The sequence below is a fragment of the Xenopus tropicalis genome, chromosome 2 (genome assembly GCF_000004195.4).
Source record: "Xenopus tropicalis strain Nigerian chromosome 2, UCB_Xtro_10.0, whole genome shotgun sequence".
In the NCBI taxonomy this organism is placed as follows: Eukaryota; Metazoa; Chordata; class Amphibia; order Anura; family Pipidae; genus Xenopus; species Xenopus tropicalis.
In genome coordinates this window covers 47061194-47133282 of record NC_030678.2, presented here as the reverse complement: position 1 = coordinate 47133282, position 72089 = coordinate 47061194, and the positions used below count along the sequence as shown (strand labels likewise).

General features: G+C 38.4%; 1 protein-coding gene and 1 long non-coding RNA gene across 2 annotated transcripts; one reads left to right on the top strand and one right to left on the bottom strand.

Moving 5' to 3' along the window:
- The first annotated feature begins 30242 nt into the window (after nt 1-30242).
- On the top strand, nt 30243-55843 carry nos2 (nitric oxide synthase 2). The gene is made up of 26 exons (XM_002935296.5): nt 30243-30629; nt 32584-32656; nt 33854-33976; nt 34324-34472; nt 35139-35301; nt 35439-35530; nt 36326-36467; nt 36748-36887; nt 37006-37180; nt 37391-37492; nt 38545-38739; nt 38833-38915; nt 39639-39783; nt 40213-40317; nt 40840-40889; nt 42137-42311; nt 42855-42987; nt 44351-44429; nt 45328-45509; nt 46418-46581; nt 48029-48239; nt 50447-50534; nt 51234-51355; nt 52304-52452; nt 53302-53496; nt 54026-55843. The coding sequence occupies exons 1-26, from the start codon at nt 30517-30519 to the stop codon at nt 54158-54160; spliced, it is 3483 nt and encodes a 1160-aa protein (XP_002935342.2). The 5' UTR covers nt 30243-30516; the 3' UTR covers nt 54161-55843.
- A 7900-nt stretch (nt 55844-63743) lies between these two features.
- LOC116408677 lies at nt 63744-64484 on the bottom strand. Its single transcript, XR_004221144.1, has 2 exons — nt 64390-64484; nt 63744-63862 (listed from the first exon to the last, which is right to left on the bottom strand). It is a non-coding gene; the product is annotated as an uncharacterized LOC116408677 (long non-coding RNA).
- Nucleotides 64485-72089: the final 7605 nt, after the last annotated feature.

Sequence of the window (72089 nt, the reverse complement as noted above, 5' to 3'; positions counted from 1 at the left end):
AAGTATCCTTACTTAGTTGTTGTACAGCTTTGTCACTGGGGTAATTAGGTGTTATTTAAAGTTCCATTTTATAAAACACATTGTAAAACTGAATAAGACTTTAGTTTATGTATAGGAATTGATAGCAAGCCTGGCATTTACAACAGGGGCCGAGGCCACCTAAGGGATCAGCCCCAGTGCTGCCCCTCTGCTCGTAATCTGCACTTCCGCACGTTAAAAACGTTTTTCTGCACGCTGTGCGCACAGTTCTCTTTGACTCTTCCTTACCCTAATTTGCATATGCACGAAAATAATGGATTGGTAGCATCCCTAATAATTTGTTTAGACTTAGCAGTATTGAGACAACTTTATTATTGTTATTATATTGAAAAGTTGCTTGTAACCAAATCCTTTTCACTATGCTACAACTGTTCTTCATAATGAAAAAAAAAGCTGAGGGCTCTGATCCCATTGGTTGATATGGAAGGAAAGGGGTGGATAATAATGATATCAGCATTTTTATCTCCAGTGCAACTGACCTTTTTCTGTACATTGGCCACCTTTATTCTATCTATACAGTATATTGTGAGTCGGTCCCTAAGCTCAAGCAACTGAGAGCAACACAGAGCATGTGCAGGGAATCAGCAGAAAAGAAGATGGGGGGCTACTGGGGCATCTTTGGGGGCACAGATCTTCCCTTCTAAAGGGCTGTGGTTGCCTAGGGCTGGTACAGAAGCCCAAAGTATAATTTATAAATTTCTACCCTACTTCTTTAGTTAAGCTTGAATTCTCCTTTGTGTAAAGAGAGCCAATGGTTAAATTACATATTCATCATAACTCTTAATAAGGTTAAAAATTCACTTTATGTAGTTTGTAATCAGTGTCTGACTTGGGTACCTGGGTCCTACTTGGTACACGAGTCTAGAGCCCACCCCCCTGCCACCACCGCCTTGCACACCTCTGCCTGCCCCTTTCACCCCCCTTTTGTCCCACTGTTCTGCGCTACTTGTACTCGTGGCATTAATTAGGCAACACTCCAAGGGAAAAGTTAATGGCTGTGTGTTTCAAAGTGGAACGCTTGCCCATCTAAAGTACATTTTTAACCATAATCTGTGCAAGAATTATGATAAATATATGAAAGAAGGGGCTACGTTTCTGCCTGTGTTCCCCTGCGGTGGAATTAATGAAAGCCCCACCACAGGGGAATGTGGGTAGAAATGCTTTTGTGTAAGAGCCCTTAGCGAGAAGACCTTTCTGTGAACCTATTAGGGCATGTCAGGCAACATATGCGGCCCATTAAACACTGTATTTATAAGTATGTATGTGGATTTATTCAGCTTTTTTGGTCTGTTTAATATTTTATGTCTCTATTGCCTGTAACCTATACAATAAAATATTAGCTTGCATGGATCTAAAATTAAATTTATGTTGTTTATAAACAATACAACCTATCAGAGAATATCAAAGTCTACTAATTCACTTGAATCACTGCAGAATACACAGAGACAACCTGAAAATAGAAATAATGTCATACAAATGTATTGTGTATTCTGCAGTGATTCCAGTGAATTAGTATAAAAATAGGGTAAAACATATAGAAATAAAGTCAAGGTTGCAGAGTTCATTTCCATCGACGTGAATTGCTTGTTGTTGTTATAAGGAGGCAAGTAGGTGCAAATAGCTTTGTTTTTTTTAAAAAAATTTGTATTACATTAAATACAATGACAAGCAAAGATAGGACAAAATCATATTAAAATAACATGAACATATAATATGCAAAAATAAATTATAATACAGGTATGGGATCCATTATCCGGAAACCTGTTATAAAGAAAGCTCCGAATTACGGAAAGCATGTCTCCCATAGACTCCATTTTAATCAAATAATTCAGATTTTTAAAATTGATTTTCTTTTTCTCTGTAAAAATAAAACAGTACCTGGTACTTGATCCCAACTAAGATATACTTAATCCTTATTGGATGCAAACAATCATACTGGGTTTAGTTACTGTTTTATTGTTTTTTTAGTAGACTTAAGGTATAGAGATCCAAATTATGGAAAGACCCCTTATCCAGAATACCCTTGGTCCCGAGCATTCTGGATAATGGGTCCTATACCTGTGCTGAGGTATCTATCATTACCAGCATACATAGATCTAAAACTATATCTAGAATCTAAAGTTATGCTGGATCATTTGTATCCTTTGTCCTTTATGAAGTATTGTGGTTATAGAGTATAAATAGAGCATAAATTCTCTTACTATGGCGTAAGTTCTCTATAGTTTTATCTGATTTGCAAATGCTTTAGTGCCTGCACTAAACAACGTATCTTTATAATCTGTGCAATTAGGTTTGCACTAAACATTGACATTGTAAACTGCATTATTGACAAGAACTGTTATCAGTAACGGAGCACACCAGGCTATACACTCATTCTTAGTAGGAAATACATTTGTACAATAATGTGAAAAGTTCAACAAGGACATAATCCTGTAAAAGTCTTAACAACCATTACTATGCGTTTTTTTATCATATTTTCTATTCGGACCATTGTTGTTTAAACACTCACTGTTTTAGATTGTTGTTTAAACACCCACTGTCTTAAGGTCCCCATACACTGGCAGATCCACTCGCTTGGTGATGTTGCCAAGCGAGTGGATCTTCTCCCGATATCCTCACCAACGGGTGGGTGATATCGGGAGAATCCAGGGTAATGACGGGCATAGGTAAAGTCGGTCCGGTGACCGCATCAACGATCTGATGCGGTCCCCAATACAACTAAATTTTCTTACCTGCCCGATCGAGATCTGCCAGATACCAGCCGGGCAGGGCCGTCGGAAGTGCCCATACACGGTCCGATTAGCTGCCAAATCGGTCCAAGGGACCGATATCGGCAGCTACTATTGGCCCGTGTATGGGGACCTTTAGACTGGGTCATAAAGAAGACTGTCAGTTAGGACCAGCTTGGATTTAAGCCAGAAACATTCAAGTTCTTGGCTACTCTTCTTAACCATTAGGCCAGGAGAGCAGCTGGTAAGTTCTCTCTTCTCTGATTTACTCTCATGCTCATTTATTCCCATATTTTCATTTTGCCCTCCTATCACAAATCAGTAGCATTATTGGTCAGCCAATATTTAAACCCTTCCTTGACCTCGCTTCCTTGCCTGAGCATTGGCCTCTGATAGCTTGAACACTGTGCCTTGTCCCTAGTTCTTGCTCCCCTTGCTCTCACTCCTGTTCCTGCATCTATGCCACCTAATATTGTCCTTTAGCCTGCTCCATCCCACACTTGCCTGTTCCTGTCTCTTCTCCAGCGTCATCCTGCTTCTACCTGTCATGTTACTGCGTGTTCACTATACATAGTCCTTGCCTTAAGGTCTCACCACCCATCTAATCCTTTGTCACTCTGTTAAAACTGCTTAAACACTTTTCTATAAGTGACTCATACAGAGAGATTATGACTAATGCAGTAAAACTGTATCTGAAGAATCGCCATAACTTCCTCCTTCTCTCTTTATCTAGGTACCAAGCTGCGCTATGCCAGTATTAATCAATATGTCCTTATCAACAAATGTATGTGATTCTGAAGGCAACGATAGGATCAGAACATTCAGAAGTCACAGAATTATTACTATTATCTATATGATTCAAGATATTCCACAACACTTTACAGAGATTAGTTTTATAATCCATTCAGTACTATTCTGGCCAGAAGATTTGAGAAGAGTAAAACTGATAAATGTGATGTAGAAGATGAATGTTTTTCTGTTCAGATTAGTAATGTGCAAGTCCAAATTTCTTTGACCTGTTCATCACTAACCTGCCTTAATCCAACCTTAGCCTGATCCAACGCAATGTGGATTTGTGGAAGGTCTTTTCCCACAGTTAAGCTGGACCCCCACTTTTCTGCATTTAAAGGTATTTTTGGATGATTTGTCATCTGCAGAAGATGCCATCTCTCATGGGCTACAAAGCGCTTTGTGTGCTATTGCCCTTATGTTCATTTCCTAGGTATCTCCTTTGAAGCTTAGGGCCACCAACACTTTTGTGCTCTGCTTCTCAGGAGGTAAATAAATATCCTTCATGTCTGTTCATGTATCTGATATTGTGCAGTGCCTGCATTGCCTTAAATGTTGGCAAAACCTGAATTGTCCTGTGTTGTTATTGTTTTACTGCCAGAGCAAGAGAGGAAAGGAGTGCCGGTGGCTCAGAAATTCACATGACCATCACAGCTTAAAGTTTCAGCTATCATTGGTGTGTAGAATTCCCCCCTCTTTGCACTTTCTTCAAGGTATGACTAAGCATCTCTAAGAAAGCACCCCCACCATGACCACAATTTTAAATGCTCACAGGTATGAAGCCCCCTACCCAAAGGAACCCATAAGAGCCCAGGCAGCCAAACACAGGTTATAATGTAACCAATCTAGCAGACTTGTCAAATATTTTATCATATGCTGCGCTATGTAGGCAGTCTGGGGCATGAGAACATGGTTAAAGGAACAGTAACACCAAAAAATGAAAGAGCTTTAAAGTAATAAAAATATAATGCACTGTTGCCCTGCACTGGTAAAACTGGTGTGTTTGCTACAGTAACACTACTATAATTTATATAATAAGCTGCTGTGTAGCCACGGGGGCAGCCATTCAAGCTGGAAAAAAGGAGAAAAGGCACAGGTTACATAGCAGATAACAGATAAGCTCTGTAGAATACAATAGTGTTTTATCTGTTATCTGCTAAGTGCCTGTGCCTTTTCTCCTTTGAATGGCTGCCTCCATGGCTACATAGCAGCTTATTTATATAAATTATAGTAGACTTTCTGAAGTAAACACACAGTGCAGGGCAGCAGCACATTATATTTTAGTTGGTTTTATACACTTTCATTTTTTGGTGTTACTGTTCCTTTAAGGGCGAGTACTGAGGCCTCAACTTCCTGAGATAAAATAAGCAATGTATGATAATTGTAACAAAGTAAAACAAATATCTGTGGGACATGACACAAAACAACCCAAACCAATAAGCTGATTCATTTCTTTGTCATATCGTGTGAGTACCAGAACATCTCTAGTGAATGTGGGTTGCTGTGATTCATGTTACAATAATAATAATGGCAATAATTGAGATTCTAATTTCAGGAACATGGGTGACATGCTTCCTTTAGAAATCAATTTCACAATCTCTAAAATTATCAGAAATATAAAATATATATGGATTTATATGAAACTTTGGGGAAGATTTATCAAAATGTGAAAAATTTGCAAATCATTCCAAAGATTGGTGAAATGGTGAAAAATTCACAGAATGGGGAAAATGTTGCATGTCAAAAAATGTCTTCGTTTGACGCGCGGCAATTCTTTTGATGAGATACAATTCTTTTTGACGCTAGAGACAATTCTTTTGATGAGATACAATTCTTTTTGACGCGAGAGACAATTCTTTTGATGAAAGAGACAAATCTTTTTGGTGCAAGACAATTCTTTTTGACGCATTTTGCAAAAAAAACACCAATAGCGAAATCTGGAAATTCACTATGAATCCATGCCTGGCAATTTTTTTCGCCCATCCCTAATCGTCAACCTTACACTTCAATGCCAGACACTGAGACATATGCACAGTATAATATCCCCAGGGCTGCCCCCTGCTTTGTTTGTTGGCTGCATTATTGGTACACGGAAGAAACCACTGTGACCTAAAATGACATATCCCAGAAACACTATACACTCTGCTGCAAATTCTTTTGAAGTGGCAGAGATTTCTCTGTTATATCCCTCTGTTTATGACTCATGGACAGGCAGTTACAGAGATGTACAGAGGCTGTGCATCTTTGTTATGGTGGGAATTATTGTACAATTCAAACGCCCTCACTCCTTTGTAAGCATTATTAACTCAATAAAATAAGGCTGTACATTCAACACTGGGGTGTCACACTGAATGTGGGACTACAAGACAACAAAAGAAGAAGAGACTCATTTCCCTAATAAAATTACAGCCTTATGATACATATAATTAAAAAAGTAAAATAGTGATATGTGGCATCACCATAAAATCCATAAATAGTTACAAATTCAATAGATTGAATACAAACACAGACTTATCAAGATACTTGTTTAATGGTCCTGGAGTTTTAGAGGTGAGGCCATGCAGCTTTGATAAAGCCTATGATTAAGTGCTGGGTAAGCATGAAACATGTTAGGCTTGAGTTATGGGGTGGAAAATATATATTTTGTTGATGTAGCATTTGATGTGTTCCACATTATAAAACTGTACTGAATTATAATGAGTGCAGAATAACCTTTATATGATTGCGAGCCACAATATGAGAAATGGCATAGAGCTGCAGTCGGGACTAATTACTCTGCATCCAATCAGATGTCCTTAGTTCACCTAGCTCTCAAAAAAAGTGAGTACATAAACATCTGATCTGTGGTAATAAAATATACAAGTATGTACATGTGAACCATTTCTCTTGAAATATATTACAATAGAATTTCCATAATCAAAGTTAATTAGCTGAATTTGTACATTCTCCATTTGCCTTCCATCAAAGCCACTGCCTGTCTCAGGTTAATCAGCCATTTCACCATGCCTTGTGGCTGTAATGGTGGGGTCCCTGGCACATGCATTGGCATTTCTAACTCAGCACATTACACAAATATAACATGTCACAATTTGATACCTTTTATGTTTCACTTGTCTAATTAATTTGAACTAATGTGTGTCCTACACTGTAGGATTCAATGGGACACATTTACTACCCTGAACAAATTTACTTCAGCGCAATAACTAATAGCAAACAATATTAGCATTTATTATTTTGATGACCAATGGAAATTGCTGATTGGTTGCTAAGGGATACTGCACTAGGGCAAACTTTTGTAGGGTCATTAAACAAGCCCCAATGTGTAACATTCTGTAACATAATATGTAAATCATTTATGAAGGGTGGGGTTAAAATAGGGTTGCGTCCTTTGCCGGTGGCTAAACCCGGGCAAAGGGGGTGGGGCAGATTGCATGGGGGGTGGGCACAATTATGCTCGATGGGGTTATGACATTGGTGGCAGGGTTAATGCAATTGACTGGATTTCTGTCCAGTTTTTTCAATGTGTTAAACTGGACAGAAAGTTTTTAACTGGGTGTCCTGTTAAAAACCATAAGGGTAACAAGGGTAACCCTATCTCTATCTTTATTCTGCCTGAGGAGTAGGTCCAACCTTTTAATTAAAGGTATGTGATCTATCATACAGAAATCAGTTATTTAGAAAGCTCTGAAATATGGCTATACTAATTTAGAAAAGCAGTTCCCTCTTTTAGACTGATTATAATAATGTACTTACTCTATGTACTATAATCTGTTATAATAATGTACTTACTCTATGTACTATAATCTGTTATAATAATGTACTTACTCTATGTACTATACTCTATTATAATAATTCTCAGCTCTGCACGCTGATAGAAAATATCATGCAGAGTATCTTAACACTTGTATGTTTTTCATTTTTTGGCCAGATTATTGTTTGGGTTTCACAAGGCTAAAAAACCGAACAGACGATTGAGATCAAAACAGGCCTTGGAGAACCAAACTGTTCTGGTCAAAACCAAACAGGTGGCACCCCTAGGTTAAAAGGGGTTGTAAGGAGGTGAACTGCCTTTTGTTTTAAGTTCGTTCAGGTTGATAAAGAAGCCTTTTCGTTAGGGAGACATAGGCCTTATAAGAATAAGGATGAAAACACTTCTGACTGGGGAACCAGAAACCTTGTTGTATATAAAATAAAAAGGCAATTCTGGTTCAAGAATTCAACTTAACAGCGTTGTCCCTGTTTTAAATGCAAAGTGCTAGAGTTCTGTTGTATCATTGCACTGAAGTAAGGCAGGTGGCACCCAGCCAATCCACTTTCTATAAATGTAATTATTTTTATTAAAAAAGAAGGGGAATTCCCTGAATGGGGATTGGAGTGTTTGCTTTGTTTGTTGTGTGTCATTTTCAGACGTTCACAGCAAGGTGCAATTATATTCTGAAGATTTTCACATTTAGATTGACTTTAAATATGGTGTAGGCAGAAAAAATGTGAACAGTTTTGCAGTTAGTCATACATTTTTTATTTTGTGTTTTTTTTAATTGCTTCTTTTTCTGTTCAGTCTTATTCCAAATCAATGCATAAAATGCTATGTAGCTGATAGGGAGGGTAATCAGAAAGCATATTTTTTCCAAGACTAGATTTTTATTGCTAGCATTATTCTTATTTCTGCTGCACCAGTATGAGTAGTTCTAAAAGGTGAATGAGGAAATATCTGAACAAACCAAACAGGGGACAACATGAAGCAACCTATCATGGTTATTAAAATGTAATTATCATGTAATGGCTGTGAAATGCTAAATTGCAAACATTATTACTCTGGTGCACTTGCTAAGTGGAGATGCCCAAATTCCAAATCCTCGAGTCACCTTCTTCTCCTGAACCTACTGCTTCTTGCTTCACCTCTCTGAGGAATGTCAGTACTGCATAGAGTCAACCCTGTGATAGACCCAGGGAAAATAGCAGGGCTGTGGAGTCAGTAGATAAATCCTCCGACTCCTCAGTTTCTGATACTTCCAACTCTGACTCCATGACTCCGACTCCTCTGTTTTTAATATACTAATGTATTTTATACATTCATACAGTCAATGAAAAGCATGCTTCATGGTCACTCAATGTGTTCGTTTATGCACTGCGTGCATTGGGCTTTATTCTTATAGCAGAGAAGTAATTGATTATGACTGTTTGTGAATTGGGACATTTAAACTTGCTTTATTTTTTTTTTTATTCCCATTTAAATTAAGTAGGAGTCGGAGTCGGTTCATTTTTTGCCGACTCCGACTCCAGGTACCCAAAATTGCCTCCGACTCCGACTCCTCCTAGCAGTAACTGGTACCAAGTTTAGTCCAGGTTGATCGCTTGGAAATAGGCAGGCCCTCAATGAGCAATCCTTCAGGAAGCAAAAAACAGAAGTTTATTGGTACCATTAGCAAAGACAGCTTTATGAGTTTTGTGTTCCTATGAACAAATAAATAAGGTTGAGGAGACTGCCTCATACAGACAAAAGCAAACAAAAGGAATTCTTTGCTAATGGTACCAAGTTCAACCTTTCCAAGTGAACTCAGCACACATATAGAACCATACCGACTTATCCACACACTCACATATGTAAACTATATTTACCAACATCAATATAAATTGTAGATTTTAGTATTACAATAGCCTTGGATATTATGCTAATATAAGGTATAAACAGGGGGCCTCTGGTGCGATGATCGTTATAAAAAAAAAATAAAAAAAATATCTCCCACTATCTGTCTATAATCCTTTCTAATGTTCTTGTACAGAGTAATCATGTTTTCCAGAGAAAACAACCCCAACCGTGACAGTCTAACCTCATAGCTTAAATCTTCCATCCCCTTTACCAGTTCAATTGCAGTCTCTGCACTCTCTCCAGCTCATTAATATCCTTCTTAAAGGAGAAGGAAATTTACAATCACTGTTAGGCACCCCCCCCCCAGTTATTGTAATCACTTATGTGAACCCCCGGGCAGTGCTCCTGTTAGGAGAAAACTGCACCGACTGGGGTGTACATGAGTGAGCGTTCCTCTTCCTCCTTCGGTCTTCTTGCACGTACAGTAGAGTGAAAAGCCGAACTTAAATAAAAGAAGCCGGCTTAACTGCACATCCACGGGCCCTGGGATTGCTGCAAAAGGAGTTGGAAGGAAGAAGATTGCTTGCCTGCTGCTAAGCCTATCAGCACTCTGCATAGGTTTCTTAAACCCTGACTTGGGCTAATTGCCAGCTCAATTTGGTTTGGCCTTTCCTTCTTCTTTATGTACAGATTTAGTTCCTGCTAGTGTTTGCCCTAAGCTTGTTATTAGACAATTCCTGATTGTGTTTTCCCTGGTACCGTGTTGTGTGACGGCTTACTTGGTTTAGACCCAGCTGTTGACAATCCAATTTCCTTTTTTGTTTTTCGACTGTAAGGTCTAAGGGACAAAATATTTTTTACTGGTTGTTTCAGTCTTTATTTACAAAACACAAGTTTTTGCTGTGTAAGCCCAACTGAGATTGTACAGTTCCATAAATACATGGGCTATCAGCAAATTCCGCAATTGTTTGTTTTTCCCATTTCTGTTTGTTTTACCATAAATGGTTGTGCAATGTACACAAATAATAATAAAAAAAACAAAACACAAATACAAGAGTATTGTAGAAATGATACCTATATTGGCTAACAATAAAAATACATTGCAAGCTTTCAGAGCTCTAAGGCCCCTTCAATGTACACACGATGTTATATCTCACTATGTGCAGTTATTGTATTTGCTTTGTGTTTAAAAGGTCAGTAAATTCTACTGGCAAGTAACTTTCTTCTATACACAGCTTATCTCTAAAATTCTGTTACACCATTTTGAATCTTTGGAAAATATTGTGATTGGTATGACGCCACAGTACATGACTGCATGACTGCTTATGTCTGACAATGCCAGACTATTATATTTAAATATATTATTAAATATGTACCATAGGGTTGATGTATTTAGGGTTCAAACTGACCTTTTTGAGCTCCACTGAAGGTGCAGAGTTGCAATGGTGTTTTGTGATAGGTTGGTCTATCTTGAATTTAACTTTTATGGGTTGATTCACTAAAGTGCGTTAAAACGAGCACTATTTATAGCATGCGTTAAAAATTTTATTGCTTCTTATTTTTTGTGACTTAACGCTCGATTCACTAAAAGGACAGGCGGCAAAATTTAGACGTGATGTTCTTTGCGTTATTTAAGTCGCGATGAGCATTTTCTTGCATTATTTTGCACGCGTGTGTTAATTCCCGCTGTGTGCAATATATTTCGCTGCTTGCTATATTAGCGCACGATTTAACGCACGTAACCATTACGTTCGTAAAACTACTTTTCTGAAAATGACAATTTCCCTGCAAACTGGAGGCTGCATCACTCTAGGGCCAACATATACTTGAAAAAATCCCACTGCAAAGTCCATATTGTGTTGCCAAAAGCTCACGAACCACAATTTTCTTTAAATACCGCCTGCCCCAAGTAGGTGTTAATCTTCGCACAGACTAATGCGATATTTAGCGCGTTTAACGCTTTATATGTGTTTGTGAATCATGCGTTAGTATTATTTCATTTCGCGAATTAACGCATGCGTTAAAATTAGCGCATTGCAGTAGTGCGCGATTTAACGCATGTAGAATTACTTTGACGAATCGGTCGTTATTTATCGAGTCAATTTTAACGCAAAAGAAACGTGCGATAACGCTTATCGACCTTTAGTGAATCAGCCCCCCAGTATGTTATGTAATGGCCAATTCTATGAAACATTTCAATTGGTCTTCATAATTTATTTGTTATAGTTTTTTTAATTCTTTGCCTTCTTCTTCCAACTCTTTGCAGTTTTTAAATGGGAGTTACTAACCCCAGCAGTGGCAAAACTGTTGATCTGTGAGGCTCCAATTTTATTGTTATTGTTACTTTTTGTAACTTTCTTTTCTATTCAGGCCCCCACCTATTCATATACCAGTCTCTCATCCAAACCACTCCCTGATTGCTAAGGTAACTTGGACCCTATAGCTGCTGAAACTCTAAACTGAAGAGCTCCTGAACTGAAAATGAAATAACTAAAAAACTGCAAATAAAAACAAATGAAGACCAATCATTGATTGTGGGTCCTTTAGCATATGTGGCAGTACCTGGGCATATATATCCCAAAATGTTAATTGTGATTTCTTCCAAGCTCTGTGGAATGCTTATCTGAGTTCTAAACAGTTTGGTAGAGATTGGTATTACCCTGGTGGCAGTCAGGTATAGTCCCCACAAGGATGCTGGCAACATGGATGATCCAAAATAAATATATATATATATGTGTTTTGAAGCTAAAACTTCAAATAATAACACTGAATTTCTATTTTTTGGTTTACTTTGGGTGGGGTTCATTGCTTAGGTAGATTGCTTCAACTGATGTTTTTTGTCATGCAAAATGGAGTGAAGTCAATAGGTGTTTTTTTATTCTTGTTGCATTTTTCTTGCATTCTTTTTCCAAAGAAAACTTTTTGTACAAAAAATTTGCCTATGGCAAATTATCCAATTTTGCCACAAATCCATGCCTGCTGAACAATTTTGCTTATTACTAACCCCAAAATCATTATCTTAATTACTGAATGCATGCTTAAATAGGGACATTATACCCTATATATAAATAAATTGGGCAAACAGATAAACCCTGCATAATGAACTTGTGCTTTTCTGTATGACACAGAGAGGGGTTTGTTTATACAGAGCCTTTTATATATTTTTAAACCAACTGAGCAATGTGAAAGCAAAACAATTCCTCATTACTGCTTTATAATAAATCTGCTTTAGAATATAATCTTAAAGACATTTTTCATATTGAAGCACAAGACCGAAGGCTGAGCATTTTTACAAAGGTTATGGAACTCCTAATGAGGACTTTTAATATCCTCATATTTTACAACAGGGGGTACTTTATTTATAATACACAAGTATCAAAGAGTCAAAACCAGACACTCTTGGTAGTAAGTCCATAGTGGGCTGCAACCCTACATTTAGCTTACATAAGTTACACATAAAAGCTTTCTAGGGAACACCAACATTTCCTTTTTTTTATGCACAGCTGAGATTGTACAGTACTATAAACACACGGACTGTCTGCTAATTCCACAGTTATGCGCTTTTCCTGTTTTATGTTTCTTTTACCTTGTGGAAAATGGTTGTGCGTTTTACGCACCGTGTTATATTTCACTATGTGCAGTTATTGTGTTTGCTTTGTGTTGGGTGTTTTTTTAGTCATGTATATCCTTATCCTTAAAAAAACAATGTTTTGAAATCTGTTTTGTATTTTATTTTGTGTATCTATACACAGCTTATCTCTTAAATGCTGTTATGCCATTTTGAATCTTTGGAAAATGTCGTGATTGCTATGACGCCACACTGCATGACTGCTTGGGGCACATTTACTAACCCACGAACGGGCTGAATGCGTCCGATTGCGTTTTTTTCGTAATGATCGGTATTTTGCGATTTTTTCGGGAAAATGTCGCGACTTTTTCGTTACTAATACGGTTTGTGCGAAAAAACGCAAGTTTTTCGTAGCCATTCCGAATGTTGCGCAAACTCTGGCGATTTTTCTTAGCGTTAAAACTTGCGCAAAAAGTTGCGCTTTTTTCGGTAGCGTTAAAACTTGAGCGAAACGTCGCACCTTTTAAGTTTTAACGCTACGAAAAAGGCGAAACTTTTCGCGCAAGTTTTAACGCTACGAAAAAATCGGCAGATTTTGCGCAACTTTCGGAATGGCTACGAAAAACTCGCGTTTTTTCGCGCAAATCGTATTGGTAACGAAAAAGTCGTAAAGACGCCGAAAAAAATCGCAAAAAATACGAAAAAGTCGCAAAATGTTCGTTTTCAAATCGGAATTTTTCCAATTCGGTTCAGATTCGTGTCTTAGTAAATGTGCCCCCTTGTGTCTGACAATGCCAGACTATTATATTTAAATATATTATGAAATATGTACCAGAGGGTTAATGTACTCTAGCTTTCAAACTGACCTTTTTTCACCTCCATTGATGGTGCAAAGATGCAATGGCACTTTGTGAGGGTAATAATGATATATTACTGAAACTCCAAAAAGCACTATATCTAAACACATTTAAATTAATATGGATTGTTGTTGTGTTAGGTAGCATCAAGTAGAAGGCATGAGGGGTCATTTACAACAAAGAAGTGAGCAAAGCAAAAAACAGCCCCAATCAGCCATATTTTTTGCATATAAAGAAGACTAATGGATATTAGTAGGACTTATTCATGATATGAGAACAATGGCAAGCAAAGTATTTTCGAAGTCATTGATAGGGCATCATAGTCGAAATTAGTGAATTTTCGTAGGATTTCAAAGATTTTAAAATTAGATGTAAATTTAGTTGCTATTAAAAGCAGCATTTGTTAACTTGATTAAATTCTCCCACCAGCTCTTTTAATTAGCTGCTTCTGCCATATTGTTTCAGGAGTTAGAACCAAAAGTGACAAGAATATAATCAGTCAGTCAGATATGGCTTTCAATAGCAATTATATTTACCAAGAACTTTAGGCTCATTTTTAAACGTGTATATAATTAATATCAATTATTTTGGAATTAGAATAATATTTTCATTTATGTCAAAAACAGGGCAGGAATCTTGTGTATTATATAGTGAACAATATATCCCCTATTATAAAACATAATGATATGACAGGTCACTGAGGAGTTCCATGACCATATAAAGGTACAAGGCCGAATGCTGAGTCCTATAGATCGTGGAACTCCAGGGTGACTTCTAATATCCTCATATTTTACAACAGGGTGAACATTATTTATTATAATAAATAAGTCATGTGAAAAACTGCATCATTGAGCACAGATGATAACTGATGACATCACTAAGCACTGTTTATAAGGATATCATTTACAGGATATCCATGTGAATTATATTTATATTATCAAATACCTATAACTATGTTCTACTAATATCAATTTTTATCATATAAAGGCAGGTTTGTTTAAGAGATAAATAGAAGCATATCAATAATCAAACTGTATTTATAGAATGTAATGTAAAACAATTAGCTGTGCTTTTATATTTGGTCAGTTTTTTTTTTTGAGTTCAGTAGTACCTGTATTTTGTAAAACTTTTCAGATAAGTGCAGATTGGGCCTTATGTTGCTATACCTTCTGCAGGGGATAGACATTAATGGAGAACATACTGTAGGTTTATTTTATCTTGGTTATGGGTAGTAGAAAGACTAAAATGCCTGTGACAAAGAGCAAGGTACATCTGGAATGTAGACGACTATATGGACTGTATAATTCCAGAACTTTCTTTTAATATTATATATATATATATATATATACAGTATATATATATATATATGCCACACTACCTGTCCTGCATAAATCCAAAATTCCAAAATATAAAGATACAGTGCCATCACTTACAGCTGCATTAAATGTACAGTATAATAGCAGTTCTACAGTTCCAAGATTTTGCATGGCTTTACTGAGGAGAACAAGGGTAGTCAATTGTCTCCCCAACACAAATGTGAAGATAATTAAAGCTCCCTGGGCTGAATAACTTTTGCCATACAAATACAATACTGAATACTAAAATGTAAGCAGTGCAGAATTAATAAGATGTAGCAACATTTGCAAGATCACTGGGAAATCACATGCCCATCCATAGGAGGTGTCGACTTCACAGAAAACCCAGGGCAAGATATGCATCTAGATAGTATCTTAGTTAACAGCTTAATGTTATTGAAAATAACAGTCACAGGAGACAAAGAGTCTTTAGAAAACCCAGCATAAAATCCTGGGGTAAAATGTAGGAAAATAAAGTGTTAAATTTTAAAAATCACTTAAATGCAGTTGACTGGCAGGAATGCAAAAAACTGTCTAAAAGGATGGGACGTGAAATCAGGTTCAACTGTAAAAATATGTTTTGTTATGTTCCTGTTTTTTTCTTCACTGTAAGAGCATTAACTTCAGACCCCATCCTTGAATTTCTTGTATTTACAGGTAACCAATCAATTCCTTTTATACCACATATTTTTTCTGTCCAACATAGCATGACATAATACTCTAGAACAGGGGAGGCCAAAACGTCGATTATGGTCCACCAGTCGATCCCTGTGGACTTCTGGTGGACCGCATCGAAGCCAGGAAATGTGGAAGTGCTGCACTTTTATTGGGTATGCGTACGTATGCTGCGGCGCGTATGTACTTGGGGAGGAGTCAAAGTCAATCACCGTGTGAAAAAGTCTGGGCACCCCTGCTCTAGAATATGAAAGCTTAAAATAGCACCCTGTCAAGGAAACTGGCTTTGCATTATAAAGGGGTGTTTATTCTATGTTCTCCTGCTGCAGGTGCTTTATTAATCACAGTCAACATAGCTTTGTTGTAATCAGCTATATAAAAAGAACTGAATTGTTCAGTTTGCCTTTACACCACTTTTGCTATGCTTCATTTCAAACGGTTAAACCTTTGACTTTTGCAGGTGCCTTAACAATTGTCCTTGTACTGATATTTTGTTTAATCAGTTAATTGTTACAGTACAGATATTTCATTGCAGAAGTCTCCCTTTCTCACAAGGGCACTGGAAGAAAACAGCATCCTCTGTTCCGGGCCAGTCCGACCCTGCGATAATCAACCCGTATGGAATCAGCTTAAGGGAGATGGCACACGAGGAGATTTGTCTCCAGAAAAAGACGTTCCATAGGAAATGATCGCCTTTCATATTTTCCAATAGTTAGGCCAGTCCATCTGTTAGTGTGTGTTTCCTGAACCGCGCCGGCATGGGTGCAGACACACAAAGGGGATTTCAACAAAGAACAAGGTGCTATAACCATGTGGTCTGTGCTCCAGCAAAATTCTGCATTGAAATCCATTTTTCAAAAGCACAAACAGATTTTTTTTATATTTAATTTTGAAATTTCACATTGGGCTAGCCATGATCTTCATTTCCCAGGGTGCCACAACCATGTGACCTGTGCTCTGGTAAACTTCAGTCACACTTTGCTGCTGCGCTGCAAGCTGGTTTAATATTACCCACCCTCCTTCCCCCAGCATCCAATCAGTAGAACAATGGGAAGGGAGCAATATAGCAGCTCCCAGTAGATATCAGAATAGCACTCAGTAGTAAGAGATCCAAGTCCGGCTTGGGACTCCTCCTGTTACATAGAAGTAGGAGAAATTTTTATAATTGTTCAACAAACCTTCTTCACAATAGTCCTCTCTGGTTTCCTTCCCTATGCCTTGATTTGCATATTTCTTTGAAGATATCACAATGAGACAAATTGCTAGTATAGTGCAGAAACCTGTTCTACCACAGAAACAAGTGATATGCCGTAATTATAGTATATGATCCGCAGGACATTTCTATTATTACTTTCCACATTACACTTGGTATTTCGCTGAAACCAGTTCTCTCACTTTTTATAGCACTGGACAAAAGAGAAATCTCTTCCTTTTGCTTAATTTGCTGACAGTGGTCACATGGAGGGGTAATTAGGTAACTATTCATTGGTAAAGAGCGTAAAGGGCATCTGTAACCATAACACGGTTATTTATTTCCTTGGTTAATTATAGTTCTTCATTATGTACATGCAATGTCGTGCAATGTATTGGGCTTTCTAGCCCTGGTGCTTTCATTACTAATACACACGGGGCTTATTTACTAATAAGCATATTTGCAGAGATTTAACTCATGGCAACCAATCAAAGTTTTACTTTTATTATTATTTCCTGCAGCTGGCTGAACAAAGCCAATCCTTGTCTGGTTGCTCGGGTCCAAATTTGACCAGCGTTAGTAAATGAGCACAACAATCACAAGTGACCTTTGCCTTGTGGATGGGCAATAATCATTCTACTTAAAGGGATGCTGTCATGATTTTTATTGTGTACTTTTTATTTCTAAATTACACTGTTTACAAAGCAAATAATTCACTCCTACATTTAACATTTTATTCGTGAACCAACAAATGTATTTTTTAAGTTGTAATATTGGTGTGTAGGCGCCATCTCAGTGCATTGTGCCTGAGTCTGAGCTTTCAGAAGGAGCCAGCGCTACACACTAGAACTGCTTTCAGGTAACCTATTGTTTCTTCTACTCCCATGTAACTGGAGGAGTCCCAAGCTGGACTTGGATTTCTTACTATTGAGTGCTATTCTGATACCTACTGGGAGCTGCTATCTTGCTCCCTTCCCATTGTTCTGCTGATCGGCTGCTGGGAGGGGGGTGATATCACTCCAACTTACAGCTCACAGAGCAGGCACGCTTTTTGCTTTTCGAAAGTTTTCTGCTGCCCTAGGTCCACATACTCACATGGGGCCACCTCCCTTTTCCTGTGGGGTGACCTAGTAGGCTGGTCAACAAACACATGATACAGGAAAAACATTTTGCATAGTGCTAGTAATATCCAGACAGTCCCAGAAGGATAGCAGTTGCCCTGCATTGCTTTGGGTGGCTCACTGCTGTACAGCCTGCACCTTGGTAGGGTTAGGGGCAACCCCCTTCATACTAATTACATGCCCCAAGCATGCCAGCTGCTTTTGTGCCAAGCTACACTCGGCTTTAGCTTTAGTCCAAAAAGTCTGTAGCCGACTCAAAACGGCATCAAGATGCAACAAATATTCTTAAAAGGTGTGGAAAAAATTACATTTTCCAGATATTACATTATATTACATTAACATTTATTTATAAAGCGCCAACATATTCCGCAGCGCTGTACAATAAGTGGGTTACATACATTGGACATACAGAGTAACATATAAAGCAATCAGTAACTGATACAAGAGGTGAAGAGGGCCCTGCCCAAAAGAGCTTACAATCTACAATATATATCATATTCATGTTATTGTACATATCTCCTAGACAGCGCTCCATGAGCCTCTGAAATGTACTGGTGGAATTGGGTAGCCCAATTAATCTCAAAGAGATCTGGGGCTAATGAACACAGTCTTGGGCCGTTCCTCTGGCCACATAGTAGCATGCTGAGTGTAAGCTGTAAGACATCAGTAGTCCACACAAGATCCATCTTTCTTCCAGATGAGGCCAATGGGAGTGGCCCATCGGGGTTTGGCTTTCCTTGATGACACCCCTCTCCAGCATCTTGCAGAGTAAACCCTTCACCTCTTGATACAGGTACAGGTTCCACTCCCTAATCAGGGGCGCAGTCCCTGTTTCAACCAGGTTTTCAGTAGCATGTGTGACCCAGTAATCTTTGTCATCTTGGGCATAAACTTTTCAGTGTCTAAGCAGCACTAACTGTAGGGCCTGGCAATGGACCTTGGTCAAGTCAGTATGGTGCAACCCCAGTTGTTGACTGACTGCCTGTTGTGCCTGCTGGTCCTGGTGGCTCCTGAGCACCGTGGGCCTGCTAAGTCAGTAGCCCTGTTCAACTGGGTTCACTACAGCACATAATCTGCAGTAATGACATATACTTCATCCACAATAATATTAGTGGGTATGATCATGATGGCTAATGATTCCCACAATGCTTTCACCATTCCTTGTAGGCCTCGGACAGCTCCCCCTTATAGCTTTACTCACTTGGCTTAGCTGCCACAGCCAGGCCTGAATAAGTAAAGGAAGATAAGAGCAATATGAGTGTATTGCGCATAGCTAAACTGTAGGAGGATTTATATATTTCTCAAGGAGAAATATGAACACCGTGGGACATAAAACTGGACACATAAACCAAAGCCCTTAGGTTTTGTTCCCCCACTTTAAAATCAAATAAGTTAACGGTGCTATATATGCTAAGGGCTGATTCAGAAATATAACCAGAGCTCTCCCCAAGGCACAGCCAAATGGAGGGATGAAAATTACTGAGATCCCAATATCATTATCAGCTATAGCTGAGATATAATTATTGCTGAAGGTGTAATACCTATTCAGATTTCAGCATTATATTTCAAAACAGCTTCTGACTGTAATTAAATTACACTGAAATACAAGAAAAGCATGCTTTGTAAGATATTATTACAAGCATAGTGAGTTTGTTAACTGTCCCAAACCATGAGCTTCATAAGAGTAAAAGGAAACAGTGATTATAGTAAAAGCAGGATATAGTTGGCTTTGCTTGTTTGGTGAATGTTTGCTAGTTGGGGCTTTGCATATCTGGAAATGTTCATGTTGGTTTGTGATGGGCAAGTCTATAAAGGTTAGAAATATTAAAAACCCTGGGCATTTTAAAGTCCATATTTCCATTCTCTGTTTTTAAAAATATCTGGTTGTCAAAGTGCAATAACAGATGAACAGAAAAATTAAAAAAAAAGAAAAAATTTAGCGTCATTGGGGTATCAGAACAGAAGTGTTTATAGGCAGTAGGAACCAACTAAGGACATACTGTTAGCCACCATTCTGCTTCTCAGAAGTCAGTGATTATTACTCAGCTTTCTGGGAAATACTTAGTAGGTGCCAGACATTAGCCTCTCACGATAGAAAGTGAAACATGAAACGACATCTATCTTCTGTCCCCTCCTGGCAGTCCTGGCGGCTGTGCTAAGCGGCATCTCAGTGCCAAGCACTCTCAGGTTCCGAGCATTGTGCAAATGAGTCCAACATGACAATGAGCAGAAGACCATGGTTTTTATTTATCTCTGAATTACCAATTGGCTTTAATTTGCAAACTACATGTGGAACAAGGAAAAACAAGCTATAATCACTGACCAGTATATTTTACCTTTTGTTTTATACATTTAGAGCTAAAGTACACAGGAGATTTTGTAGGATGGTGTCAGACCAACAGAATGCATCCTACAAGTTGGATGTAGTTGCATGGGTTATAAAATAATGGGAGTATAATAACATGCTAATATGTTGATTAGTGATTAGAGAATTAATAAATAATCTGATGGTGTCTGAAATACTTTTTTCTCTCAGTGAAATACATTGGCTGTTGGATGTAGATACAGGAAAAAAACGCCATCCCATTTAATCTGATCTGCCTTTACATTACAGCTGTGGGAATCAGATTTTGTAGGATCCTACATTAAAAGGTAAAATGTGACTCACAAAATCTAATCAAAATCACCTGAGAAGTTTAACCCTTATGTTCTGTGTGTCTTCTCTCCTTAATGGATAGTAAGTTCTTTGAAACACCCACATCCCTCCAGCTGTTCCATGAATCCGCAGTATATATCTGTGTAGGCGCATTTGTTGAAAACCTTCATATAAATGATGCTGCTGGGCTCTTTGTTAAGTGCTTTTGCCCTCTAAAGGCCAACATTGGCATTGCATAAGTATGCTACTTAAACACTTGGTTTGGTTTTTACATTCAAGAATATTTTGAAGATATGGATATGACATTATATGTAAACTTCGTTCTTTTGAAATTATATTTCTTTAAATGATATTTATAAAACATTACATTACTTTTGCTTGATGATTACTTCTGTGTAAAGCAACAGAAAACGTAGAACAACAATGTGGATAAAGTGATCCTTCACAGCATCCATCCAAGCGCTACTGATACAATTACTCGCATGCCCCGCTGTACTTGCACCTTGTGCCAAAACCATGGTTGATTGGTTCCACTTTGCTGAAGGCCTGGTAGTAACAACTGCCTTGAGGGGATTACTTTTGGGGGTCCCCTGGCATGCTGCACCTACAGACTCACAACTGACTTGCACCTAATGAATTGCATTGTATTTCTGCTTCTGGCACAGTGAGCATCACCACACGACATGACTCCACTGGCACCTAGGGTAGCCACCTTTGCCCAGTGCCAGGCCAAGCCAGCCAGGGGCCCTAGGCAACCTGGTCAGCTTGGCCCGCCCACCGCTTTCACACTTGTCTTGTCTCCCAGTGATGCTATACACATGCCCATATCTGAACTTGCACATCAGCATGGTGTACTACTAGGTGTTACACTGTAGAGATGCTTCATCAATGGAACTGGTAGGATGTGGTCCAAATGAACCAAATGAATGAAAATGGAAAATAGAAAACGGATTCCACCATTCCAGAGACTAATTTTTTAGGCAGCAGTGTAACATTTTTTTCCCAACTGATGACAGTATCCCTTTAAATTGTAATTGTATGTAAGATACAGTACATCAGCCCTATGCATTCATACCCATTAGTAATTTTTGGGTCTCTGTTGCCCTTGGCCAAAAAACAAAATGAGCAATTTTGAGGCAAATCTTATTAAAAAACACAGAGAAATCAATGGAAAATGTACTTTTCTTTGGACTGTAGGGCTCATATTCTGAAAAATCCTCGACACTTTGCCCCCTTTGATCCTTTTGGTGCTGCGATGGATACGTATGCATGTAAAATATTAGCACACATCTGGACAAATTGCACGGACCCAGTTGTTCCCACTGTGGTAGTGCATCTTATTTGATGCTACATGGTCCACAGTGCTGGGCCTAAAAGTTGAGGGCACCCAAGGCAAGTCCCTGCCCTGATTGGTCCAACCTAATCCAACTAATTTGTTTTTGGCCACCTGCACAGAAATAAGCTTTTTATAAACTGTGCATTCCCCAAGGTGGGTGGGTATTAAATTAAGGGTTTTCTCACAAAATATGCCGATGCATCACAATTTGTTGCATGAGTTGGCATCAGAGTTTGTCTAGGCATATGAACCCAAAGTGTAGAGGTATCTTTGGTTTCCAGGTTATTTGGGTTGAAGAAACAGAGAGTTAGGCTAATGCCACAAGGGACTGATTCTTGGCCTGCACAATAAAGAGCCCGTACACTTGTGCATTAACCTTTCCCTGTGCCTGCACCCAGGGCCATTGCATCAGCCCAAATGCAGGCACAAGGGACAACTTTCTTTGCAAAAACACATAAGTATCCATTTCATGCCAAAATCTGCTCCATGTGCCTGCACCCAGGCTGACACAGTGGATCCTGAATCCAGGAAAAAGGCTAATCCCAACGTAGTGGCTGAATCTTGGGCTGCATTTATTTGCAGGCCAAGAATTAGCTCCGTGTGGCAATTAGCCTTATTGCTCATGTTTAGCCCATCAAAGAACCAGATGATTAAAAAAGGTTAAAAAAAGGCCCCTAACCTAAGATCCGAGTCATTAAAGTATTAAAGGTAACCCACAGCTTACATTTACGGCTTAAAAAGGAGAAAAATGAGCACAATGACATCAAAAGATGCATTTGTAAATGCGTTCAAAAATGTATATCTGTGTAAAACAGGATAAACAGTAGAGACAGAGGTAGTAATTACAGAGTATGACAGTGGTGAACTATTTAATTGACAGAAAGTAAAAATAGTAATGTTTCATAACCCTAAATCATAAAATAACACAATTGCACTGTCATTCCGAATTCCTAAAACATTAGAAAATGAGCCGATGCTACAGATATTGTTAATCCTGGTGCAGAATGTACTGATTTCTATATTGCTAAGCAATAACTAAAGTAAAGTAAATAAATTACTTATTAAATTACATCATGAATTATATATTAAATGTATACTGTATACTGAGTCATTGGAACTTTATTCATTTCCAAATCTGCCTTATGCATACAAAGTCATTGAACCCCTTCCTCACTTTGTTCCCTTGTGAAGTTATGGATTCTGGGTCTAGAAGAGAGAATCCGTGCACCCCCCACTATGGAAAGCAGAGGGACTCTGTCTCTGTAAGCTTTATAGGGGTGGGGAAAAGGATCTACAAGTTAGCGGCAGACTATCATGGGTTCCATTTTATCTGTGGAATCAGGTATGTCTGTGAAAAAAAAAAATATTTTACGTAGCAATTTCGTGCAACCATTGGTCGTTCCCACCCTCCCCTGACGTTCAGGGCCGAATCGTCAGATATGGAGGTAGAAACAATATAAATTCTACTTCTTTCTGCCGATTCAGCCCTCAATGGCGCCCGATCAAAATCTTTTAACCTGGCGATCGACAAGTCGACCGATATCCACAGCCTTTTGAGATATTGGTCGCCTCGTCGAGGTTTTGTACAATATTATCGGTGCGTGTATGGCCAGCTTTAATCTGCTTAGAACAGAACTTTGAATACAGCACTCCTTTATCACCATAGTTATTCTGCATTGCCCAATCCAATAAAAAAATACAAATTGCTGCTGAGTGATAACATTACAATAATTATAATAACAATAGATAACCTTAACAGTAAGGATAAGAATTACAATAATAATAAGGTTGTGACGCTGTATTCAAAACCAGCCAGCATGTTATATTGTGTAACCAGGCTGAGGTCACTGAAAACTGAAAATAGACTAAAAATAAGATGAATCAAGTTATTCAACTTACATCAAAATATGCAAATGCCTGTATAGGCACACCTCCAGCATCTTAGCCTGAAACGCCCAATCCCAGCAGCCTGTATCACTGAAGGAAGAAAGTCCAGTACCGACAGGGGAATTCCTAAGATATTTCCAAGTTCTGTTCTGTTTTGCATAGGGGACTGGGCAAATGGATATATAAAGGCAGAGAGCTGTGGTTCATTCAACTGCAACTAAAAAGTCTGAAAGGTGAGCAGCAGGTAAGGCAAGCAGGAAACTAAATAAAGTGTAATTCCTAATTATCTGTGCTTAAGCTGATTTGGTTCATATTTGGTTTACTATGCAAGAAATGTAGGAAAAATTATTGAAATATTTTTTTATCTTAATATTAATAATATCTTAATATTAATAATATACCATATAACATAATAACCATATAATATTAATTGATACAATAACTGTACATATGTCAGTTTGTCTCCTCTTGGAAAGGCTGAGCCTCCCTAACCCTGTGTTATTCCTTGTCTGTGCCCAAGTCTCACAGCAATTCTTTTTAACATTTTTAAGGGAAAAAGTGAGTTCCATTCTGAATAACAGAGTTTTTGTAGTTTGAGCCCATCACTTCTTGTGGTTAATAATAACATCCAAGAGCAATTATCTGACATGGTGTGTTCCTCCCTTTCTGAATTGTTTCCTGTTGTATATGCACTCCTGATAATGAACTTCGAGGTATCTACATCTATCTGAATATGTATGTGTATATTTGGCTTGATGTTTCACTAACTTAGATAAAAGGTAAATTAGATTTAAAAAAAAATAAATTGTTCCTTTGTTTCTTCATCATTTTTCTATTGTACATGCACCCCCAATACCAAACTTTGAGGTACGTACAATCCATCTAAATATTATATATATGTATATTTAGCTTCAAAAGGCTCACTTAAATAATTTATATATTAATATAACCCCAACTGCATTGTTTTGTATGATCTCTGTCTCTTTCTTCCTATCTATCTCTCTACATATATCCTTGAATATGCTGTTTGTTTGGTATAACGCTGCGTAAGGCACTGTGCATATAAAAAGATCCACACAATGAGGAAGATGCTGCAGCAGGCACAAGGACTGAATTAGTGATCATTTCTTTGATAGGAGGGGGTGTACAGGAAATTCACAAATACTGTAAAATAGAAACTGTGAGAGTATCCCAACGCTAATTCCGATCAAAGATCTTAAAGAACTCTTATAAAGATCCAGCTAGCAGGTACTCAACCTAAATTGCCTTAAAAGACAATTATGGGATCTATTATCTGGAAACCCACTATCCATAAAGCTCCAACTAATAGAAAGGCCATCTTCCATACACTCCATTATAAGCAAATAATCACATTTTTAAAAATTATTTCCTTTTAATCTATAATAATAAAACAGTTCTTTCCCAACTAAATATATAATTAAGTATGGTCCCAACTAAGATATAATTATCTTATTGGAGGCAAAACAAACATATTGGGTTTATTTAATGTTTAAATGATTTTTTAGTAGACTTAGGGGCACATTTACTAACCCACGAACAGGTCGAATGCGTCCGATTGCGTTTTTTTCGTAATGATCGGTATTTTGCGATTTTTTCGGAAAATTGTTGCGACTTTTTCGTTACTAATACGATTTGTGCGAAAAAACGCGAGTTTTTCGTAGCCATTCCGAAAGTTGCGCAAAATCTGGCGATTTTTCGTAGCGTTAAAACTTGTGTGAAACGTCGCACCTTTTAAGTTTCACCGCTACGAAAAAGGCGCAACTTTTCGCGCTACGAAAAAATCGCCAGATTTTGCGCAACTTTCGGAATGAGCGCGAAAAACTCACGTTTTTTCGCGCAAATCGTATTAGTAACGAAAAAGTCGCGACAATTTCCGAAAAGTCGTAAAGACGCCGAAAAAAATCGCAAAAAAAACGAAAAAGTCGCAAAATGTTCGTTTTCCAATCGGAATTTTTCCAATTCGGTTCAGATTCGTGTCTTAGTAAATGTGCCCCTTAAGGTATGGAGATCCAAATTACAGAAAGACCCCTTATCCAGAAAACCCCAGGTCCCAAGCATTCTGGATAATAGGTCCAATATCTGTACTAAATAAATCAATAAGTAATGCGAAAGCAAAACTTCTACCTGATATTTCCCCCTGCACTACACTTATCACTGATTCAATCCTACATTTGGTTTTCACTGTGAATACAAGTAGCTGTTATGTGCATATCTGGTTTTTGTTTTTGGCATTTCATGTCTACTTTTTGTAGCATCTTATAGACCAACTGGTAGTAACAATTCTCTAAAATCTGTTAATTAGCTGGCTTCCGTGACATTTTTTTCAAAAGTCAAAACCAGTGATGCAGAGACATTCCTTGTGCAGATGCATTTACAAATAACTTTAAACCACTGACAATTTGTAATGAATGCATATTGCAAAGGTGCTTAGAACTGCATTTTCATTCATTAGGCAGCGGGTTTTTTTGGGGGGGTTGACATTCTTTTTAAAAACCAGTAGGTGGCGATATTCTTTTCATTCAACGTTCCTTTTATTTCATTATTTTTTTACCAATAAAGTGCAGCAGTATCTTTATAACTCAGGGCTTGTACTGATGAGCGTTTTTTTCCTGTGCTCCCCTGCAGTGATGAATCCTATTCTTCCATATAGGGCTGTACTAACACAGGCGCATGTTGGTTTCCTCTTGCGTTTGGAGCTTACATGCGCCTGTGTTAGTACAGCCCCATACGGATAGAATGGGCTTTGTTTCTTCCTGGGTTTCCCTGTAGTGGAACACAGGAGAATGGCACTACTGGGGAGTGCAGGAAATAATGCTCATAAATATGAGCCCTAAAGCCTTATAACCCTTTGCCACAGAGGGTGCAAGGACTGTAGGAGGGTCAGGTATTTTCTCATTGGTACAGCACTGGACTTGTTATACAAGAATAAGGCACATATGGTTCCAGCCCTGTCAGAATTTTCTACAAAAAGTGTTAATTTATTACACTGAATTATTGTAAATTATATATGATTTATAAATAGACAACAAGAGACTCTCTGCACTCACCCATTATCAATATATATAGGACATTAAGACATTCTGTGCATTATGCTACAAAGATTGCAATATACATCAAGCTGGCCAACTACATCAAAGTCATCCCCTCTGGCTAGTCCTACACTTACTTCTCTGACTCTACTGCTTCAATATACATTTAACAAAGGAACTGAGTTTATATGTATGAAGTAGTATTAGTAATAATGTATTTTACTTATTTGCAATTGGTCTTCATTTTATTTTATTTGTGGTTTTAAAATTATTTAGCTTTTTGTTAAGCAGCTCTCCAGTTTGGTATTTCAGCTACTATCTGGTTGCTAGGGTCCAATTTAACCTAGAAACCAGACAGTAGTTTAAAACAGAGACTGCAATATGAATAAAGAAGGACGTCAATAGAAAGATAAGTAATAAAAAATAACAATAACAATAAAATTGTAGCTTCACAGAGCAACAGTTTTTTGGCCACTGGGTCCAGTGACCTCCCCACTTGAAAGCTGGAAAAGCCATTCTTTAAAAAACTAAAAGAAAACCCCTTTAAGGGTATCTGCAGATTGATCATCCCAAAAAGCTCTAACAGCATAAGTATTAATTTCTGCTTCCTAGACAAATTAATTTATTTAAAGGTTCCATTAAAGCAAAAACAAATAAGCGAATAAATGTTCAAGTGGTATAAAATGGTTCTATTTTCCTAGCATCAAGCCTTGATACCAATGCTCATGAAGTATATAGTGAAAGTTGTAATGTTGCTGCAGGCTAGTGCTAAGTGCCACATTAGTGTCTTTTAGTTAATATGCCCAGTGTTTCCCTAGAACCCAATCCCCCAGGCATTAAGGTGTGTGCATATCAAATTTGTACTAAATACAGTGCAGTTCCTTCTAGAGTAAGAGGTACTAAAGAAACAATAGAATAACTATAGTCTGGTCACACTAACATCTCTACATTTTCTGCACACCTTCCCTGAAGGCTATACTGGGTTAGTATATTGCTACTATAGTGTCTTATGGAGGTTCAGCTATAAATGCAGCCTGAAGTGCCAGCAGTTCAATAACAAATTAAAGAGGTTGTTCACCTTTTAATTAACTTTTAGTATGATGTAAAGATATTCTGCAACCATTTGCAATCTAATGTTTTTTTAATTATCTATCTTTTCATGTAGCAGCTCTCCAATTTGGAATTTCAGAAGTTATCTGGTTGCTAGGGTTCAAATTAGCCTAGCAACCAGTCATTTATTTGAATGAGTGCCTGAAATACAATTGAATAGCAGAGGGCCTGATTAGAAAGATAAGTAATAAAAAGTAACGATAACAGAATTGTAGTCTCACAGAGCAATAGATTATGGGCTGCCAGTGTCAGTGGCCCCCATTTGAAAGCTGGAAAAGGCAGAAGAAGTCAAATCATTAAAAAACTATAAGAAAGAAAAAAAATGAAGACCAGTTGAAAAGTTGACTAAAGTGTTTGACCCTTCTGGGCACTGTTAGTTCTCAGGGATTCACATTAAGCACAGGGGTAGTCTTATTATTTGTAGTCACATTTAAATAGAGTCTGTGTGCAGGTGGAAACAGGATGTGCAGCAGAGAACAATAGTTCAGACTTTACCTTTGCCTGTCTGGCACAGATACTGTGACCTTAGACCTAAACTACATCTGAACTTCCCTCCAGTGATGACCAGTTTGTAGGTGGAAGGGCAGTAAGCTCCAAGAACATCATTCCACAGAGCTTGAGTGCCTGGGTTGGAGCTGCAACCTCTTTCAGCTCTGGGCAGTTCCACTTTACAGTATCCCTTTCATGTCTGTGTGACTGTATTTACAAAATATTTTATTTTTTTCAAATTATATAGGGAATATATGTACCCCCATTCAAAATGATAGAAATATATAATCTGTGAAAACTTAAAAAAGTGTGGAATCTTTGACTCTTTAGACAGGGATCGTTGCACACTCGAGTTCAGGTACTATTGAAACAATAAATCTCACCCACACTTGTCCTTACGTCTCCCTTCTTTCCTTCTCTCTCATGTCTCCCTCACCCAGTTCCTAGCTGGCCAATTAGGCCATTCAGTTATGCAAAATGCCACAGCGCAAATATGAAAATTCAGACAATTGTATTGTAAAGACTATTTTTTATTTTCCATGTGACAGACAATAATAATATTCTCTTCAAACAATAAGAAGTTTCGATGGCCATAGAAATGCAAAAGGCTGCAAGCTAGAACTCTGAATTTACATCTAATACAGGTATGGGATTTGTTATTCGGAAAGCGTTATACAGAAAGCTCCTTATTAACGGAAGGCCATCTCCCAACTCCATTTGAATCAAATAATTCAATTATGGGTTAAAATAATTCAATCATTTTTAAAAATTATTTCCTTTATCTCCGTAATAATAAAACAGTACCTTGTACTTGATCCCAACTAAAAATAACCCTTATTAGAGGCAAAATAATCCTATTGGGTTTATTTAATGTCAAAATTCTTTTTTTGTAGACTTTAGGATGAAGATCCAAATTACAGAAAGATCCCTTATCCAGAAAGCCCCAGGTCCTGGGCATTTTGGATAACAGCTCCCATACCTGTATAACCTGACATTTAAAATCGGGGAAGCATCATTTTTTTTACAATAGGCAAGTTTTATTAAGTCAGGTTACACAAGTGATATCACTAAGCAATAGAAGAGCTGATGATACAAAATATATTTTATAGATTATTTGGTAGATGTTTTATATTATATATATACAATATATTCAGTATCTGATGATATTAGCAACATATATCAGTATAGCATTTGAAGTGTTGTAGCATTTGAAATGTGATAACTCTGGCCTATAAGACAAAGCTTGAAAAAGGAAAAACGTTTCCTAATATAACTGCAAAGTAATGGTGGGTGCTATGCCAGGTAATTTTCTTTTTTAGAATCTCAGGTTTATTTTCAGATTTCTCACGACTATGCTCTTAACTGTGCTATTTCTTATACTGCCTGCCAGTTTAGTTTCACTACCACACCCAATAGTGTGGCACAGGAAATATGCTTTTTAGAGTACGATAAGGTGAAGGCAGCAGGACAAGGCTGCTGAGTATTAAAGAGAAACCTAATGTTAAAGGCAAATAAGGCTCCTTAGTATTTAATATGCAAACTTATGCACCAACTTTTGGACCAACTATCACAACACTGATGAGCCCCAAGAAGGGCGAAACCGGTCTGCAGTTGGGAATCTGATCAGCTATTATCCTGGCTTTTGCATTGAAAACCCAGTGGGTGGGCATTAGCCTATAGGATAAACCCATGTAAATGGGACTTTTCTAAGAGCCTAAAGGAATTTGTTCCCAGAATCCTGTTAAAACTAATTATAAAGTGTGTATCCAGCATTCTGAAAGTCTAGACTTCATTGTGGTTGTAGAGAAAAGCTGAGGTCTATAAGCTGTTTTATTTCATATTATAACAAAAAGAACATTAGTATGTTATGGCAGGAGACCTTATTACACTTAAGTAAACCCACTACGGATGTGTCTCTGCCTTCAGTGTGAGAAAAACCTTTTCCTGAATACAACTGATGGGTGGGTGTTGTGACTTTTAATGACATTCTATTTTTGTTCAGTAGGCAAGACCCTGGGAAGGCTTTTTTTTCAATTTTTTGCACATACCGTCTGAGAAACAGTTCATTCAAAAATGATGTGCCCCTGGAAACGATTCATGAAGATCGGAACTGTAAAAGAGAAAGCATTTTGCAATGAAATGGACATCAACAACAATCTGCATAAGGACTTTGAGAAAAAACACAGGTAATGTGTAAATACACACGCATGTCCCATCTGTCTAGTGCTTCTTCCAATGATTTTATGGCAATAATTATATGGCATATCTTACAACCTGAGTACCAATGGGTACCTGCCAACTTTTAAACAAAGTTATTATATTTCTATTGTTACTATTTATAGTAGAACCAGAAACAGTTTATAGGCAATATTTTTATTTTTTCTCTTAACAGAATTATAACTGACATATTATTGGAATATATGTTATCACATCAAAAAGCTATTGCAAGATTTCTTGCTGTGGATCTCAGCTCACAGGAGCTTATATACTAAAACAGGTGCAAATTTTTTCCAATAAAGTACAGGTATGGGACTTATCCAGAATACTTTGGACCTGGGGTTTTCTGGATCTTTGTGCCTTAAGTCTGCTTAAACAAGGTTTTGTTTCATTATTAATGAGAAAAAGAAAATCATTTTTAAAAATAGAATTATTTGCTTTCTGGATAACGGGTTTCTGGTTAAGAAGTGTGAATTGGTTGCTGTTGGTTATTCCCTTGGTGACATATTCCACCGCCAGTGGTAACAAAGAAAGGAGCTGCACCAAAGTGCAGGGGGGACATTTCTGGGTGGTATCAGTTTGTCTGTTCTACTCTTTGCACTGGAATATTAAATGACTGCAAATAGACAGTTTTAATGAAGGCAGGGATGGAGCAATTATGGGTTAAAATTTATTGGCCCATAATTATAATCTGCCCATTATCTCGATTAGAAGATAAAACCTTGTGGACAGGGAACTCACTATAATCTTGGTGCTATATCCCTGTGTGGCATTCATTCTCCCCTAAACTGTGGTGTAATAATTGCTTTTTACTGTAAATATTTATCACCCTCTGTTTCTCTTTCTAGGCTAAACTGCATGCAAATACAGTATCTGTGTATTGTAGCATTTTAGCAAAATTGAGAACATTTCTTCTTTTTTCCCATCAAACATTAGGTGCATTACATGAGTGTTTCAATATCAGTAAATAACCAGAGAACTGTTGTGGGACTATGGGCGCTACTGAATTCGAGAAGCCACAGAAACAGGGTGTGCACTTCCCTCATTTCTTTAGAAACAGCTTAAATTTAAGTGTTCAGCCATTTAAACCACTTTTCATTAATGCACGCTGGAATTCATTTAACCTAGGAACTTCCCTGGCTGGCACCTTCAGACTGCTTCCTGACTAGTGCCAGTCTAGCATTGACTAATTACTAACTGAAAGTACTTTCTGGGCAAGTTGGGTGTTACAAGGAACAGAACAGAATATTAGGAGCTGGATGGTAAAAGGCAGCAATATAAGATACTATATGATAACCTTACAGCCATAAAATCTACAAGATTATAACGATAATAAAAAGGCAGGTATGGCGACATTGTTTAACACAGGAAATAAAAAACTTAAAAATGATCTCAGCCTGGGAGTAAACTCAGAACAGCTCTAATGGCTCTTTAATCTTAAACAAAGCATATGACTTGTCATGAAAAAGTTCTTTAACCACATGGAGTTTGTCTTTATTCATCTGTGCCGGCCTTAGGCTGATTGGATCGACTGGGTGCAATTGTCTTGGGCAAATAAACAAGTTAAGTTCTGTTTTACTGCAAATAACCTTCTGGCGTCCATTCTTTCAATTACTTTGCACACAACCCAAGTGAGTTGTAGTTGCACTACACCCCTTGGATATTTCAACATAGCGAAAGCCCATCTTGAATGTTAGAGTCCTATGTACCCCATGCTCTAAAGCCTATTTGCTGATGTTAAATGACTGACACGCTACCATAACATATTTGAGCATTGGTTCAATGGTATCTCAAACAATTTGTCTCATTTGGGACAATTACATATATAGCCTTTTGTCTGTACTGTATCTGTTCTGAATTCAGTATAATTCTAATTCTGGGCACCCATCTAAAAACTATATATCTATATGTTTCATTATTCAGCACAATCATAAAAGAAGCAAACAATTTCAATGGCACGAAGCAAACAATGGCTGAACTTAAATCTGTATCAGAGGTAAGCACCTAGGAACTAACATACAATAAAGCAGCAGTGACATTGAGCTGTTTGGCTGTAAAACTAATGGCAGATTTACTAACAATTTTGAATGTTTTTGCTGTTGAAAAATCAGATGGAATGTTAATGGGTGCAAATGGAAGAGATTAGAAGGGTCATTTGCAAACACAGTACAGTGTGCAAAATGCAATTTTCGGATGCAAATCACCATGTATTTTTACTCAAAATGCAGGATACCAATGTTTTTGCGGCTGTGCGGGTATTGCACTTGCGGCAATTGCAACCAAAATGCAACTGCATGTACACATATTTGCAAATTGGATTTGAATTACAGCAGTGTGGATTGCATCACTTCTGGCAAGTCTGCTGTGCCTATTAATGCAACCCTCTATGGGGACCCTGGAATTACCTCCACGCTCAGGGTGGCAATAGAGCAAGGGTCCCTCAGCATTAATAGGAGCACTTGAGCAGAAGGACAGGACAGATGCAGTGATGACCCTTAGTGAAACTATACAAAAGTCAGAGGGGTTTTTTTGCCCGCAAGCAGGGGTGGATTTTTAAAATGTTCACCCTTATGCCAGAGCCACTATCACTGCCCATCAGTCCCCTTACTCCTTGGGTCCTGTAGCACTTGTAAGAAATCATTCATCTTGGATGCCCTTATTTGTGATATATATGTGTTTCTATACATATTTATGTGTTATACGCTGAGTATGGGGGGAGCTCTACTGATTACTATAAACCAGTTTTTCAAGTTACACACGAAGCCAAATCTCCATATCAAGGGGTTTCTCTGTGGATGGTGGTGGGACAGTACATCAGCGATAAGCCATGAAACTCAACAGTTACTGAACAATGGGCAAGGTGTGGTTTTTATCAACCCCCATCTGATGAGTTGGTATGCAGGGGGCAGTGGTTGAAAGGTGTATAAATATAAACATAATTAGCTTGCTCCATTTCCACTTTAATAAGGTTTGTTCAGTTCTCTGTGTACCCAAACAGAATTTGGAAAGAATTTGTCCCCCCTTTGACCCAAGTTACAATTCCTATTTGTTAAAAGAATAGCCACTTACAATCTTGCAAGGCATTATAATAAAGTATAATGAATTTCATGTTATAATAAATTGCATATTAATTATGTATCAGTTAAGCAAGGCAGTGAGCTATTCTCCTTCACATCAATTTTTTTTACTTTAGAAAAGATTTCCAGAAAACATCACGCACCCGCAGAAAAGAGAGACTTGTCCTAAATATTTGAAACTGAAGAATTATGAAAGTGGATCAATTCTTCAAGACACTTTACACCTCAAAGCAAAGAAGGTTAGAATGAAAATGCTGAAATATGAATGATTTCTCCATAAACCAGTTAAGAGATTTCAGACTGCGATGCCCCTGTAGTGCAGTCGAAATAGCAAGTAAATCCCAATGCAATTGCTTTTTTTAAACCTTGCTTTACCCTAAAAACAGATGTTTATACCATCAAAATGTCTCTCCCACTTCTCTGAAAGTATCTGCATGTTTAATGCATCTAAAGTTCTGTCAAGCCCCAAAGAAATGAATTTTCCTTTAACTTTACAATACCTGACTGAATTGTAATTGAGCTTCATGGCAAATATTACAGAAATTTAATCTGCTTTAATTGCAATGCAAGTATTGTTCTTTTTCAGAACCTCAGCTGCCAGTCTAAAATATGTCAGGGATCCATCATGAACCCAAAGGTGTATATAAGAGGCCCCAGGAATGAGCCAGTACCACAAGATGAACTTTTACCTCAAGCAATAGAATTTGTTAACCAGTACTACAGCTCCTTCAAAGAGTGAGTTATCTGTGATTGGGTTCTATAGAAACTTTGCTTTCTCACCTGGCAACATGGTGGTCACACAATATGGAACTGGGAATTCCCAAATGATTCCCAGCAGATACCATGACAGGGGTGTAATTACAAAGGATGCCCACAGGGAAGCCCAGGAATGCAGAGGGCCCAGTAAGGCCCTAATTGATGAGCAAACAATATATCCTTGGAAAATTGATCAATTTAGCAGTGTCTTGGGGCCCTAAATTGAATTTGCTGTGGGGCCTGGTAACACCACTTCCTTTGTCAGTAGAATTTATCAGAAGGCAGCAGTCAAGCAACAATATTTTTTTTCAGCAGATTATTACAGTTATTGCTCCATAAGAAAAATATTGGGTTAGCCATTGGGTCACATTTACTGAAACAAATCAAGTGCTCCAAGCATTAGGAGACAAATCTCAGGCTTGATTTCATAAAAGCATCACAGTGTGTGGAAAGTTCAAGTGATCTCCAGAGTGCCATATATGTTTTTTATTCAAAAGAAAGATTTTGATATCTTTGTACAAGTTCACAACCTGTGGATAATGCCTTGCACCAACTAATATTTTCCTGCATCAAAACTATATTCAGACCCTGTTTTCCTTATTTACTGAGCCTCTCTTTAGCTTATTTGGGTATTGTGTGTTTCAGGCCTCAAATAGAAAATCACCTTAACAGGCTGGAAACAGTGGCCAAAGAAATAGAATGTACTGGCACCTACCAGCTAACTAGAGATGAGCTTGCCTATGCAACCAAGATGGCATGGAGAAATGCACCACGCTGCATTGGACGAATACAGTGGTCTAACTTACAGGTAAGAATAATAAAGTAGGGTATCTAAACATAGATATATAGTAACAGATAGACAATGGTTGTCTTTAAATGAGAAGTTAATAGGAAAAAAGTGATTATACACACACTAAAATATATAAATATTATCTTTCATTTAAGGTCTTTGATGCTCGTGACTGCAAGACAGCCAAGGAAATGTTTGAACTCCTCTGCCGTCATATAACTTACTCATCAAATGGAGGAAACATAAGGTAATTTCATTTCAAAGGCATAGAAGACAAAACATTTTTTGAAACTAATGCAATATCATTCATTTTGTGTTAATTCAACATTACAGCTGGTGGGATTTGATCAACACAACATTGAGCTGTTTGTTATGGGCCAAATCTGAAAATTAGCAAATTTTATTAAACCCATTCATAGGTATAGGACCTATTATCCAGAACGCATGGGACCTGGGGTTTTCTGGATAAAGGAGTTTTTCTTAATTTGGATTGCCATACCTTAAGTCTGCTAAAAATCATTTTAAAATTAAATATGGATTCATGCAGCTTGGAAAAGAGAATTACTCGCTTTCCTGTTAATGGGTTTCCAGACAAGAAATTCCATATATAATTCCGTTATAATAATTGTAATTACACAGTAATTAATTGAAGGTGTTGAATGTAGTTCTATTTTTTTTTAAATCGGAATTAAGTAATGTGCATTAAATCTATGGTACTTCTGTGGATAAATAAGTTCATAGTTTCTAAACAAATCTAAGATCATTACAGTATGAAGGCCTCTCTAATATAAGGCTCTCTATAAATATGAACCATTTTGTATTTTGAATTGCAGTTCAAGGTGTAATTTATGAACGCACTTGGTTTTTATTTTAGTGGTGCTCGCCAGTCATAAAACTCCCCTAAATATAACTTAATTTTAATGGCAAATTACAGAAAGTTTTCAATACCACAAAGACAGCACTGGATACCACTGCCTGAAACACTGCTTTTGCTAAAATAAGCTGTACCCTGGGCCAGTTTACATTTGTTGTTCTTTTTCAGATCTGCTATTACCATATTTCCTCAGAGGACTGATGGGAAACATGATTTCAGAGTGTGGAACAGTCAACTTATTCGTTATGCAGGTTTTCAAATGCCAGATGGATCAATCGTTGGTGACCCAGCCAGCATAGAATTTACAGAGGTATAATACAGTATATGCAACATTTTCTTTGTAAATTCAGAAAGCCAGTCAGTTAAAGTCAGTTTAAAACCATGTAATCAGAACATTGCAAAGATCCATCTAATCTCAGAATGAATAAACATTATCACAGAGACTGACAGAGCTCCAAGTAAGGGATGGCTATTAAGTTTCACCAGTTTTGCAGATCTGGACCTTCCAAAGATACTTTTCAGCTCAGCTCAGTGTGTGACAGATATGTTTTTGCAGATTATTTACAAACATGTTTTTGTTGTGTTTTCAGTTGTGTATCCATCTTGGTTGGAAGCCAAAATACAGTCGGTTTGAGATCCTTCCTTTGGTGCTTCAGGCAAATGGCCAAGATCCAGAGTTGTTTGAGATACCATTAGATATTATTGATGAGGTGCCAATAGAACATCCAAAGTAAGTAGAGCAGGCCTCATTTTGTCTTTCGTTTGAGATTCCCTTTGTACATAGAAATGACACATACTCTATGATAAAGTACACCTCAAACATATACTTAATACTTTTATTTCTTTAGGTATGAGTGGTTCAAGGAACTTAGCCTGAAGTGGTATACATTGCCTGCAGTTGCCAATATGCTTCTTGAAGTTGGAGGTTTAGAGTTCTCTGCTTGCCCCTTCAATGGCTGGTACATGGGAACAGAAATTGGTGTTCGGGATTTTTGTGATGTCCAGCGCTATAATATTCTTGAGGTATTTATGTCTCTGTGTTATTTCTCAACTTTGTGCATAAAGTTTTGACATTTCAGCTGATATGAATGGCATAGACCAAATATGGGGATTGTTTGGATTTTTAAACTTTGCACTACTGTAGTAAATAAGTCCTTGTGCGTTTTTCAGTTTGCTGTATTTCAGCTGTGATTTCATGTCACTGACAAGATCATTTTTTTGACCCCTTTACAGGAAGTAGGAAGGCGACTGGGCTTGGAGACACACAAACTGGCCTCATTGTGGAAAGACCAAGCTGTTATTGAGCTCAACATTGCAGTTCTGTATAGTTTTCAGGTAAGTGTTCAGTCATTCCAGGTTTATTCTGTGGCAAATAAACACATTCTTTTTGGGGGGATTAATTAGCAATTCATTGCTTCTTTATTTAATGAAGTTAAATTGATCTATGAAAAAGCTTTCAACAGAGCAGAAATTCTGCTGATCTCTGTAATGCTCACTGTACATAAATATTCATACAGGATGGTTACGTTATAATGATAGATCACTAATTATATCAATGATTGCTAAATGGGAACTGTTTTAATCATTATCTTATTAGACAGAGCTAACAATGGAAGAAGCTGTTGCTGCCAGGCACATATATATTGTGAAAGTAGGCAACACCCTGTGTTGGGTAATGCTTTGCAGGAGAAAATGACCCCATGATCAAAGGTCCTTAGTAATTATTAGCTGGAATTATATTGCATTATGAATCATTGTACAGTTTGAATAACTAATAACCAATCATGATCTCTCCAATATTGAAGTAATAATGTGTATAACATACCATGTTAGAGTAATGTAATCAGTAAAATGCTGGTGTATTCTTTGCACTGAATAAAACAGGGATCTACAACCAGTGGCTCATAGCAACATGTTGCTCACCAACCCCTTGAATGTTGCTCCCAGTGGCCTTAAAGCAGGGGCTTATTTTTAAATTACTGGCTTGGCAGCATATTTTAGTTGCATAAAAACCAGGTGTACTGATACACAGAACCTCTTGTAGGCTGATAGTCCACACAGGGGCTACTAAATAGCCAATCACAGCCCATATTTGGCACCCCCATGCATGTGTTGCTCCCAACTCTTTACATTTGAATGTGGCTCATAGGTAGAAAAAGTTGGGGACCTCTGTAATAAAACGTCCTTTTCTGATAAGCAACTTATATTCCAAGGGATTGGGGTTTTGCTACCTGTTCTGATCCAAATATTTCTGAACCAAGACTGTATAACAGAGCTGTCCATTTTAGGTATCACTAGATAAATTTCAATGCCCACCATTTTTGCCCTGCAAGAATTAATTAGAAATGCTACTTCCATGCGCCTTTTATGGTCTATTTGCATTGCAGAAACACAACGTGACTATCATGGACCACCACTCTGCTGCGGAGTCCTTTATGAAGCATCTGGAGAATGAGTACAGACTGCGAGGAGGTTGCCCAGCTGATTGGGTTTGGCTCGTCCCCCCAATGTCAGGCAGCATCACGCCAGTGTTTCACCAGGAAATGCTGAATTACATTCTGAGCCCCTTTTATTACTATCAGGTAGGGATGTGTTCCAGCAAGCTCTTTGAATGTAAGTGATTTGGAGGTTTAGGAAATGTCTGCTTATCATAATTTGTAAATGCTTTACTATAGATCGATGCTTGGAAAACTCATGTGTGGCAGGATGAAAACCGCAAACCAAAGAAGAAGGAATTTAAGTTTAGTGTTGTGGCAAAGTAAGAACCATATTTTTGTGAACTGTGAAATATCAACTATTAAAGGGGAACTCTGACTTCCTAACCAAACTTTGTTAAAGAGCCCCACACAACACAGAAACACCTCATATCCATATTACTGAAATCTGTATTAATAAATACTATTTTATATGCTGAAATCCAGCTGCAAAACAGTTCTTCTCTTCTGCATCATTTGAAACACTGGCAAGGGAAGAGGGTCTAAAACATTAATGTTGCATATTTTAACAACTTCTCTACAGCTTACAGACTGCATGCAGGAACTATATAATTTACAATGCATTGCTCTGTGATATTCCTTATTGACATCACATGTGCAGGGATTTGTGGGATTTGGAGGATACAGGCTGAAGGCAGGCTGAGCATAGTTGACTACTGTTTTTTTGAGTCACAAAGTAGTCAGCCAGATCAGCAGGTGAACAGGGGGCGGGGCTTAGGTAACTTTTCCAAACCATATTATTACATTAAAAATCATAAAAAGGCTGCATATTTTTTAACTTATATATATTGCAAAGTTGCTTATGTTCAAAAAGCTTGTGTTTGGGTGGAGTTCCCCTTTAAGTGCACTGTACTTAGAGATTACACAATATCCAGTTTACTGTTTAATGGCCTTGTGTATGTATATACTGCAGGAAGCAGAGGCACCCAGTTAGTCATTGCATTCTGTGCCTTGTATTGTGCTAATGTAGCTACTTTTTACACCAGGTCTGTGCTATTTGCCTCATCACTCTTAAAGAAAACTGTGGCTGCCAGAACCAAAGTTACCATTCTCTATGCAACAGAAACAGGGAAATCAGAAACCTTTGCAAAGAAACTGCAAGCACTCTTTAGTTACGCCTTCAATGCCAAGGTGAGTGCCCTTTATAAGGGCTTGGGGCCTGTATGTAATGCTCTGTTATATATGAACTTAAACTCTGCTGGACATGGAAATGGAAGGAAACAGAAGAGTAAGACTTTGTGATGTGATGGATTTGTTGGCAAAGATTTTAAATGTTTGAAATGTTTTTGGATAGAAAAAATAGGGGCTTAAAGTATTTGTAGCTCCATCTTTTCAACTTAAAAGACATATATAAAAACCCTTAATAGTGCACTAATTATCTTGAAGAGTTTGTAGGGTTCATACAGAATTTTTGTGTAGCAAGGAGCAGGTGTTAGAAATGAAGCAGTAGCATATGATTATAGGCTGATGGGAAAATATGTTCTGTTCTATTTAGCCATTATATCCTAACAAGCATAAATCAAGTTCTATTATAGTTATTACTATACATTTTACCTATAGGTTCTCTGTATGGATGACTATAACATCAGAAACTTGGAGGATGAAAGCCTTCTATTGGTTGTGACGAGCACTTTCGGAAATGGAGACTGCCCAGGAAATGGAGAGGTAGATGAAATATTGTATTGTAGCATGAAATTCTGAAGTTTTGTTCTGCAACAGAAACATACAAATAAGTTATTATTAGTTATTCATCTACAACAAGGTCATTCCATACAGCAGTTCATTCTTCAAGCGCTTGCATGGTGTACAAAAGTGCAAACTGATGTTTGTTGGAATTGTTGGAATATGTTGAAGTGAAAAGCCACTTATCATTAGTTTTCTGCATGAGACTTCTTCTGTTCCAGCAATAATAAATCGAAGTAAAAAATATTGTAGACTCCTGTGAAATATTCCAGCTTCCTTTTGCCACATAGCAAAGTGAGATTAGAGCGTATGCAAGCGCACTTTCAATCCCCCAAGCCCCCCATAGCGCTACAGATTTCCCCAGGCCAGCAATGATGTTAGAAGCCAGGAAGTGACACGATCAATAAAAAGATGGCTGCCGCGGCTGAAAATAACTAATATAAGTGCATGCAATGCTGCCATTTTATATGTATGCATGCATTAAACTTTTTTTTTTTCCTACAGAAATTCAAGAAAGCAATGTTTTCCTGCAAATATCTAAAGAACAAATTAAGGTACTAATGCACTTGAGGTTTGTTGAGTAATTCTGTCTGGCCTGCCTCAATCAAATCTATCAAATCGAACTTAAAGGGATGTGCTTCCATTCAGCAGTTCCTCAATAAATAAAAATGTTCTTTTGAGTTTTAAAAGGCAAATGAAAATCAGGAGTTTTTCACTAATTTGGGGACCTCAGAGTCTCAATGGAACAACACACTACAGCAGCAGTGAATCTTCATATGTTCAGTTTGTCCAGGATTTTTCTTTCTCCATACAGTTAAATGAGCATACACACTGAAGTCTCCTGTCACCCAGCTCACAATATCCTCTCTAAGGCTGATGCCACACGAGGCGTAGGGCTGATATTTTCGGCAAGCGGAAAAATGCTTGGCGAAAATTCAGCCCTACGCCTGCTACTTGTGCCTGCACCCGAATGAATGAAATACGCTTGGGTGCAGGCAGAAGTAGCAGGCGTAGGGCTGAATTTTCGCCAAGCGTTTTTCCACTTGCCGAAAATATCAGCCCTACGCCACGTGTGGCATCAGCCTTATAATATCTGAGCTGGTTCAGGGGCTACTCTACACTCCCAATAATGATCCAATCTCAGAAATCACAATCAGGTGCTGCAGTTGTGTCTAGTACTCATTCCCAATGATTGTGCACACACCTGTTTGAAGAAAATTGGTGTGCGCACAATCATTGGGAACGGATATATATATATATATTTTTTATCCCTGAAGAAGAGTACTGTTTGTATTCAAATCGTTGGGAGTTTTTTCAATAAACTTTTTTTCTTTTGTGTGCGGTGCTCTTTTTCTATATTTTTTGACCTGCACCCAGGACTGTTATTTTGGTGATGGGTGTGCTCCACTTTGTTCTCTTTATATATTTATTAATATTATTAAGATATGGAAAAAGGTACCTCCATGATTTTGCAATAATAATAATAATTAAAAAACAAATATATATATATATATATATATAGACATTGGAAAAGGTACCTGCCTGATATTTCTACAATACACCACCTCCTGTATTTGTGTACAATGCAATATTAAAGATAAGTTATTTCACAACAGGGCACTGTAATAATATAAGAATTGCCAGGCATCCTGTAAACTAACATTGATACCAGACTGATAAGTATTTCCCCCTAATAAAAATACTTGGCATGTAACTGTTATATGTAAAATCCTGAGTTCTGATAACATCTGCAGGGTTATAGTACATTAAGGTATGACTCACAATCCCTTGTTGGTTATAGGTATGCTGTTTTTGGCCTTGGATCCAGCATGTATCCGCAGTTCTGTGCATTTGCCCATACAGTGGACCAAAGGCTGGCACAACTCGGTGCCGCACAAATCAGCCTTACAGGTGAAGGAGATGAGCTCAGTGGGCAAGAAGAGTCTTTTCTAAACTGGGCAGTTCAGACATTTAAGGTAGATGCTGTGTATTTTTTTTAATTTGCATAATAAAATGTTATTGTTAAACCTATTTGTTAATGACTGAAAGCAAAAGATACTGACTGTGGGTGAATAAGTGTAGAGTTGATAAAAGACATTTTCTAGCAACTCTCTAGGATCAGTTATTCGGACAATGCAGCAGAAGTTAGTACTTGTCTGGTGCTCCATTTCTATGCATTTTTATGGTATATATATATATATATCAAAATTATGTGGAAAATGTGTGGTAGCAGAATCCAGTTTACATTCATTATCAATCACCGCTGCAATGGTGCAATACAATAGTAGTCCTAAAAATCCTACCAAAGCAGGTAGCCATGTGGGTACATGGAAACGCAGCTCTCTATGCAAGCACAAGTGTCTACAATATTGTTTATAAATCAGACTACATACATTTATGCTAACACTCTTCTTATCCATTAAATCTTACCCATCATTTACAGGTACAGATAAAAATGGAATGATAGTTTCAATATACCTAGCATTAAAATGATAAAATTTTAAACATTTATTTTCTAGGCTGCATGTGAACTATTTAAAATTCGAGACAGAAGAAATATTCATTTACCTAAGTGTTACACCTCAACAGAAAGCTGGAGTGCAGAAAATTATCGTCTTGTTAATGATAACCAACAATATGACCACATCAAAGGTATGCCAATGCAATTTAGGAGCTACTGTCACTATACATCAGTTTTTATTATATTCAGTGGGCCATATTTATATACAGTAGGTGGCGTAAAAAGCAGCACCTAAATGTCATTTCCAGCTCAGATTTTTATAAAACTGTTTGCCATGCTTTATAAATAGAGCATGCAGCAGAGTTTAACACATATATGTTACCTATACTATACTATACTTTTATATATTTTTCAGTACAAATGTGTATAGTACAGGGGAGTAGCTATGCTTACATAGCCTTACACTATCTCTCTGCAAAGGCTGTAGGAAACCCCTGGGAGTTTCCCCTCTTTGGGAGAGTGCCATTACCTACCCGTATGATGGCCAGGCCACACCCCTATCTCCTATTCCTATCAAAATGAAATTATAGTACAGTACAAATTGATAATGAACTTGTGCCCAGACTGCAGTCAGATTATTGTTTCTTGAGGTGAGGCTAAAACTGTAGACTGGATCAGTAGATCCTAGTGATGAGTGAATCTGTCCCATTTTGATTTGGTGAAAAATTTGCAAAACAGCGGAAAAAATCACGAAACACACCTATGGCATGACTTTTTTGATGCAACTTCCAAAAAATCTTAACTATGCATCACCCTTAATTTTTATTGTTGTCAATTGCATTTGGCAATATAATTGATAGACTTTATATCATGTCATTAAAGATGCTGCCCCATTAGAGTTGCAGCGTTAGAGATTGTGCCAGGGTTGCAGATCATTTGATCTCGCCAGTATTCAGTTGCACAAGCACATAAAACAACCGGGGAAACAAACTTCCTTTGTAATAACGTGCGTATCACAGAATCTCTGGTTTTTCAATGAACTGAAGAACTTAAGCATGAAAACAAGGATCGGGTTCTTTCCAGATCATGTTTCCTGAGAGATAAAGTGCACCTGCAGGGTTATCATTGCATTTCCACATTTAATAGGGAAGAGCAGGACTGGTAATAACAGAGCTTTTATATCTGCAGATGGCACATTGTTCCCCAGTTAGAATATTCCCTTTGCCTCATTGTTACTCCTCATCTGTCCAACTACAGAAACCAGGAAAAGGTGTAGCCTCCCTGTGTTCTACGGAAACAAGGCCACAAAATAATACGTTTATCTAGGGCCCATGGAAGGAAGCACTTTATTCTCAGCCACGCAAGCAGCTAGTAATGCCAATTACTTATGTAACAACACTGGCGGGGAACTCGTTTAAAGAAATACAAAAACATCAAAAAACCCCTATGTTTATGATTTTTCTCTTTTGATTAAAACTAAGTTCCAATTCCTTGCATTATTGACTAATGATTTCAAATACTGCTTCTTTTTTTACATCTTTTTTCATTTAACAGCTCTCTGTAAAATGCACTCCAGGAGCATAGTGCCAATGAAACTGAAATTTAGGAAGAACTTGCAAAGTCCCAAATCAAGGTAATTTAGCTTCGGCAATGGCACATTTGGCTATTTATATATTTTGTGTGTTTGATTGGTTGCCCTGGGCAACATCAACGGAAATGCTTCATTCCACTTTTTACACAGCATGATAAATATACCCCTAATGTAATAGAACATACAGTTTGCTCAAACAGCAGACCAGTAAATTGTCCAACCTGATAGGTTGTTGTTGTGGAATAATAAACCTGGAGGAAAGCTTGTTCCTATTACTACATTATACTCCACGATTTATCAAGTACTTTATCAAAGTAAAAATAAACTTTCTAAACAAATGAGTGCAAAAGTGCAATTTACACTCTTCTCCCGACAACATTATCGCTTTAAATGCTATACTTAACTTTTTGTTGAATGGAAATTTTGTCTACTATAATTAACGGCAATATGTAGGATTTCTCAGTCTATTTCACATGCATTGCAGTATCTCTGTTTGGTCCAGTGTGTAATGTGTGCAGCATGCTGAGCCCATCCAAAAAAAGTCCCAAATGACATTCCATTCTTATTTAGAAAATAATCACAATGATTAGGGTACAGTCTGATTTTAATCAGATAAAGTGCAGTATTGTGTATCTTTGTTTTATTATCGAGCCTAAATATAGCTCATTATGGTACATTGCAGTTTAATTGTAGAGAGCAGCTAGTGCAGTTAGTCCCCCGCCCCATATTTTAAGGGTGATGCCAGCATTCAAATCGACCGTAACTCTGAGAAGCCAGAAGTAATTATACAAATTGACAGTAAATTTAGTGATAGCCTAAACTGTTTTCTAAAAAAATATCTGACTCCCAAAAAACACAAACAATGTTGATAGTTCTCATAAAATGGAAATCCTGTATGTGCAATTAAGCCCATTATAAAGGTTTTTCTTGTTGTTTTCAGCCGTACCACACTGCTTGTAAAGCTTTCCTATGAGAATAGCCAGGAAGTACGGTTTATGCCAGGAGAACATGCTGGTTTGTTTGCTGGCAACCAGCCAGAGCTAGTAGCGAGCGTAATTAGCCATCTGAAGGATGCTCCGCCCTGTAATCAGCATGTCCGACTGGAGACACGGAATGAGCAGGGTAAGAATCTGTCTTTGATTGGTTAACTCTTCTATTTCCCACAAACCTTAAAACCTCATTGTTGAGCTTTAGTCTATAACAGGGATGTCCAATTGAAGGCCGTGGGCTGGATGTGGTCCTCTAAAGTATTTTAATGGCCCCCAGTCTGTGAAGTCAGTAGAGCCTTTGACTCTATTGACTTCACAATATGCCATCATTATTTTAATTTAATCTGCCCCTTGAAGACTCTATATGATAAATAATTGGCCCACTACATGTAATAAGTTGGATAGCATTGGTCTACAGCATATTCCATAAAAACTGGTATTTTAGGAGTGAAGCTGCGTTTCCTTTCCCACAAACATGACAGTACATACCATGCTGTTCACTGCAGGGTCTCCTCATGATAGAACATACAGGGATCATCCTATACTCATTAACCTATCATGTCATGGCCTACTCTTGAGCGTATGCCAAAAATATTGCATACATTTTAGATTGTAACAACAACAAATTAAGTTGGAAAAGTGTATGTAGACCCTCTGAAAGGCGACCCATCATATCTGGGACTTTTTGACATTGGCTGGTTGCACAGATAGCCCAACTGTCAGTCTGTGTATGGCTGTCTTAATTAAACATGGCCCATAGTGATATATGAGAGATAATGGTTCCATGAAATGATTGCTTACTGCTTCTTTAACTCACAGCCTGTACTGTGTTTATTTGTATCGTTATGGAACAATTTAGAGGAACTCTTCAGTTTGTTTTTCTGTGAAGCATTAAGTACCCTGGCCGGGCTTTATAAATAAATCTTAAAAAAAGATAAAGGAAAAACGTCCCCAGCTAATGTCAAACAGGAAAGACCAGAATTGCAGTAGGAACTAATTGGGTCTTATTTGTTTGTGTTTCCTCTCTTCTTGTAATTTCAGAGAGCTTCTGGACAATCAGTGAAAAAATCCCTCCCTGCTCTTTGACACAAGCACTGACATATTTCCTAGACATCACTACGCCACCGACGCAGCTTCTGCTAAAAAAACTCTCCCTGTTGGCCACCAAGGTCACGGATAAAAGCAGGCTGGAAGAGTTAAGCAAAGTACGAATGTCATTCATTCTCAACCTCTTCTGGGGCTCATGTATAAAGTCAGATGAAGAGATAAAGCAAATGTATCCCCGCAGAATGTGCCCACAATGCCAATAATGCTAGAACTCATTCTGACATGTTTGAATTATCCCTTTAGAGCTTTTGCTAGGTGTAAATTGATGTCAGTCCTTAAAGGGCTACTATGTCTCATCCATCCTGCCATGGACCTCCTACTGTGTTATAACTCCATTACCAGAAACTTCAATACTAAGGGCAAGTTTTAGCTGAAAGAACACCTTTAGTTTTATCATACCCTGTAGTAAGCAAGCATAGTTATCCCCCTGTACTAAAAACAATTCAGCAGGAACCAGCAGGTATAGTGTTTTTAAAGAAACAGTAACACTATAAAATGAAAGTGTTTAAACTAATTAAAATATAATATCTTGCACAACATAATGTACTGTTGCCATATGCCGGTGTAAATTTTGTGCTGCTATAGTTTATATAAAAAAAGCTGCTGTGTAGGCATGGGGCAGCCATGTAGCTGAAAAAGGAGAAAAGCCTCAGGTTACATAGTAGATAACAGATTCTGTAAGCTGTGTAGATTAGAATAGGATACTATAGAGCTTATCTGTTATCTGCTATGTAACCTGTACCCTTTCTCCTTTTTTCCGGCTTAAATGACTGCCCTGTGGCTACACAGCAGCTTATTTATATAAACTATAGAAGTGTTTCCGAGGCAAACACACAACTTTTATCAGTGCAGGGCAACAGTACATTATATTTTAATTGCTTTAAAATACTTTCTTTTTTTGGTGTTACTGTGTCTTTAAACTTGGCTAATTCTTAAAACATTAAAATGGGCAAACAATGCATCATTTGCTTGTTTCTATGCTTTTATTGTGATTACTCATAGTTCACATTTTTATTGATATTGTATTATAACAAAATATCAGGGACTGCCCATTTATTTAAATGTTAGTAGTAGTAGTTGAATTGCATCAATTAGGGACTGATTTATAAAAATCAAAAGTGGGAACCAAAAAGGAATACGGTTCAGCAGGTATTCACTGATTTGACACCTTTTGTCAGTGCTGAAAATTGTTCCGGTTCATTGGAATGTGTTTTGACTGCTTTGAGTAGCCAGCCATTCATTTTCCAGGGAGTTTTAGTCATAACCAGTCATTTAGTCATAGTGCTGAGTGCAGTTTAGATGCAGCTGTGAGCGCTAACACCCATGGGAACCGTTAGTCCAGTGCAAATCGCATGTGGATATTAAGGATTTGGAAAATTATTTTCCACGCTGGAATGAATTTACCAGCATTGTTAATGTTTCCTGCGTGTTCCCATTAGAAAAAATGACAGATTTGACAAATCTGCAGTTTAGTTTTTAAGTCGTTTTAAGTTGAATATTCCCCAGTACCAGTACCAAGTAACAGTTTTCTATCCCTGTTTGCAGGATGCAGATGAATATAAACAGTGGAAGAACCATAACTTTCCTAATTTCCTGGAGGTACTGGAAGAGTTCCCATCCCTACAAGTACCTACAACGTTTGTGCTCACTCAGCTCCCACCTCTGAAGCCTAGATACTACTCTATCAGCTCCTCTCGTGATATGGTGCCGGGGGAGATCCACCTTACTGTTGCTGTTGTGAATTACACAACCAGAGGTATGTTAGGCCTATTCCCGTAACAGAAAAGTCATTTTAAACATAATTGTCACCCTCATTGAGAAATAATTAGTATTTATTTCCTGGTATTTATATAACACTGACACATTTCCACAGTGCTTTACAGAGATGATACATCATTCAATCAGTCCCTGCCCTGGTGGGGCTCTCAATCTAAGGTCCCCACCACACACACAGTAGGGCCAATTCTACCAGGAGTCGATTAGCCTGCCTGTATGGTTTTGAAGTGTAGGAGGAAAGTGGGGAAAACCCATGCAGACACAGGAGAACATACAAAAACATACAAAAACATAGGGAACTGGTGCTAACAGCTTGATAGAGAAACCTGGTTAGTTAATACAGGGTTGGACTGGGGGGTGCAGGGCCCACTGGGGCTCCCGCCCCAGGGGCCCTGCAGGTGCCCCAGCCAGACGTGTCCCCTACCCCCCTGCAGGGCCCCCCTAACCTCCCTGCCGGGTCCCCACCCGACGGGTCCCCACCCGTTGAACAGTCAGTAGGGGGAGCGCCGGCAAAGGTCGGACTGGGCCGCCGGGGCCCATTAGGGCCGGGGCCCACCGGGATTTTTCCCGGTGTCCCGGCGGCCCAGTCCGACCCTGAGTTAATAGATTTCCAGTCAGCACTTTAGATTACTGGAGATAAACCCTGTATCATACCTACTAATAGCAAAGGTGTTATAACAGATGTTTATTGAAAATACAAGTAATACTTGTATTACACATCAGGTATTATATGGTAACTAATCATAAGAAATATACCTAAACATTTATAGTAAGTAGAGACAGAAAACAAGTTGGCTTCATATTCCTGTGTGTAATTATAATACACAAAAGCCATGAATATCCTGTAAATGATATCTTTATTAACTCTCTATTTCTTTTATTATATCTTTATAAAGTGAGCTTTGTGATGTCATCAGTTATAATCAGGGCTCCGTGATTCCTGTTACATTAATGGAACTTGTGTATTATAATAAATAATATACCCCTGTTGTAAATGAAATTATGAAGATATTAAAATTCACCTCTGAGTTTTATGACCTGTATAAAAGCACTCAGCCTTTGGCCTCATGTTTTTTATGGTCATGAGATTATTAACGTAAGTTAACCTGGTTACCTGACCCAATAATTTTCTGGCCAGCAACCCGTCATTTTTTCAAACTTTATCAAAGACTATAGATCAGTTATTCTAAAACATAAACCCTTTTTTACCACTTCTATGCAGGTGTCAGCTGATGGTAGAGATTAGTGATGTGGGAGTATTGACCCTTTGATGTCATCGCTGATGTTATCAAAGTAGGCAGGCTTGGGTTATCAAGCCCTTTCAGAATTGTGCTGGGATGGGCCTGGATATTATGTTAGTAAATTCCTTACTTGCACATGAGTTGTGGAGATCTATTTCTCCCTTTTTTGTAACCTCCCTTCTTATATATAGAGAGACTATGTCCCCATATTCAGAAGAAGCCCAGTATAGAGTTCCCACAGGAAATGTGCTTTACCCATTTGTTCATTGTTACACATACTCTTTACACATGAATCTTGCTGACTTTTTTTTTTTTTAATACCAAAGTTATATATCAGGGTTTGCTATGAGTTCTTTCTTATGTCTGCAATTTATCTGTTGCTGTAAAGCAGCTGTTCAGAGGAAACCTAGAGGCACATTTATCAGCATGGTTTTTGAGTTTTTTTTTTAATAATCTCTTTATTTAACAATCTTTTAAATATTGATTGATAACAATATTGGTGACATGGGTTATGATACATCTTGATATAAATGAAAAAAGAGGGGTTATGATGAAAATGGGTAGTGTATATAGTGACAGGTGTCAGTTGAATCCGGCGGGAGAAGAGAGGCATCCAGGTAGATGTCAGGGAGAGTCATTTGTATCCGTTATGGACTGGTGTTGCAGTTCTTGTGTTCTGAAAGATGTCCAGGCATCCCAGATTTCTTGATGGTGGTCAATCAAGTCCGATAATATAGCAGCAACATAATGCATAGTATGACTATATTCCATTCTGGCTTTTGTTTGAGAAATAGTCAAAAGTGTTTTTAGGTATTTGAAACCATGAATAAACTTTTTTTTTTCCACTAAAAGCATAAATATCTAGTCATTTATTGAAATCTGAATTGTAAAAGCACTAACGACTTGAGTTTAAACACGGAATGTTTTATTATTCTGTTCTCCCTAGGTGGCCAGGGCCCATTACATCATGGTGTCTGCAGCACATGGCTAAATGATCTAGATATCAATGAAACAGTTCCATGCTTTATTAGGAGGTAAGCATAAGGTTATCATCAGTCCCTCTTTCAGGGGGACTGACCTCATTTTCAGTTCCCTGTCCCTGAGGAAAATTGACCCCAGCAAGTGTTCACCTTTGAAAGCTGTCCTGTGGCAACAGAGCTGTGCCTCAGCCAATAGTTACTATTCAAGGACAGTAACCTTCAGTCACCTGACCCCCTCCCTCTTCCCACGTCCCCCAAACTTCCTGAGCCATTTTTTCTGTTGCAGAAGAAGAAATATGATTACAATTTTTGGATCTTTTCTAGGGAAATATATTAAGATTAAAATTTGAGACTGATGGGGGCGTGTACAAATTTGGTCCCCTCATTTCAATTTGGAAATCATGTAACCTTAGGTAAACATGGATCTGAAAATTCCCTAGTATAATCTACAACACATCAGAATATATTGTAGCATTAATGTTCATGCTCTGCATTGCAGTATAGATTCCTAAACTCTGGTAGTAGCACCATGGGGATATACTTTAGAATACATTCATCTTCCTCTAAATTCTATTTCTGTCATGTTTCCCTTTTATATTATTATTTACAAATACATTAAACATAAATGCAGAAGGTTTAAGGAGATATAAAATGAAAACAAACAGCAATACACATATTGTGTTGAAATATATATCAATTATATATACAGTATATATTATATTTATATAATATTATATATTTTTTTTCTTTTAGTACAAACACATTCCATCTCCCAGAAAACCCATCAGTTCCATGTGTACTGATTGGCCCAGGAACAGGAATTTCTCCATTCAGAGGATTTTGGCAGCAGCGACTCTATGACCTAGAAAAGAAAGGTATGACAGAAATGTACAAACCTCTGAGTCAAGGGACATTCTCTCTGCATATTTACATTTTATAGCTGAGCTGCAAATGTAATAAAAAAAGGATCTAAAGAAAGAAACAACAAATTGTTTATTATTATTTTGATTCCTCAGTTTGAGAAACTGTTCCGTTTCCCTCTTTGACACTTAATAGTAGCTAATCCTGAAGTCAAGTACCGTACACAAGAGCCTGTTGTGTCTCAATGCCCCATGCTGCACCATGTTTGTTGCATGGGGCTCCAGTTGGCATTGCTCCCAGTATGTCACAAAGCCATTAAATCAAGCTACAGTACAGTTATAGCAACAGTCATAAATTATTTTTATGCATACATAACAAATATTTTACTAATATTTTGCTCGTTATGGGAATTGCTAATTTGGAAGCAGCGATGATATTATTGTTACTCCAGCTTCTAAAAATCTTTTCTCTCACAGATTCCCACCGGCACCATTAATGAAATCTCTTATGTGGGAAAAAATGGTTATACTAAATCTAGCAGGAACCCTTTAAGCTATGCTGTATTACAGCTATAGGGCAGTGATCCCCAACTAGTGGCTTTTGAGCAACATTTGCTTCGCAATCCCTTTAATGCTGCTCCCAGTGGCCTCAAAGTTGGTGCCCACCTTTAAATCTCTGGCTTGGAAGCACAGATACAGTTTTACTCCAAGCAGAGCTTCCTGCGGGCTCGCAGTCCACTTTGGGCTACCAAATAGCCAATCACAGCCCTTATTTGAGATCCTCAAGGAATCTTTTCATGTCTGTGTGGCTCACCAACACTTTTTTACATTTGAGTGAGGCTCACAAGTAAAAAAAGTTTGGGGATCCGTGGATATAGAGTGTGGTTTCGGATAAAATAGCTAAATACATTTGCACTGGATTAAAACCTAACATTAATCACATATCAACATTCTGTTAATAAGGAATTAAGGCTGGGTCTATGATCCTACTGTTTGGCTGCCAGCAATCAGGGATGGATGAAATCTATGCGGATGAGACACAATACATGAAGAGTAAAGGCGTGCTGAAAGATGTGTACACTGCATATTCAAGGCAACCAGGACAAGCCAAGGTAAGGGGGTAAGGGGGGATGATTTATCAATGTTCAAATGTTTTGCAATACAACACTCAATATTCTTATTATGGTTCAAAAACTCAAATGTTTGATATTTATTAAATGCAAAAAACCCCAAAAAAATGTAATATAAAACTTTGGCATCTAAAAGCTTGCATGTCTATAAAGAAATCAGTGGGAGTTGTCCTAGACAAACTCACATCATATTTTCAAGCAGAACTTTTTGAGTTTTCCGAGTTTTTTTTTGTTTGCAAAATCACAGATTCAAGGTATTCAGGTTTTTTTTATTTAAAAACATTTTTTTATTTTCAGATTTTTTAATAAATAAGCAAACGTTCAAGTTTTTTTTAAAATGCAAGTTAATTCAAATTAGAGAAAAACACTCCAATTCACAAACTCGGAAACTGATAAATAAGCCCATGAGATTGCAAGAGGTATAAATAAAATCACCAAAGATGCGAGAATGTGAGGATTTGTGGTATCCCTTAGGAGCCTTAAGAAATTTGTTCCCAGAATCCCTTTGGTCTATTAGGTCACAATCTGCAAGAAAATAAAAATGACATACTGTAGGGCATAGGGAGAAAAAGAAATGGGAAAGGATACAAAACACATTTTCAATCATGTTATATTTATAGTGATTTCTCTTCTGTTATTCAAAATCAGTAGGTAGTGATGAATGAAGGGCAGATAGATGTGCATATAGGGTTGTCACCATTTCTAGAAAAAGCACTGGCCTTTCTATATTTTTATCTTTCTTCCCTATAACATTGGCAGCAAGCATCATATTTACGAGCCAGGTAGCAACCCTATGTCCCCTAAATCCTAAAGTATTTTTTATCCACCTAGGTGTATGTGCAAGATATACTTATAAAGAACTTGGAGAGTGAAGTGTGTCGGATTTTGCTTGAAGAAGAAGGCCATCTGTATGTGTGCGGGAACTTTGAAATGGCAAAGAATGTTGCTCAGACCCTAAAAAGCATGATTGCAAAGAGGCTGAAACTGAATGAGGAAGAAGCCGAGAATTATTTCTCTGAGTTGAAGGTAAGTGTATAGAAACTTTTTATAACAAATGTAGCGTTATCCTTTGAATGCAGTCTTCCTAAGCCCAAGTACCATTACTGAACTGAAAACTCACGTGAATTGCAAAAATTAAGTAGAGCTATGACTCCCAGTATCAGAGCAGTTATTTTACATTGTGGAGGAGCCTTGCAACTCTCTAGAGTTTTTTTTCGACTTGTCTCATTAAAACACCCGAAAACCTCTAAAGCCCCTTCCAATGTGTTAAAGTGAATCCAAGGTGCCTGCCAAAGCCCTGGGCTGATCAATGGTCTCTGTATGTGTGTGTGTAAGAGAAACATTAATATAACCATAATATCATTAAAAATTGCATTCTTTATTTTCACTGATAATCAACCAAGGTAACATGGATATAAACCAATGAAGGATACCATTCAATTCATTCTCCTCTTTAGAATATCCACAAGATAATTGTATATAGAGCAATATATCACTGTATTATAGTTTAAATGTTTATTTTTTTTGCTTGACCCACTTTTTTATTATTTTGCAGAACAAATTAAGATATCACGAAGATATATTTGGGCCTGCTCATAGGCCTCAGCAGTCTACAAATGGATACCCTTCTCCTGTGGCTTTTAGTACACCAGTCTATACTCCACACCATAGAATTACAAATATGAAGTAGGAGTAATGGAACAGAGTTTAGAGCATCTTCTTATGGACTTAACTCTTCCCTTCCATCTTCATGCTTATAATCAATGTACATTAGTAGCATTGCAGCTTTGTTTTTCCCTTTTGAAAAATAGTTTATATACAACTACCATTATGCATAATATAATAATGAAGCTCAGTGTAATCTGACAATGTTACATTAAATTGCACGGTGGAAGGGAGGCACTTTGGTACTAAAACACATCCATTCAAGTGGATGAGTCAAACTAAAATCACAATTATAAAAGGCCGAAGTTGTAGACCCCCACACTTGTTTTTTAATGGGGTGTTGGTCTTGGAGATCTTCCCCTATAAAAGCTACAGCAGGGGAGGCTCAGGAAGTAAAAACAGTGCTGTGAATGGCAGACACTTGTCCCAAGCAGAGAGATACCAGCCTATAAAAATATGACCAGTGGTAAATAGAAAAGGTTTACCATGACATGGTATGGGACAAAGGCAATTTTATGTGCAGAGTGAATTGTTACTGGAACTTGGCGTCGGGGAATGTGTATGTTTAAAGCAGATTGGTGTAGTTCATGTCCACTTCCTCTACATTTCACTTATATCAGCCTTGAATTGCTCCCACAGTCCCTTTTGCACTTCTGAAGTGATAAAAAGAGGTCTGAGTGGCTAAAGCACAAACATTTCTGTACCTAAAGGTGTAACATTTACTGCTCCATACATGTACTCAGAATATTATTGGAGGTGCTTTTGTATTACCCACTATCCAGAGAGATTTTTCTTTATTTAGGCAGCTATACCAATCAGTTATTCATGACATAGTCCTGGAATAGTAGAGCAGCACAGTTAAAGGGGTGGTTCACATTTAGGTTAACTATTCCTAGCAATCTTTCAAGTGGTCTTCATTTTTACATTTTTTGATTTTTAAATTATTTGTCCTCTTTCTGATTCTTTCCAGCCAAAAATGTTTTGCTCTATGTAAAACACTGTCTGGCTGCTAGGTTAAATCAGACCCTGGCAACCAGATAGCAGCTGAAATTCCAAACTGGAGAGCTGCTGAACAAAAAGCAAAACAATTTAAAAAATGAAGCCCAATTGTGAAATGTCTGAAAATAGCACTCTCTACATTATACTAAAAATTAATTTAAAAATGTAAGTTGATCAAGATAGCTGAAATGTACATTACATTGCACTAACCATGAATACTGGCTTGTGATTGCAAAGCTGACAACATGGTTTACCCACAATGCATTGTCTCCCTCCCCTTGACTTCCTGTGTTACTCCATGCACCGGTACTGGCACAAAGCTTGTTTCCTTTTGTAACTACATGTTAAGTGCCTTATGCAAGTGAGACAGGTTCATATACCCCCCCCCCAAAGATTTTCAGTTTACAAAAAATAATTTGCATTTGGGTAGAGAGCACGAAGAAACCAAACCTTTATGGCTGTTCAGGATTTGTTTTTAGCTTCAGAGTTCAACTTTTTGTATCACATGGGAGCTTGATTTAACAAAAAATATCCACGTTTTAGTCATTTCAGTGAACCTCAGTTATCAGTTTTAACTTAAAAGAAGCATTTTTATTGTAATTTAGAAGACAGGACATGGATCAGATGATCATGGGAATGTCTACATTAAGGGGCACATTTACTAACCCACGAACGGGCCGAATGCGTCCGATTGCGGTTTTTTTCGTAATGATCGGTAATTTTGCGATTTTTTCGGCGTCTTTGCGTTTTTTGCGTAAAAATGCGAGTTTTTCGGCGTCTTTACGATTTTTGCGTAAAAACTCGAGTTTTTCGTAGCCATTACGAAAGTTGCGCTAAGTCGCGATTTTTTCGTAGTGTTAAAACTTGCGCGAAACGTCGCGCCTTTTAAGTTTTAACGCTACGAAAAAGGCGCGACTTTGCGCGCAAGTGTTAACGCTACGAAAAAATCGCGACTTTGCGCAACTTTCGTAAAGACGCCAAAAACTCGCGTTTTTACGCAAAAATCGTAAAGACGCCGAAAAAAATCGCAAAAAATACGAAAAAGTCGCAAAATGTTCGTTTCCAATCGGAATTTTTCCAATTCGGATTCGAAATCGTGTCTTAGTAAATCAGCCCCTAAGACTATGAATGTCAAATCCACATCTGATAAAGCTTGTATTTGTAAAGCCTCGAAAATCATTGAAAATGAATTGAATTTTTCTGTTTACATATACATTGTAGCTACCAAAAATGTGCTAATACTAGCAGAATATTTATTATACAAGTTAAAGCATGCATACACCATTAGCATTGCTAGTGAATTATAACAGATATCCCTACTATAAGGATAAATACTGTAGTGCAGAACCATAATAATTTATAATAACTATGAATTGCTAAATGAAATAATATATTTATTTGTGCATAGAAACCCAGTTACACATACTGTATGTGATATTAGCTGTAGACTATGTGCAATTTTTGTATCATTTATAACAGCGAATGCTGATTTTACACTTTATCATGACTTTACACTATTCAAGGATAAAACCAAATATTAATTGTTTACATGAATTGTATGTTGTTTTTTTTCTTTCAGAATGCTTGATAGGATGACTACAGAAATGAATATATTAATTTATATAATATTACCCATAAAAGTAGATATTTTAGACAATACAACAATGCACTGGCTGGTCCAGATGTCCCGCTCACAGCCCTGTTACCAATATATGTAAGATAGGACAGGCCCTGTAATACCTTTCAGTTGCATGGTGTATCTGAATTTTCTCAGAGCTTTCAATATTTGCACAATAACTTTTTTATTTGACAACTGGAATAAATGTTAATAGCGTTGAAATCACATCTGATTTGTATAGGGCATGTTAAATGTATATTAAACTGTTGTATGAATTAAAGAAATAATAAAGAGACATTGTTTTTGACTGGACGTTATCCATTTTCTGCTCACTGTGTATGTTGTGTCTGCTGAGATTGTCCTAAAACTTCAAATCAGCCATTTAGGATGCAGTGTCCCTTTTCTGGATCTTCTTAACTCAAAGCAATGTTACAGATATAAGGAAATTGGCTGAGATATATTCCCTATAAATAAGCACTTACCTTATTTCAGCCATATATTCCTTCATGCTGGGAACCCTTTCTCTACTTTCAGTAGTTCATTGGAAATTGATATTCTACTCAGATTTTGAATGTTGTCATAGTTTAAGAGTTTGTACGACTTATTAATCATAAACAAGATACTTACTTATTAATCATAAACAAGATACATTTTGGGTGTAACACCCATTTTTTGTGCAAAAGTTGTCCTGGTCCCTCTTAGCTCAAAACAGTGTTACAAATACATAAAGGTAATTGGAATATGTATACTCCTATACAGGGTCGCACCTGCCACGAGGCAAGGCGGCAGTGAGCGGCCAGTTACCAGGGGCAGCAGAAAGTCGCCTTTGGTAACTATAAGAGCCCAATTTTTGTTTTTTCAACTTAGCATTAGCGCTCTCTGCACTACTGATGTGGCCCTAGAATAGCTACTGCACCTATAACTCCATTACAAATGAAGCCAGCAAAGTTTGCCTTCAACACACCTACTTACGGGTTCCAGTCCCATGATTTGGGAGCATCGATCAGGAAGCCTTACTACAGTGCTACTACTACTATAGCTAGTAAGTGATTGAAAAAGTGCAATGTAGTTTGATAGTTAATCCTGTTGATCAGTATAATTAGTTTATCTGATGCAAATACAATTTCACATTCAGTGCATATTTTAATATCTTGATAAGCTAACAAATCTCATGACCTGCTTTTCATTTTGTCCGCAGTGGAGCCCTAGATTTTGTCCAGGCCCTAGGCCCAAGTCTTTGAAGCCTGCCCACAGCAATCTAGAGTGGAGTATAATAATGGCATAAAACAGCAATATTTACTACCTTCACTTAATATTTAAGATGTTAAATATTTTACATCCTTTTTTAAATAGGCCACAATTTTAAAATGCAAGTTGGATGTAGTAATTGTGAAGATTAACATTATTTTACACCCATTAGCTTTCCTTTGCTATTTATTTATTGAAAAGAATTACCAAGGATGTAGCATAACCTGCAAATGCCAGGTCACCTGCAAGAAAAGTTTGAAGGAGCCCAGTGCAAACAGTCCCTCCTTGTGCCACGCCTCTGTTTTTTGGCGACGTTTGGGCCCCCCCAAAACTGTGTGGTCTGCTGTATATGTAGTTGATTCTGGTGTGTGGATCTACTATACAGGGGCCTGGGTTTTGCTGGATAAGGGATCTTTCCATAATTTGGATCACCATACCTTAAAAATAATTTAAACATTAAATAAACCCAATAGGATTGTTTTGCCTTCAATAAGGAATAATCATATCAAGTACAAGGTACGGATTTATTATTATAGAGAAAATGTAAATCATTTTTAACAAAAATTTGAAGTATATGATTGAAATAGACTTTATGGGAGAAGGGCTTCTATTAATTCTCAGAGGGTGGGTTTCCTGATAAGGAATCCCCTACCTGTGTAGAGATTTTGCCCACTGGCTGTGTGCAGTATTTTTTCTTTGCTGGAGGGCCTGGTGCCGACTTGTTACTCTGCTATTAAAAGTATTATTTGTCTGTGCCTTTTGTTTACCCCTTTTTATTATCGCAGTGTAGCCGACCTCAATCCTGCCAATCAGGTCTGAACGTGGCGCCAATCATCTCAATTCTGCTGCACTATTTTCATCAGAGCCAGGATTGCAGAGAATATAAACAGCCAGACTGATACTACTCAATAGCAATTACATCTACAAAGACAATGAAACCTCACTTTTATATATTGTCATTTTAAGTTGGGACTGTTTTGTATTCCCACCTTGCTTTTATATTTTTCCGGATTTTACACCAGTTTTTAGAAACGGACTGCTGGCTGGCCCTTTCTATATCTGAAAGAGGAATATTTCAAATACCTCCTAGCTAATGAGAAACGTGATGAATTAGAGAGGCAGATTGGAAATCCTGTTTCTCTGATCTCTCTAGACGGCTGCATATTTGCACCTGGGCCCATACACCTGTAACCCGCTAGAATGCCATTTTTTTAAGGATTGTTGAAAGCTAGTTTTGTGCTTCTGCCTATTCATGATTCCCTGTGCTCCAGCCTCAGACATTTGTCTGAGTTTATGACTGCACTTCAAGAATGTGGGGGTTTAATGGGAATTGACTGCACTGAAACAAAACTAATTAAGGAACTTCTGCTTCGATGCCTTCCGTTTTAATTTCATTTTGAGAAAGAAGAGGCTTTAGGATGTCTATATGCTAAACTTCCACTAGGTAAAATAATTAGTGAATATTTCTTCTATAAATACAGTGCAAAGTGCATATTAGCCCCTTTAGTTCCAGCGTCTTAGATCTTCTGGTTATGGGTTATTCAGTTTTGGAATATGCCAATTAGGATACGGAAGGGTTAAAGAGAACCATTCACACAGCTTGGGATCATGTTTATGTGACAAAAAGTCACATGGTTACATAGTTACATAGTTACATAGTTACATAGGGTTGAAAAAAGACCTGTGTCCATCAAGTTCAACCCATCCAAGTAAACCCAGCACACCTAACCCACACCTACCAATCTATACACTCACATACATAAACTATAAATACAACCACTAGTACTAACTGTAGGTATTAGTATCACAATAGCCTTGGATATTCTGATTGATCAAGAACTCATCCAGGCCCCTCTTAAAGGCATTAACAGAATCTGCCATTACCACATCACTAGGAAGGGCATTCCATAACCTCACTGCCCTCACCGTGAAAAACCACCTACGCTGCTTCAAATGGAAACTCCTTTCCTCTAATCTAAAGGGGTGACCTCTGGTGCGCTGATTGTTTTTATGGGAAAAAAGAACATCCCCCAACTGCCTATAATCCCCTCTAATGTACTTGTACAGAGTAATCATGTCCCCTCGCAAGCGCCTCTTTTCCAGAGAAAACAACCCCAACCTCGACAGTCTCACCTCATAGTTTAAATCTTCCATCCCCTTAACCAGTTTAGTTGCACATCTCTGCACTCTCTCCAGCTCATTAATATCCTTCTTAAGGACTGGAGCCCAAAACTGCACTGCATACTCAAGGTGAGGCCTTACCAGGGACCTATAAAGGGGCAAAATTATGTTCTCATCCCTTGAGTCAATGCCCTTTTTTATACAAGACAGCACTTTATTTGCTTTAGTAGCCACAGAATGACACTGCCTGGAATTAGACAACTTGTTATCAACAAAAACCCCTAGATCCTTCTCCATTAAGGATACCCCCAACACACTACCATTCAGTAGATAGTTTGCGTTTATATTATTTCTACCAAAGTGCATAACTTTGCACTTATCAACATTGAACCTCATTTTCCAGTTTGCTGCCCAGTTATCTAATTTTGTCAAATCGCTCTGCAAAGCGGCAGCATCCTGCATGGAACTTATAGTTTTGCACAATTTAGTGTCATCAGCAAAAATAGAAACAATACTGTCTATGCCCACCTCCAGGTCATTAATAAACAAGTTAAACAGCAAAGGCCCAAGGACTGACCCCTGCGGTACTCCACTAACCACACTGGTCCAATTAGAAAATGTTCCATTTACCACCACTCTTTGTACTCTATCCTTCAGCCAGTTCTCTATCCAATTACAAATATTATGTTCTAGGCCAATATTCCTTAATTTGATCATTAACCTTCTGTGAGGTACTGTATCAAACGCTTTAGCAAAGTCCAAGTAGATGACATCAACTGCCATTCCAGCATCAAGGTTCCTACTCACCTCCTCATAAAAGGCGACTAAATTAGTCTGGCAAGATCTGTTACGCATAAAACCATGCTGGCACAAACTAATAGTATTGTGAACTGCAATGTATTCGAGTACCCTATCCCTTATTACCCCTTCCAAAAGTTTTCCTACTACTGATGTCAGACTAACAGGCCTATAGTTTTCAGGCTGAGAACGGGATCCCTTTTTAAATAACGGCACCACATTAGCAATCCGCCAGTCTCTTGGCACCATGCCAGACCTCAATGAATCCTGAAAAATTAAGTGAAGAGGTTTGGCAATCACAGCGCTCAGCTCATTTAATACCCTGGGATGAATCCCATCCGGCCCTGGACCTTTGTTTACCTTTACATGTTCAAGTCTCTTTTGAATTTCCTCCCGAGTGACCCATGCGTCAGTAGCTAAATTACTAGAACTGGGGTTAAGGATTTGGTTCTGGTGGAATTGATAGAATCTGAATCCAGCTGAAAAAGGCTGAATCTTTGCCAAATCCCGAAACAAATCCTGGATTCAGTGCATCCTTAGTTTAGGCACATTTGGCAGCTGTTTGGTGTCAACTCTGAAGAGCCTAAATGCTCAAAGATAGTTAAATACTAGCGATGAGCAAATTTTTTCGGCAGGCATGTATTCGCAGTGAATTTCCAAAATTTGCCATTGGCAAATTGTTTCACGAAACTTCAGTTGTGCGTCAGCAAAAAGTCACTTCTAATTGGGCGCATCCGCGTCAAAATAGGTGCTGTTGTGTCAAAATGGGCATGGTCACGTCAAAATGGGTGTGGTCGCGTTAAAGAAAATTACATGTGACAAAAAAGGCACGCGCTGGACACGTTTCACTGTTTCGTGGATTTCTCGTTTCGTAAATTGGTAACATATTTTTTCCATGGCATGGGTATAACAGCCATTTAATGAAGAACCCCCAGATCCTATATGACAGTGATCCCCAACCAGTGGCTCGTGAGCATACATATTGCTTGCCGACCCTTGGGATGTTGCTCCCAGTGGCCTCAGGTGCTTATTTTTGAATTTCTGGTTTCGAGGCAAGTTTTGGTTGAATAAAAACAAGATTTACTACCAAATAAAGCATAGAGGCCCCTAATAGCCAATCTCAGACCTTCTTTGGCACCTCCATGAACTTATTTGGTGCTTGTGTTGCTCTCCAAGTCGTTTACATTTGACTGTGGCTCACGAGTAAGAAAGGTGGCATAGGAGGTGGAAAGAAAATGTAAAATCTAAAACCTGGCCATTAAAAGAGAAGGAATGTTATCATCACTTTGGCACCCCCCCCCAGTGATTGTAGTCACTTTCCCTATACCCTTTAACAGAAAACTCCACGGGGCTGGGGAATCCTCTTCCGACTACCTTCGTTCTTCCTAACATTTTGGCACCCCTAAGTGATTGTAACTTTCCTTCTCCTTTAAAGGAACAGTAACACCAAAAAATGAAAGTGTATAAAAGTAACTAAAATATAATGTGCTGCTGCCCTGCACTGGTAAAAGTTGTGTGTTTACTTCAGAAAGTCTACTATAATTTATATAAATAAGCTGCTATGTAGCCATGGAGGCAGCCATTCAAAGGAGAAAAGGCACAGGCACATAGCAGATAACAGATAAAACACTATTGTATTCTACAGAACTTATCTGTTATCTGCTATCTAACCTTTTTTCCAGCTGCCCCCGTGGCTACACAGCAGCTTATCATATAAATTATAGTAGTGTTACTGTAGCAAACACACCAGTTTTACCAGTGCAGGGCAACAGTGCATTATATTTTTATTACTTTAAAGCTCTTTCATTTTTTGGTGTTACTGTTCCGTTAATGTGGCGCAGAAATGACTAATGATCTGAATGGCTTTTATGTTTAGTGTGAGATCCATTGATCATGATCAACAGCTGTCGGCTTGAATGAAGTTCTTCTTCCTGAATAGAAGCACTTGTTGTTTTGAGAGACCGAATTCAGATCTTTTATTTAAAAGTATGGGCTCTATTATACAGAAACTAGTTATCCAAAAAGCTTAGAAATGCAGCAATACTAATTAAGGAAAACAATTCCACATTTTTCATTTTCCTTTCTATAGTAATATGAAATTAACTATACTTGATGAAGACTAAGCTATGTTGATAGAAACAATCACAGTGAGTAAATTAATATATAAATATTTGTCATTTATTGGTCAGATTATTGTTCAGGTTTTACAAAGGCTGAAAACTGAACATACAGTTTAGACCTGAAAAGGCCTAAGAAAAACACTGTCTGTGTCAAAACAGATGGCACCACTAACTGTACCAGGCCGGCCTCTAGGCACAAGGCAGGGAGACTTCCATGACAGCAGGTTGCACCACCAAGATTCCCAGTACAATGGTAGACATTAGGGCTCAGACTTTCATGAGCAACCAGTGAAAGTCACTCATGAAAATAGTGTGTGTAACTCTCCAGCGAGCTGACACTGCCACCAAGAGTACATTTCTGTTATATTTGCTCTGGGCCCAATGATAAAATGGGAAATGAGTATTTCAATTGTTGAAAATCCTATGGTCTCCATTACAAACCCCATTTCTTGCACTCCCTTTGTACTGCATTGTAGCATCTGGGCTCTCCTCTCTGTCAGTCTGTGCAAATATATTAGCCCCTCTGTGTTTCCCCGTTATAATCATTTATTATCAGCCCATATGCAGTCCCTACGACAGGAATCCATAGCAACAAGCAAACATGGAACATCATTCCATTATTGTTACTCTCTGACTTCCCATTGGCCAATAACCGATGCCAGTGTCTCCACATCAAATCCTTAATAAATACACAAATGATATTCTTGAGAAACAGTATTTTTAATTTGTATTATTTTATACATAAAATAAACATAACTAACAAGTTATGTATGAAATGATCCATGATATTCATCCCTTTCACCAACGCCACTCTGTCTTACATCTGAAAAACATAATCACAGAAGGGGTTGTATCTTAATGGGAAGCTGAACTTATGAACTGATTATAAATAAAAAAGCAGCCTAATGAGTTCTTCAATATTGTAGGTGATTTTATTATATACTTTATATTTAATATACTGTATAGAGTATAATACTGTATATAGAGGGGGCTTAATGTCCCCCAACAGTGAGAGTTCCATATTTAGTAGCACAAACACATTACAAATCCATTAACAATTTTAATTTAATAACAGTGTACTTATATACTGAATTTACATATATACAGTATTTAAGTGTTTGTGTCTTTTAGTGTCCTTTACTCTTAGTTAAAGGGGAACCCTTGTCAGGCATATCAATAAAACACTGGCAACCACTTTAGTTGGGCAGGAGGGAACTCCTACTTTTGAAACTTTTGAACCTACTTTTCATACTTTGGGGGGGAGGGGGGGGGCAACTGCAACCTACCCAGGAAGCAAATAAAAGAAATGTAAGGTGATGCCAAAGTAAAAATAAATTGTTTGTTTCTTACCTTGGTACCAGATCATATTTGCCGTTTGTCACTTAAGGGAAACCCAGATCACAGGGTCCCCTTATTCATCTATGTAAAAGTTGTTCCCAGTCTATATCCTGAAAGATAGGTGATATTTCACAATGAGTATTTGTTCCAAAAACTAGAATTGCCAGAAGAAGGAATTATAATGCATTAAAAATTAGAATGCATGGAAAAGTAAACATGAAGTTCTACAAAACATTAAAAATGTATCAATAAATAAAGCAGGTTAGTGCTTTTCAGTCTGCAAATCAAAATGAATAGATTGGAAACCTACTCTAAAGAAGGGGTGCTCTTTAACTATTTCAGCACCAGCCTCACCCATTCTGAGGCAAAATTCTGGATCTTATTCTAAGAGCTACTAATAAAAAAACCAAACAGATGTTTTTAAACACACTTGGCATGTAAGCAAAACCAGATAGCAAAAACGCATTATCATTTATCATTAATGTGTTTAATGCTCATATCTGTTTTATAGTCTTCTTCTACTGGGAAAGTACAGATGAAGCGCAAAACTTAACTAGTTACAAGATAACACAGGCTATCCTGTTGTGTTATCTCGTGCCATCTCCCTGCTGTGTCAGGGGAAAAAAAGCCTTCTTAGGCTGTTATTCTGTTTTTAGACAGCAGGTGGTGCCTGGAAAGTAACGTGAACGTGCACAGTAGGGGGTCCATTTTAACACCAGACTTCTCCAGCCTTATCTTTTTTCTGGAATGTGGGAAGTGCTAAGAGTGATTAAGATTACCCCCTGGTAAAAGCAAATAGAGCACTAGTCTCTCCTGTGGGTAATTACACACTGGGCTGTTTCTGGGCAAATCCAGTTGGTACAACGTATATCAGGCGCATAATCATATATTTTTAATACTGTAGTTTGGCATTTTTCCCTCCTCTTTTCACATTATGCAATTTTGTTTTCCTCAATCATTTAACTATTAGAGTTCCCAGATCCCTGCAAAGAATGGGCCCAGACAATAAATAAGTTCCTTTTTCTCTGTAATAATAAAACAGTACCTGTACTTGATCCCAACTAAGATATAATTACCCCTTATTGGGGGCAGAACAGCCCTATTGGGTTTATTTAATGGTTAAATGATTCCCTTTTCTCTGTAATAATAAAACAGTAGCTGTACTTGATCCCAACTAAGATATAATTACCCCTTATTGGGGGCAGAACAGTCCTATTGGGTTTATTTCATGCTTAAATGATTCCCTTTTCTCTGTAATAATAAAACAGTACCTGTACTTGATCCCAACTAAGATATAATTACCCCTTATTGGGGGCAGAACAGCCCTATTGGGTTTATTTCATGCTTAAATGATTCCCTTTTCTCTGTAATAATAAAATAGTACCTGTATTTTATACTGGGTTATTTTGTGGTTAGGATGGTTTTGAGAGAGGGCCATTTGTATAACTCAGCCTGCAGCCTTGTGCTTTATATGGGCACAGAACCCCTCAGTGACTTCTAAAATCCTTATCATTTACAGTAGGGGGTACATTATCCCTTATGATACATGAGTGATGCTCAGAGTTCCCTGTATAACTCAGCCTGCAGCCTTGTGCCTTTATATGGGCACAGACCCCTTCAGTGACTTCTAAAATCCTTATCATTTACAGTAAGGGGTACATTATCCCTTATGATACATGAGTGATGCTCAGAGTTCCCTGTATAACTCAGCCTGCAGCCTTGTACCTTTATTTGGGCACAAAACCCCTCAGTGACTTCTAATATCCTTATCATTTACAGTAGGGGGTACATTATCCCTTATCATACATGAGTGATACTCAGAGTTCCTGTATAACTCTGCCTGCAGCCTTGTGCCTTTATATGGTCACAGAGCCCCTCAGTGACTGCTAATATCCTTATCATTTACAGTAGGGGGTACATTATCCCTTATAATATACGAGGCCTGCAGCTTTGTACCTTTATCACAGAATGCCTCCAATATCCCTTTTAATACATAAGAGATTATTACAGCCATGTTTTTCATTTATAGTTATTAAGGTTAGGGCCACAGGCAGTGACAGCAGCTTTGGACAAGTATGAATGATAAATAAAGCAGACATTATCAATAGTTAAGAAATATATCTTTCCACAACTTGGGACAACCTATCTGTACTGAACCCAGTGAGTTTCTTACGCCCTGTAGGCAATACTGACACCCAACACTGCACCACACCATACCTCCCAACATTTAAAAATTAAAAAGAGGGACAAAAGTATATGCCGCGCTAAGTGATGCAATATTTTTTGACCACGCCCCTCTGACCACACCCACATTACAAACCACCCCCATTTTCCATGGTTGGAATGGCAGCATCAGACAGACCAAGTGCACTAGTGTTTTAACTCTTACTGCCAACGACGTATGGCATACGTCGTGGCAGTAAAAGGGCTTAAATGCCAACGACGTGTCCCATACGTCGTTGGCATTTATGCGCAGCTCTCTGCAGCCGCTGCAGAGAGCTTCTATCCATGACAGCCCCCCTGGGCAACTTGCCAGGGGGGCTGTCATGAGGGTCCTGCAAGACGATCGCTCGCAGGACCCTCCAGGAAGCAGCAGACGTGATCGCATCGCCTCTGCTGCTTCCTGCTTCCTCCTTCCCCCCTGCCGGCCGGCCCACTGAAGAGGAGGCGATCGGGTCTTCAGGACAGGTAAGAACTTTTTTTTTTTTCATTTACACACTTACACACACACTTACATACATTTATACACACTTACATACATTTACACACACTTACAGCACACATTTTAGCAGTTTTTTTTTTTCATTTTTCACACTTTTATACACTTATTTACACTCATATACACACTTACACACTATAACAAAACTTTTACACATGTACACACATGTATACACAAACACTTTGGGTTTTTTTTTGTTTTGTTTTTTTTTTTCATTTTGCCACTTTGTTTTTAGTTTCTTTTACCCAAAAACTGTTTATTTTGACAGCGTGACTATTGGATCAGATATTCTGACCACTAATTACACTGTCATGTGACTTATTTTGTTGTTTCACTGATTTGCACAATTTTTGTGGTTTTATCGCATTTTATCCCTGTATAAGTGTTCCTAATCTGTTTTTAGCGTAGCTTTGCCAGGTGTAACTTTGGTGTACAAAAATAACTTTGCCTATTTTGAATTCATCAGAATGTGTACTTTCCAAAAATATATGGTTTCCTGGGGCTCTTTGTATAGTTAGGGGGGAGGTTACTACACATAATACGCTGTCAGGGGGCTCTGTGTGCAAAAGCTGAGTTGGCAGGCGAGAAATCCTTATGCGCTATTTTCATTTTGGGGTCAGTACACACCGCAGACTTTGGTATATCTATGCATATTGGGCATCAAACTGTTCAGTAGACCTCTGGTGTTCCTATTTGGGGTGACTTGCCTTTGTACGCAAGAAATTGTGTGAGATAAATGCGGCAAATTGCAACATTTTTAGGCGATTTTCTGAAATGTCATAAAAACCAATAACTTTAGGAAAGCTTTGCAGATTGGTACTTTGGTGTAGAAAGGACTCTTTACCCTTGTTGGATTTGTCAGAATGTGTACTTTCCAAAAATATACGGTTTTGTGGGGGTCTGTGTATAGTTAGGGGAAGTTTCGGCACATAATACACTGACAGGGGGCTCTGTGTGCAAAAGCTGAGCTGGCAGGCGAGAAATCCTTATGCGCTATTTTCTTTTCGGGGTCAGTACATACCGCAGACTTGGGTATATCTATGCATATTGGGCATCAAACTGTTCAGTAGGCCTCTGGTGTTCCTATTTGGGGTGATTTGCCTTTATCTGATCTTTATCAAGAAATTGTGAGAGATAAATGCGGCAAATTGCAACATTTTTATGCGATTTTCTAAATGTCATATAAATCTGCAAACTTAGGAAAGCTTTACAGCTTGGTACTTTGGAGCAAAAAGAAATGTTTACCCATTATAGATTCGGGGGGATGTGTAGCATTATCCCACATAAAGGATGTAAATGTGTTGATTTTGCAGGAGCTGAAATGATACATCATATGGGGGTATGTTCCCATTGGGGCCCCTACATGCCACATACTTAGCTAAACCTATACATATTGGGCATCAAACTGTTCAATGGACCCCTGGCATTCATATTTAGGGTATTTTATTTGGTTACTTTATGACCTGTAGGAGATAAGATACTATAGACTGGAAGTTTTGAAGCAATTTTTTTAAAAAATCACAAATTTTGATAAAAACCAATAACTTTAGGAAAGCATTGCGACGTGATAGTTTGGAGTAGACAGACAGTTGTGCCTATTCTGTATTCCCCAGAATCTGTTCTTTCCAAAAATGTACAATTTTCTGGGATAAACCTTCTGTTAGTGGAAATTTTGTCCTTGAAATCTAAGGTATGCCGCTTTCTGGAGCAGTGCTTTGGAAATTTGGTAATGTACTGCTGGGAGTTTTTGAGAAATCTCCATAAAACTATATATATTTGGTATTGGCACGTTCAGGAGACATGGGACTTTCCAAATCAGTTGTATATTCGTGCATAAAATAATTTTTGTTTCTAGTATGTGTGTTTATATTATGGAAAATTAGATTTTTTTTGCATTTTTAGACATTTAGAAGCCTATATCTTGTTACAGAATTGGAATTACACAAAAATTCTACCATATTTTGAAAGCTTAGGTTGTTCTGAAAAAAACGATATATTGTTTTCCTGGGTAAACTAAAAGTCCCCCCGAGGAAAGGCCCCTAAAGTGAAACAGTGCAAAATGTTCAAAAACTGTCTGGCAATACAAGTTCCGCTTTGACCAAAACAGCTGGCAGTAAAAGGGTTAATAGCTGGCATCATAAATCATGAGCTGCCCTTGAAAATACAAAAAGGAGGAGGCCAGGACGCGCCTGTGGCCATCAATGGTCCTTCATAGTTCAATTCCCTTGGTGCGTCTGCCTCTATCAATGGGGCTCAATGCTGATACCATTTCTGATACATGCCCTACCTAAGGCATCAGCTTTGAGACCCAAGGAAGCTCAGCTGCCAGGGCGGGACTCGAACTCCAAACCTTACGGGGTAGGAATCGAACTCCAAAGCCAACGGGGCAGGAATCGAACTCCACACCCGGCGATGTAAGGGCGTGCGCTCTACCACTTCGCTATCCTTCCTCCTCCCACTTGTAACATGTTTCTTCGTAATCTTGTCTTCTGCATATTGGCGGTTGGTGTATCCTAACCGACTGATTGAAACACTCAGGGTTGAAGCCTGCTGCTTGCCCCAAGCCCTGCATAACTAGGGGGGCTGTTATAGTAGGGGGCAATGAATCCTCCATTTATCAACATTCTCTGGGGGGGAATGAATACAAGGGTATAAGTTTTACCCCCGGGGCAAGAGAGGTCCCCAAATTTGCCCCATTGACTTATGATGAGAATTTTGGCAAATAACTAGTTTGTCGTAGACCCATGAATGAGGTGAGGTGAACTGTGCGGCTAATTCGAGAATGGGGTGCAATGACTTTTCTGAGGGGTGGGCAGTTAATTGCCCCAGCAGGGGGCAATTATCCGCCCATAGACTTAACATTGAGACCACCTTTGACTGAGTCCCGCACCATTTTTGGTAGACCCATGAATGAGGTGTCAAACCGTACAGCTTATTCGGGAATGGGGTGCTATGCTTTTTTGGAGGGGTGGGCGGTTAATTGCCCCAGCAGGGGGCAATTAACCACCGTTTGTCGTAGACCCATAAATGAGGTGTCAAACAGTGCGGCTTATTCGGGAGTGGGGTGCTATGACTTTTCTGAGGGGTGGGCGCTTAATTGCCCCAGCAGGGGGCAATTATCCGCCCATAGACTTAACATTTAGACCAACTTTGACTGAGTCCCGCACCGTTTTTCGTAGACCCATGAATGAGGTGTCAAACCGTGCAGCTTATTCGGGAATGGGGTGCTATGCCTTTTCTGAGGGGTGGGCGGTTAATTGCCCCAGCAGGGGGCAATTAACCACCGTTTGTCGTAGACCCATGAATGAGGTGTCAAACCGTGCGGCTTATTCGGGAGTGGGGTGCTATGACTTTTCTGAGGGGTGGGCGGTTAATTGCCCCAGCAGGGGGCAATTATCCGCCCATAGACTTAACATTGAGACCAACTTTGACTGAGTCCCGCACCGTTTTTCGTAGACCCATGAATGAGGTGTCAAACCGTGCAGCTTATTCGGGAATGGGGCGCTATGCCTTTTCTGAGGGGTGGGCGGTTAATTGCCCCAGCAGGGGGCAATTAACCACCGTTTGTCGTAGACCCATGAATGAGGTGTCAAACCGTGCGGCTTATTCGGGAATAGGGTGCTATAACTTTTGTGAGGGGTGGGCAGTTAATTGCTCCAGCAGGGGGCAATTATCCACCCATAGACTTAACATTGAGACCAACTTTGACTGAGTTCCGCACAGTTTCTCGTAGACCCATGAATGAGGTGTCAAACCGTGCGGCTGCTTCGGGAATGGGGTGCTATGACTTTTCTGAGGGGTGGGCAGTTAATTGCTCCAGCAGGGGGCAATTATCCACCCATAGACTTAACATTGAGACCAACTTTGACTGAGTCCCGCACCGTTTCTCATAGACCCATGAATGAGGTGTCAAACTGTGCGGCTTATTCGGGAATGGGGTGCTATGACTTTTCTAGGGGGTGGGCGGTTAATTGCCCCAACAGGGGGCAATTAACCACCGTTTTTCATAGACCCATGAATGAGGTGTCAAACTGTGTGGGCTATTCGGGAATGGGGTGATATGACCTTTCTAGGGGGTGGGCGGTTAATTGCCCCAGCAGGGGGCAATTAACCACCGTTTGTCGTAGACCCATGAATGAGGTGTCAAACTGTGCGGCTTATTCGGGAATAGGGTGCTATGCCTTTTCTGAGGGGTGGGCGGTTAATTGCCCCAGCAGGGGGCAATTAACCACCGTTTGTCGTAGACCCATGAATGAGGTGTCAAACCGTGCGGCTTATTCAGGAATAGGGTGCTATAACTTTTGTGAGGGGTGGGCAGTTAATTGCTCCAGCAGGGGGCAATTATCCACCCATAGACTTAACATTGAGACCAACTTTGACTGAGTTCCGCACAGTTTCTCGTAGACCCATGAATGAGGTGTCAAACCGTGCGGCTGCTTCGGGAATGGGGTGCTATGACTTTTCTGAGGGGTGGGCAGTTAATTGCTCCAGCAGGGGGCAATTATCCACCCATAGACTTAACATTGAGACCAACTTTGACTGAGTCCCGCACCGTTTCTCATAGACCCATGAATGAGGTGTCAAACTGTGCGGCTTATTCGGGAATGGGGTGCTATGACTTTTCTAGGGGGTGGGCGGTTAATTGCCCCAACAGGGGGCAATTAACCACCGTTTTTCATAGACCCATGAATGAGGTGTCAAACTGTGTGGGCTATTCGGGAATGGGGTGATATGACCTTTCTAGGGGGTGGGCGGTTAATTGCCCCAGCAGGGGGCAATTAACCACCGTTTGTCGTAGACCCATGAATGAGGTGTCAAACTGTGCGGCTTATTCGGGAATAGGGTGCTATGCCTTTTCTGAGGGGTGGGCAGTTAATTGCCCAGCAGGGGGCAATTAACCACCGTTTGTCGTAGACCCATGAATGAGGTGTCAAACTGTGCGGCTTATTCGGGAATAGGGTGCTATGCCTTTTCTGGGGGGGGGGGCGGTTAA

Excerpts from the sequence above, each read along its gene's own strand:
- nos2 (XM_002935296.5), top strand. The coding sequence starts at position 30,517 with ATGATGTGCCCCTGGAAACGATTCATGAAGATCGGAACTGTAAAAGAG. Across the intron at positions 35,302-35,438 it reads TACAGTGGTCTAACTTACAG|GTCTTTGATGCTCGTGACTG; the intron begins GTAAGAATAATA and ends CTTTCATTTAAG. Across the intron at positions 38,740-38,832 it reads GCCCCTTTTATTACTATCAG|ATCGATGCTTGGAAAACTCA; the intron begins GTAGGGATGTGT and ends GCTTTACTATAG.